This window comes from Pelophylax lessonae (genome assembly GCF_965119305.1).
Source record: "Pelophylax lessonae genome assembly, chromosome: 11".
Classification (NCBI taxonomy): Eukaryota; Metazoa; Chordata; class Amphibia; order Anura; family Ranidae; genus Pelophylax; species Pelophylax lessonae.
In genome coordinates, this window is record NC_138778.1 from 1,535,569 (window position 1) to 1,607,657 (window position 72,089).

General features: G+C 46.9%; 1 protein-coding gene across 1 annotated transcript; it reads left to right on the forward strand.

Moving 5' to 3' along the window:
* Positions 1-38,331: 38,331 nt before the first annotated feature.
* LOC309566352 (urotensin-2 receptor-like) lies at positions 38,332-55,120 on the forward strand. Its single transcript, XM_082271476.1, has 2 exons — positions 38,332-38,483; positions 53,621-55,120. Exon 2 carries the CDS (start codon positions 53,709-53,711, stop codon positions 54,822-54,824), a length of 1,116 nt encoding a protein of 371 aa, XP_082127602.1. The 5' UTR covers positions 38,332-38,483; positions 53,621-53,708; the 3' UTR covers positions 54,825-55,120.
* Positions 55,121-72,089: the final 16,969 nt, after the last annotated feature.

Genomic DNA, 72,089 nt, shown 5'->3' on the forward strand with positions numbered 1-72,089 from the left:
CAAAGATGGAGGTGGAGGAGACCCCCGGTTCTGACCCCCTGACTCCCCAAGGTGAGGTGAGCAGCCCATTGTCTTCTCAGGGCTCAGGAGGCATGCTGACAGTGATCCAGGCAGTGGAGTCTCCATTACGGGCGGATCAGCTGGTGTTTGGTGAGGAGAACTTTCCTGATAATGTGCCTGATAAGGTAAAACCTAGCAAGTCACAAGTGACTGATAAAACTATTTTTGTGCCATTTAACACCTTGGCTAATGCGGATGTTTTGCCCAATGACACCCAGGCTGGTAATTCCATATCCAGCAATATTTCAGCTGCGGATGTTTCCTTGCAGGAAAAACTGCGTTTAAAAAATGACATTGCAGCAAAGGAACTACAAGAGCCAGAGCAACCAATTAACCCCCCTTTTGCTGAGCCCAAGGCTGTTTGTCCAGTCACAGCTGTTTTTCAGGACTCTATACTGCAGCATCAGGCCACTTGTGGTACTACAACAGACACTGTGATAATGAATGGTGATTTTAACGATTCTTCTATTTCAGCTGTTCTGAATAATGCTGCCAATATGTGTGCAATGGACAATCCTACTGGCTCAGTACAAGCAATTAATAATAAGGATAGTAATAGTAATAGTAATGTACCGCCTAAAGTTACATCAGTATGGGGTCTTGGCCCTGATAAGCCTTCTTTTGCTCAGGTGGTACGCTCTGCACCTGGTAATGTTATTAAGCCAGGGCTGCAGCCAATGAGGAACCCTGCTTCCAGGCAGAGATTTACACCACAAACTGCCACTTTGCGCGCCCCTGGTTCAAGTCTTGGGTCTCTGGCTTCTGCTGGGGGTCCAAGACGTAATGTCGTTATACTTAAATGGGAAGGTGGTGCAGTCTCTCCAGCACGGCGTGTGGTGGTGGATATGATTTTGGAGATGGGCTTTGGGTCGAATGACCTTTATGCCCTAATACATGTAGCTGGGAGCCGGGAGTACACAATAAGCTTCACCAGGCCGGAGGGTCTTGACCTGTTCTGGGAACGATATGAGGCTCGGTGCAGGTCAAGACCCGAATGGGAAGATCTGGCACCAGTTGCTGTTTCGCAGAGATCGACGGTTAAAAAAATAACCATCATTCTCACTAACGAGAGTGTTCCTGCTCGGGACTTAGAGGTCTGGTTAAGGAACTATGGTGAGGTTTTGACAACGCCAAATAAAATCCTTGATGAACGTGGCATCTGGACTGGGGGTTAGTCAGTAACGGTCAGGTTGGCCAGGGATGGGAATGTTGTCCGTCACCTGCCCTCCTCGGCTTTCATAGGGAGGGATAGGATGACTATTTTTTATCCTGGTCAGCCAAAGCTGTGTCACCGCTGTGGAGAAAAGGGGCATTTTAGCTCCTCCTGTTCAGCCTTAATATGTTCAGTATGTCGGGGACAGGGTCATGTGGCCAGGGACTGCACCCAGGCGATAAGGTGCAATCTGTGCCTGCGCCTTGGCCACCCCTACAGCCGATGTCCGGAGGCCTGGCACAATATGGAGAAGGAGGTAGTAGATGAACTGTTGAGGCTGGACAGGATGGAGGATGAGGCCCCTGGTGTACCATCCTCCTCTGCGGTGACGGACCCCCCTGGTCCTGTCCAGGATACCTCCCCAGTTTCTGTGGCCAGCCCTCCTGTGTCTGTAGGTATTCCTTCTGTGGCTGTCTCTGTGTCCCCCCAGCCTACTGTACCCACTCCTCTTGTGTCAGAACCTTCTAAGTCTGTGCCCCCTGAGTCAGTCTTGCCCCATGAGTCTTCCCCTCCTAGGTCTGACTTAAGGGAAGGTCCCCCCCACCAGGAGTGGTAGAGGGTACCAAAAAGGGTGCTGCGGCTTCCTCTGTAAAGAAGTCTTCTGTGAAGACTTCAAAGAAGAAGAAAACAAGAGATAACCTCTCTGAATCTGACCTGCAGTATCTAGAGGAGAGAAGGAAGGTTGTGAGGTGGAAGAAACAGACGGTGAGGACGGAACAGGGACAGGAAGCCCCAGTGTCTGTCCCCAACCGTTCTAGGGCTTCTGCATGGGATATCTCCTCATCTGGAGCTTCTTCTGAGCAAAATTCTGATTCAGAAATGGAATTGGAGGAGGCCTCAAGAAAGAGAGAGGCTTCTGGTGATGAGCAGCAGAGGGGAGCTAAGAAGCAATCCACTCAATAACCCAAATGGCGGTTCCCCCTCCGTTAAAAGTGGTGACAATAAATGTCGCCAGTATTAAGTGGGTAAGAGCTCGTTCTATGGCCTTCTTTTTGTTCAGCCAATTAGATGCTGAAATGTTATTTTTGCAGGAGACTAGGCTCACCTCCTTGGCAGATATTCATATGGCCAAGAGAGAGTGGAGGTATGGTCCATCTTACTGGTCTCTTGCGGCCGAGCCTTACGGCGGGGTGGCGGTGTTGTTTAAAACCGGCATGGTAACTGTCCGGCGGGTTATTGAGGTGGAGATTGGGAGATGTATGGTCTTAGACGTTCTTGTGGGAGGGCAGGACCTGCGCCTAATTAATATATATGGGCCGCACACAAAGTGGGACAGGAAATGCCTTTTTACAAGGATCAAGCCATTTCTTTTTACATCCTGGAAAGTGGTTTTTGGAGGTGACTTTAATACTGTGACTAGGCCCAAGGACAGGAAGGACTTCAATGACCGGCTGGGATATGATAGCGTTTTTTTAAATAGTATGGTTAGGGATGCTGGTCTTGTGGATGTGCACATTAAGCACCTTCCGGATGACACAGGGTTCACCTTTCATCGAGGTAATAGTCAGAGTAGAATAGATAGGTTTTTTTTGAAGGAGGCCTCTGCTTTCTCACCCCCAGTGGTGCAGGCAGTGGAGTTCTCTGATCACTGTATGCTATCTGTGGTCTTGAATGCTTCAGACTTCCCTCAGAGGTGCAAAGGCATCTGGAGATTAAATTCGACTCTCCTTGAGGAAGAACATGTTAGACAATCCTTTGAGGAATTCTTTCAGGCACAGGTGACCATCCTGGACTTTTGTAGCAGCAAGGCTGAGTGGTGGGAGCTGACCAAAAAGAGGATTGCTGGATTCTTCAGGGGCCTAGCCAATAAAAAACAGTTTAATAGATACATGACCTACCAACGTTTGCGGAGGAAGCTGGATATTCTTGTCTCGAGAGGAGGAGATCCTGGGGCAATCTCTGAAGTGAAAATCCTCCTCAGGAAGTGTCAATATGACCGGCATACCTCTTTGGTTCTGGAGCGGGACTATGGGAAATACCACTCGCCTGACCCTTACCAGAACTGCAAACAGGGTGTAGCTGTTAAGATGGTCGTTGGCCTTAAGGATAGTACAGGTTCCTTGACAAAGTCCAGGTCAGGGATCCTGAAGGTCGTGAGGTCTTTTTATGCTGAACTTCTTGGGAGGAAAGAGCTTGACCGAGACAAGATGGAAAGCTTTTTGGGCTCTACTCCAGGTCTAAATGGTGGAGATGTCCCTTTGATGAATTTGACAGAAGAGATCACAGTTGAAGAGGTGACGAGTGCAATTGAACAGCTTGCCATCAAAAAGTCACCTGGACCGGATGGTCTGACGGCTGAGTTTTACAAAGCCTTTAAGTCTATTCTGGCCCCACATTTGGTAGAGGTTTTTAACAGTTGTCTTGCTGAGGGGGTGCTTCCCCCTTCCATGAGACACTCAGCTGTGATTCTTCTTTCAAAAGGTAAAGATCCTTCGATGATTGAGAATTGGCACCCCATCAGCCTTCTCAATGTCAATAGAAAGGTGCTGGCGAAGATACTTTTCTGGCGCCTATCGGCAGTAGCAGAGTCTTTGCTTTCTCGCCATCAGCACTGTTCGATCCAGGGTAGGAGCACCTTCACAGCGGTTTTAGATGTCCGGGAGGCCTTGGAGCAGTGCAGGGCTGCAGGCTGGGGAAAGTATCTACTGGCATTGGATCAGGCAAAGGCTTTCGATCGTGTCAACCATGAGTACCTGTGGTTGCTCTTTAGTAAGTACGGTCTGCCGGGTGGTTTTGTCGATTGGTTAAAAGTTTTGTATAAGGGGGCAGAAAGCTTCCCTCTTGTTAATGGTTGGGTTGGACAGTCCTTTGAGGTTGGTTCTGGGGTGCGCCAGGGTTGTCCGCTGAGTCCCCTGCTCTATGTGTTTGCAATCGACCCCTTCATCAGGAGGCTAGAGAGCAGCATGTTGTGTGGGGTACCAGTGGGAATCCCGGGTGAGCCGCCTTTGAGGGTTGTTGCCTATGCGGATGATGTGTCAGTGATTGTCACTGGGACAGATGAAGCGGAGGAGGTGGTCTCTCTGACATCACGGTACTCTGAAGCATCAGGCTCCAAGATCAATCAGGAAAAGAGTGAAGTTTTTTGGATGGGAAAGGAAGGTGAGGGGTTTGATCTCCCGGACACTTTTCCAGTGCCCCAGGAAAAAATTAAGATATTAGGCATTGAATTTGGACCTGGCGATTATGGCCTCAAAAACTGGGAAGGCAGGCTGGAAGTTGCCAATACTAAGGTGGTCAGCTGGAAGAGATGGAAGTTATCTCTGAGGGAAAGGGTTGATCTGATTAAGACTTACCTGATACCGATCTTCTTGTATGTCAGCCCTGTCTGCATCTTGCCAGTGTCTCTCTATGCTAGGATCTATAGTGTGTTCTTCCAGATGCTGTGGGGGAACAGACTGAACCCCATCAAGAGGAATGTCACCTATCTATCCAGGAGGGAGGGTGGCTTAGGTATGGTCAACCCCGTTCTTTTCTTTTCACTGCTATTTCTCAAGTTTAACATTGGTAGTATGCTTGCAGTGGAACCTCCTGGATGGGCAGGCATGTTTAGATCTTGGTTTAGGCCTTTTCTGCGACTTTGGGAAGAAGGTGGCCAAGTGAAGAATCTCAGGGGTCATCGTGGTCAGCTCCCAGCCTATGTCGCTCCGTGTCTGAAGTTGCTGCGGCAGTGGCGACTGTCGGCTGAAGATCTCAGATCCGCTCCGAGGAAAGTCCTTATGAGCCGAGTCTTGAGTGAAGTCTTTCATGACCCACTGGCCTTAAGGGATTGCCCAGGCCCAATTTTGAGGGAAGGGTTAAGATTGATTAATTTGGCTAGAGTCCCCCTTAAATTCAGGGATCTGGCCTGGTTGTGCTTCCACGGGAGGCTCTATGTTCGGGGCAATTTGAAATTCCGCAGTGGGATGGATCGTGGTTGTCCTCGGGAGGAATGTGCAGGTGAGGAGGAGACTATGGACCATTTTCTGCTTCGTTGCCCTTTTAACATAGAGGTATACAAACAGGTTGGGCGGGCCCTCGGTGTTCCTTTCCTCTCCAGGCTGGGTTATGCTGAGTGGGTGTACGGAGCATTCAATACTGGTGGGGGCTTTTGTTTGGATACACTTTTTTTAGTTAGTTTAGTAGTCCGTTATTACACATGGAACGCACGGTGTCAGGTCACCCTTTGGCGTAAAATCCTTCCTGTTCAGGTGGTGGTGTGTGACATTCTGCATGAGGTGGGGAAGATTCGGGCGCTTGAGAGAGACAAGTGGGGTCAGAGGGCTTGGCTGAAGGCGTGGAGGGGTTTCAAGCCTCCCTGACTGCCAGGAGTCTCTTTCCCGGGTGTGGCTTTCTGTCTCTTATCACCCTAGATTTTTTCTTAATGCTCAGTTTTTGATAAATGGCTGCATACATAGGTGATGGGTTGTGCCTCTTAGGCCCTCTCTGCTGCTTTATGTAAATAGTTTTCTAAGAATGTTGGAAGTGGATTATGTATATATTGTATATATTCTGCACATGGATGTGAATTCCTTTGTTTTTTTTTGTTGGAATATTGTACTATAGTTCTGTTTTTTACTTTTGTATAAAATATGTTGCTTGATTCTTTTCAATAAAAGATCAATAGTGTCCCATCATTGGTGTCAGTGGGGGAATAGTGCCCCATCATTGGTGTCAGTGGGAGGAATAGTGCCCCATCATTGGTATCAGTGGGAGGAATAGTGCCCCATCATTGGTGTCAGTGGGAGGAATAGTGCCCCATCATTGGTGTCAGTGGGAGGAATAGTGCCCCATCATTGGTGTCAGTGGGAGGAATGGTGCCCCATCTTTGGTATCTGTGGGAGGAATGGTACCCCATCATTGGTGTCTATGGGGGAATGGTGCCCCATTTTTTGTATCTGTAGGAGGAATGGTGCCCCATCTTTGGTGTCTGCAGAAGGCATGGCACCCAATCATTGGTGTCAGTGGATGGCATAGTGTCTCAAGGGCCAGATAAAAATAAACAAAGGGCCGCAGTTAGGAGACACTGGCATTGAGCGCCTGCTTGTGAACTGGCATATGCTCTGAGCACAGTGCATGTTTGGACCATACATCAGTGCACATGCGGGTGCTTTACGTAACTTCCAGCACACAACCTTGTACAACCACCTCTTCTAATGCATCTCAATGGATGTCTGTATGCAGCAGCAATAAGTCCCGGGAATGTCATTACACAGGGTATATACTGTATGCTGTACGGTGTCTGTATGGCCATGTGCATGAAGCCTGCAAACAAGCTTTGTTCATTGATACATTGTTACAATATTACAGTGTATTATGGTTGCTGCTAATCATAGACTGGAAAACCCACAGAATTAAGTTATGACAGAGCCCTGTTCAAAAGCCAAGTCTGATCCGCTCCAAGAATAGAGTGGAAGATCCTTTTGCCAGGAATACCCACATAGGCCCAGCAGTGCAATGAAAACCCGTCTTGTTCCACCAGAATTGGAGCAATCATTTTTGGGTAGAATTGCTCATTAGGAGTTAGAATTGTGATTGTTTTCCGATTAGCTGCCTACATCTTTAAGCATCTCCCCGTCACCATAAAGGTCACCAATTCCCTCCGTAGTTATAGGCTGTACAGTATATCATGCATTTACTGTAACCTACTGAGAAAACACGGAGGAAACACACTGAATTAATAATAAATTACATGTTTTTGCTTTTAGAGAAAGCCGATCGGCCCTGGGGGGAGCTGGCATTTCCTCTGATAGGTCTGGTGTTGGTTCCCCAGAGGAGAAAACCATAAGTCATCGAATAAATAACGGTGGTAAATAGTTAACAGGTTGTAATAGCTAGCAGGCTGACTTATAAAAGCTGTAAGGTAACGGGAATGCCAGGGGTGCGTAATATTGAAATATTTAAGGGTGATATTAACCAAACGTCAAGGTAAGGTACTTTATTTGAAGGGAATTTTTGAAATGCAACTGGAAAATGTACCCTCTTCAAACTAAAATGTGTGAAAACACCGAGCTGAGATGTCTGTGAATGTTCTCATTCATCCATGTCATGGAATAGTTCAGCCATTCCCAACCATTCATTGACCTCTCATTTGCTGGTTTCTTATAAACCGCCTATAAGGGTAGTATTCTGCCCACCACTGTAAGGGCTGCATTCTTCCTACTGACCATACTGACCATACTGACCTACTGACTGAGAGATCCACAGCTCAGGTGGGAGAATCTGTCCCCAGGACAACTATTAGTCGTGCGCTCCACAAATCTGCCCTTTATGGAAGAGTGAGAAGAAGAAAGCCATGGGTGGAAGAAAGCCATAAGAAGTCCTGTTTGCAGTTTGGGAGAAGCCATGTGGGGGAGGAGCAAACATGTGGGGGGAGGAGCTCTGCTCAGAGGAGACCAAAATTCAACTAAAACGCTATGTGTGGGGGAAAACTAACACAGCACATCACCCTGAACACACCATCCCCACTGTGAAACATGGTGGTGGCAGCATCATGGTGTGGGGATGGTTTTCTTCAGCAGGGACAGGGAAGCTGGTCAGAGTTGATGGGAAGATGGATGGAGCCAAATACAGGACAATCTTAGAAGAAAAGACTTGAGATTGGGGCGGAGGTTCACCTTCCAGCAGGACAACGACCCGAAACATCCAGCCAGAGCTACAATGGAATGGTTTCATGTGTTAGAATGGCCCAGTCACAGTCCAGACCTAAATCACATTGAGAATCTGTGGCAAGACTTGAAAATTGCTGTTCACAGACGCTCTCCATCCAATCTGACAGAGATGAGATATTCTGCAAAGAAGAATGGGCAGAAATGTCCTCTCTAGATGTGCAAAGCTGGTAGAGACATCCCCAAAAAGACTCCCAGCTGTAATTGCAGGGAAAGGCGGAGCTACAAAGTATTGACTCCGGGGGGTGAATACAAATGCAGCCACACTTTTCACAGATTTATTTGTATCATTTATCATTTTCCTTCCACTTCACAATTATGGCCACTTTGTGTCGGTCTATCACAGAAAATCCCAATAAAATACATTTACATTTTTGGGTGTAACATGAGAAAATGTGTGAAATTTCAAGGGGTGTGAATACTTTTTCAAGGCACTGTAGATAACGTATATGAAAAAACATGTAAAAGATTGTGTGAAATGACTCATATAAATGTATCTAAAAAATATATATATATATATATATACTGTATACTTAGATGGTATGAATACGGAATTCATATAAAACAATGAGAAAATGAAGAAAAATACAAAAATACTAAAATTAAAATTGAAATGAATAAATATTGTAAAGCGGCATCAGAAATGAATATCATGTAAATGTCACGATGTGATAAAGTGAGAGAAGGAATGCGGTTTATATCTGATTGTTCTTCCAGATGTACGGATTATTCTATGACAGCGGTAAGACGCGGTATTTGTCGCTCACATGAGGATATTTATGAGTGACCGGTCCTCTTACATTGGCCTCAGAGGAATCATTTACATGAATTACAGAAGACCTATCTGTGATATGACAGCATGTGATATGACAGCGGCCTTCCTGAGGAAAGCCCCGGAGATGCCAGGAATGGACGAGCTGGAAGTGACAAGTTGAAGAATATTATCTTTCCCCAGAAGGATAAATCCGTGAATCTGCAGAAGACGTTCCATGCGCAGGATGAGGCTGCAATGCAGGTCACTGTATGTAGCAAGGTAATGGTAAAGGTCAAATATTAGGTAAAAATATATTTTTTATATACTTTATAACTGTCCCTGATTTTTAGGTTTCGGAGGTCCCAGAAGGGGATCTGGGCAAATCCAGCCTATAGGACCAGTCCAGGATTTCCAAACTACAGCCTATGGGATACATTCTGCCCGCTGCAAGATTTTACCCGGCCTGCAGCAACCCGCCTCGTGTTTGCAGGGGGGGTTCTGCGGTGAAAACAAGGGCATTGATGTGATTGGGGGACTCTGATGTGATGGGGGGGGGGGGACTTTCATATCCAAGAGGGAACTCTATGGGTTTGATTTACTAGAGACGCACTTACCTTTTAGAAGAAATACTTACCTTGAAAATTTCTTCTCCAGCGCTGCCATCTTGGATGTGGGCAGCTGAAGCCAGCGCGTCCTCTTCTGTCTCCTCTTCCGTGTCCTCTCCTCCCACAATGCACTGCACCGGCCCAGCTCATCACTTCCAGGGCAGGCGCATCATCCCTGCACAACTTCTGGGCATGCCCAGAAGCTGTTTAGCAGGTTAATGAGGCGCCGCATCGGAAGTGACGAGCGGGGCCGGTGCAGGCGCATTGATTCCTGGGAGCGATGACGTTCAGCTCCCAGGAATCAATGCAAAGAGGAAGTGACGGCGCAGAGGGAGGAAGTGACGGCGCAGGCCGCGGCCGCAGAGGGAGGAAGTGGAAGGAAGGTGAGTATATTTTTCTTCAATAACAAGGTAAGTAAACAAAAAAAAAATCATAACTATCCATTTATTTTTCAGGTGACCAATAGCAAGCGGATGGCCCAAAATCGATTATGTCGATTTTGTGGCCGGAACTCCGCTTTAATAAATGAGCAGAAACTCTTCTGACTTCTATCATCCAATCATGTGCAAGCAAAGATTCATTTGTTTTCATTGCGTGTGATTGGGTATTCTTTGAAAAGTGAAGCTTCACCTCATTTACTAAGCTCTGAAGCAACTGCAGTCTAGCTGCCCTTAGTAAATCCACCCCAATGTATACTCTATGTATGTGCTGATGTATAGGGGGGCTTCTGATATGAAGGGAAGGCTCTGATGTAAAGCAGGGGGCTTCTGTTGTAAAGGGGGGGGGGGTCTCTGACGTGAGAGGGGGTTCTGATGCGATTGGGGCGGGTCTTACCGTTTGTTCTTCCCATCATTCAGTCAGCCCATTTAATTGGAAAGTTTTGCTATTTAAATGGAATCTCAGACATAATAAATATAATTCATCTTTATGGTAAAATATGAATGCCGGTTTAAGCACAGTGCACTAAGCAATCAGCTCTCAGTAAAGCCCCTATCAGTGCAGGAAGGGGCATTCTTCCTCCTCACAGGCCTCCAGCTGGCTGCAGATCCCCTAACCTCCCCCCAAATTGCCTCCCAGTTCCCATGGTGCCCCCAACCTCTCATAATGGCCCACAGTGTCCCTCTATTCCACCAGTCTGCCCTGGCCTCCTAAGAGCCACCAACTCCCATATTGCACCCCAACCTCCCACAGTGTCACCCAGCCTGCCAAAGGGCTGCCAAGCCACCTACAGCACCCCCTAGCCTGCCGCAGAGCATCCAGCCAATCCAACAGGGTCCCACAATGCCTCCCAACCTCCCACAGCACCCCCTAGCCTGCTGCAGAGACTCCAGACAACTCAACAGTGTCCCACAATGCTTATCAACCTCCCACAGCGCCCCCTAGCTTGCTGCAGAGACTCCAGCTCCAGCCAATTTAACAGGGTCCCTCGATGCCTCCCAACCTCTCACAGAGCCTCCTAGCTTGCTACAGAGCATCCAGCCAATCCAACAGTGTCGCACACTGACCCTCCCCCCCAACCCCTACAGTGCACCCTGGCCACTGCAATGCCCTTCAGTCTCCTGCAGAGCCCCTGCAAAACCCTCAGCATCCTGGAGAACCACCGGTTCCCTCCAGATATCTATTACCCTACAGTTGCCTCCAGCCTCCCCCAGGTTTGGCCTCCCCAAGAAACCTCATCCTCTGTAGGGCCAGAGTCCTCTATCCCCCTCTATAGAGTGTCTTGGGAAAGTATAAGAACTGTCCCAGGTTGAACAATCTCTGCCACTGATTCACAAGGGATAGAAGCAGCGAACAGTCACTAGGATCTCTACACACAATGTTCCTGGATACTTGGATGCCTCCTCTAAAATCAGCCAAATATTTCTCCTCTGAACTCTCCATACCAGATCCTCAGTTCCAGCAATTTTCTGCAAACAGACCCCCCCCCCCCCCCCGGATCTATCATAGCGGGGATCTCATTGAGCTCCTGTAAAAAATTTCAGGGGAAATGCTCCTCCTGGACCAAAATAGGGTGGCCTCAGGACCCAGACTATTTATGCACCTATCAGCCACCTACAGGGCATCCTTCCCCAGGGATTGGACCGCATAAATATTCAGGCTGTGGCTCTGCCTCTTCCAGCCCTCTACAGTGCATCCGGAAAGTATTGTTAGGGTACAGTCTTATTCCAAAATGGATTAAATTCATCCCTCCCCTCTCCTGACGGCTGCTGCAGGGGGTGTGTCACAATACAGAACCAGGAAGGGGTCGGTAAATATGTAATTTACCAGCTCCTCCCTTTTCTGAATGGACAGAGTCATAGTCAGTCAAATTGTAAAAAAAATAAAATAAAATCATAATAAATAATACAATTAAATTTCCAAAAAATAAAAACTACCGACACCAGTGAGTGAAATTCCAGGATCGCAAAGGTCACACTTGCAACCGGGCCCTGGCATTCCACCACCGTGGGGAGGCCCCAAGATGGCAGGAAGGGGGCCCACTGCAGAACTTGTGAAAGGGTCCCGCTGTGGGACTGTAATAAAGGGCCCCGCAACAAGAGTAAAGGGCCCCAGGATCAGAGGGAAGAGCCCCAGGCTTGAAGGGAAGGGCCCCGGCCAGGGGTCCGGGGGGCCCTTCATGGTTTCTTGGACCGGGGCCCTGAGGGTTCTAGTTACCCCTCTGGTAGAGGGGGGGATAGAAAGGTAAAAGCTGGAAGCGGTTTGCTAACTTGCTATATTTTCCTGACTGTATCAATGGAACGGTGATGTAAAGTACCATAGATGGGGAAATATTTGGCATTATTGGGTTGTATTTAGCGTTTCTTTATACTGCAGCTGTCGGCTTTTTATATATCGCTGCGGTTATAAATATCTCGCGGCGTCTTTCAGACACGGATTGGCTATCGGTAAAGCAGAGGAGATGCCATTGCATGCGCCGGTGTTCCTCCCTGATAACAGACTCCTCCATTCTATTGTAATGACTCTGAATACATTATTAGCATGGAGCCGTACCCAGGCCAATCCATTCTCTGCTCGCCTCTCAGCGCCGCGGCGGGAGGAGATTGTCAGCAGGAGGAAGATTAGAGAGATAGTCATCTTCCTGCAGACCGTCCATTCCTGCTATAGAATAATATTCATTCCTTCCATTAAGTATCCAAATATTATAAAAATCTCAATATTAATGTAATAACCTGAAATCTGATCTTCAGTGTCAGCTGAAAGATGAAATCAGGCTTACAGTGGGAGATGGGCGGTAAGGGGAGGTGTTTGGGTTGGTTTACAACATTGGGGTCTCCAAACTATGGCCCATGAGCCAATCCCGCTGCAAGATTGTATTTAGCCCCCTGATGTAATAGAGCATTCCTATGGGGATTCGGATGTAAAGGGGGACTCTGATGGGGTCTTTAATGTAAGAGGGATTTTGATGAGGACTCTGGCATAAGGGGGGATCTGATGGGGTCTCTGATGTTAGGGGGAATTCTTATAAGGGCTCTGATGCAAGATTCAAACTACTGGCAGGGCAATCAAAAGGCCATTTATTGGGATTTGACTGAGGAGGGTGGGTTCCTGCACTTATTCTCTGAGAAAAAAAATACCTGTAGAAGATGAACCTTCCCCCCAGTCTGAGGTCCAGGGCGCTCTGGAGAAGGTTTTCATCAAGGATGTCTCTGTACATTGCTGCATTCATCTTTCCCTCCATCCTGACTAGTCTCCCAGTTCCTCCCCACACCATGATGCTGCCACCACCATGCTTCACAGTAGGGATGGTATTGGCCAGGTGATGGGCGGGGCCTGGTTTCCTCCAGACATGACGCTTGCCATTCAGGCCAAAGAGTTCAATCTTTGTTTCATCAGAGCAGAGAATTTTGTTTCTCATGGTCTGAGAGTCCTTCAGGTGTCTTTTGGTAAACTCCAGGCGGGCTGTCATGTGACTGTTACTGAGGAGTGGCTTCTGTCTGGCCACACCCACACAGGCCTGATTGATGGAGTGCTGCAGAGATGGTTGTTCTTCTGGAAGGTTCTCCTCTCTCCACATAGAAATGCTGGAGCTCTGTCAGAGTGACTATCGGGTTCTTGGTCACCTCCCTGACTAAGGCCCTCCTCCCCCGATCGCTCAGTTTGGCCGGGCGGCCGCTCTAGGAAGAGTCCTGGTGGTTCCAAACTTCTTCCATTTACAGATGATGGAGGCCACTGTGCTCATTGGGACCTTCAATGCTGCAGAAATGTTTCTGTACCCTTCCCCCGATCTGTGCCTCCATACAATCCTGTCTCCGAGGTCTACAGACAATTCCTTGGACTTCATGGCTTGGTTTGTGCTCTGACATGCACTGTTACCTGTGGAACCTTATATAGACAGGTGTGTGCCTTTCCAAATCATGTCCAATCAACTGAATTTACCACAGGTGGACTCCATTCAAGTTGTAAAAACATCTCAAGGATGATCAGTGGAAACAGGGTGCACCTGAGCTCAATTCTGAGTGTCATGGCAAAGGGTGTGAATACTTATGTACATGGCAAAGGGGATGAATACTTATGTACATGGCAAAGGGGATGAATACTTATGTACATGGCAAAGGGGGTGAATACTTATGTACATGGGATTTTTTTTTTGTTTTTTATTTTTAATAAATTTACAAAGATTTCAAACAAACTTCTCTCACGTTGTCATTATGGGGGAGGGGTTTGTAGAATTTGAGGAAAATAATGAATGGAATCCATGTTGGAATGCGGCTGTAACATAGAATGTGGAAGAAGTGAAGCTCTGTGAGAACTTTCCGGATGCGCTGTAAATGGCGCACATTTAGGAGATTTTCATTTGACCTACAAGAAAGATTTATTATAAAATTATCTTTAGGTAAAAATACAAATGAAGAGTTTTCTATCACTTTAACCACTTCTGGGCCGGAAGATTTTCCCCCTTAATGTCCAGGCCATATTTCGCGATTCGGCACTGCGTTATTTTAACGGACAATTGCGCGGTCGTGCGACGCTGTACCCAAAAAAAATTGATGTCCTTTTTTTCCCACAGAGATTTCTTTTGGTGATATTTGATCACCTCTGCGATTTTTATTTTTTGCGCTATAAACAAAAAAGAGCGACAATTCTGGAAAAAAAAAACAAAACAATATTTGTCACATTCTGTTATATAAAATTCCCAATAAAAAAAATTAAAAAATCTAATTTTTCATCACTGTAGGCCAATTTGTTTTCTGCTACATATTTTTGGTAAAAAAAAATCAGAATAAGCGTATTTTTGATTGGCTTGCACAAAAGTTATCGCGTCTACAAACTACGGGAAAGATTTATGTCATTTTTATTTTTATTTATTTATTTTTTACTAGTAATGGCGGTGATCTGTGATTTTTAGTGGGACTGCGACATTGCGGCGGACAGATCGGACCCTTGACTGACATTTTTGACACTTTTGGGGTTACCAGTGACATTACTACAGTAATCAGTGCTATAAATATGCACTGTCACTGTACTAATGACACTGGCAGGGAAGGGGTTAACAGTGTGGGTGATCAAGGGGTAAAATGTGAGCCTAGGGGAGTGATTCTAACTGTGGGGGGGCGTGGCTTGTGAAATGACCATAGAGACCTGTGATCCTATATAGAAGGCGCTCTGTGATCATTGCAGGGAGAAGAACGGTCAGCTGTGATTACAACATCCGACCGTCCTTCTCTCTCAGCGGGGAACGATCGCGGGTGTCAGGGGGCAATCAGAGCCACCTGCCCCCTGCATCGGCTTCCCCGCTGACGAGTGGGGGCGGGAGCCTGCCACCAGCAGCGCACGTACACGCCCCCTAGCTCCGTGCTCGTGACCAACTTAGACCTACGTCGGTTTGCCTGGGGAGCCACACTGCTGCAGTAAATAGGCATCGTGTGGTCGGCAAGCAGTTAAGGGAAGCAGTACTGAAGGAGCGGGAGCCAGCAGCAGTGCCATCTTAAGAGCATTAAAGGGCCCCAGGCAATGCAATGCACTGGGGCCCCGCCTACAAAATCACCCACGAGAAGAAAAATGTAATTTATGGATAAGGCGATATTTATTGGTACAGCAGTGCCGGGCTAATGACAGCTTCCAAGTTCGGGGGCTGGGTCCGGTGACCACACACACAGACGGGAGTCAGACTGTCCTGTGTGCGCCTGTTCCCATGGAGACGGACAGCCATTCCTGCAGTTGGGGGCTCCCCCTCCACGGCCCAAATGGCCTGACAGCTGCGCAGGGCCGACAGGTGCTTGCCACCTGCTAAGTTCGGTGGCGGGATGCACACGGGAATCAATTCGGGACTAATGCTTGGCTGAGTCGCTGGGCAGGTGGAGCCCCCCCCGGGGCAAGTGGGGCCCCTGAGCAACTGCCCAGCGAGCCCATTCGGTAAGATGGCCCTGGCCAGCAGCATTAAAAGTTGTAAACTGCAAATGATAGGATAAGAAATGTAACAGTTTACTGGGGAATGTTTCTTTTATTGTGATTAATGCATAAAACCTAAAATTGATGATTGATTTGCTTGCTGGGAGATAAATGGAGGAAGAATTCCCCCCGCAGGTCAGGGTGCCGCCCATAAAACCATAGAATGAGAGGGAGGTCTTCTAATTCTCCTCCATGGGAAGACTGGAGACAGCAGGGTAATACCCCCCTACTGAGAGAGCAACAAATCTACAGCCGGGGCCAAACGTTCTGAGAATGACACAAATAATAATAATTGTCACAAAGTCGGCTGCCTCCCTTTTATGATGGCAATTTGAATATTTTCCAGAATGTTATGAAGAGCGATCCGATGAATGAAGTCCCTCTTTGCCATGAAAATGAAATTAATCCCATAAAAAACATTTCCACTGCAGTGTGAAGAAGGCTTCAGGGCGCACAAGAAAGTCCAGCAAGCGGGACCAGGGCACCACCAGTGCAGGGGGGGGGGGGGGATGGGAGCACCACCAGTGCAGGGGGGGGGGATGGGGGCACCACCAGTGCAGAGCATGCTCAGGAATGGCAGCGGGCAGGTGTTGCTTCTCAACCTTTTGGCTAAGATCAAGTGTAGTATCTGTTCTTATCAGTGATCCAGTGGGGGCGCTGTGCTGTCAACTGACCTGACCAAGGTTGGGTGGTGGCTATGCCGGAGTGATGGGGGCTTGGAAGGTTAGGCTTGAACAGTAACTGGGGTGCCCACCGGCAGTTGAGGCTGGAACAGTAACCGGGGCACTCACAGGCAGTTGGGCCTGGAACAGTAACCGGGGCACCCACAGGCAGTTGGGGCTGGAACAGTAACCAGGGCACCCACAGTCAGTTGGGCCTGGAACAGTAACCGAGGCACCCACAGGCAGTTGGGGCTGGAACAGTAACCGGGGCACCCACAGGCAGTTGGGGCTGGAACAGTAACCGGGGCACCCACAGGCAGTTGGGGCTGGAACAGTAACTGGGGCACCCACAGGCAGTTGGGGCTGGAACAGTAACCGGGGCACCCACAGGCAGTTGAGGCTGGAACAGTAACTGGGGCACCCACAGGCAGTTGGGGCTGGAACAGTAACCGGGGCACCCACAGGCAGTTGAGGCTGGAACAGTAACCGGGGCACCCACAGGCAGTTGAGGCCGGAACAGTAACCGGGGCGCCCACAGGCAGTTGAGGCTGGAACAGTAACCGGGGCGCCCACAGGCAGTTGAGGCTGGAACAGTAACCGGGGCACCCACAGGCAGTTGGGGCTGGAACAGTAGCTGTGATTTTATAGCGTAGTGGGAATTGAGCGATGATCTTTAATTGGTTCATTACTGAGAATGAGAAATGCGTTGAATGTAGAGAACGTTCCTCATAAACTCAGTGGAATAAAATGACAATTTTTCTAATTTAGAGCTACAATTGCTGCAAAAACAGCACACAGAGAGGGGAGGGAGGGGGGGAGGGGGTGTCAGTTTGATGATATTCATTATTAAAGGAGATATAAAGCCAATCAGGAAACTCTCATAGAATCTTTATCATGGTTTTTTTTTATATTTCAGAAGTTGTTTTCAACTTTTTCTTTTTTTTTTTTTTCCCATTAACCACTTCCATACCGGGCCATTTCTGGCACTCCGCTCCTACATGTAAAAATCATCATTTTGTTTGCTAGCAAACTACTCAGAACCCCAAAACATTATATATTGTTTTTTAGCAGAGACCCTAGGGAATAAAATTGTGGTGATTGCAACTTTTTATGTCACACGGTCTTTGCGCAGAAATTTTTCAAACCCAAATTTAAAAAAAAAAACAGTTTTATGATCGTACGGGCGAGGCGGTAGAAGCACCGGAGGGTGGCGGAAGGGGTGGGGGGTGGGGATGTCCCCTCCCCCCGCCTGTAAGAACGATCAAGTAGCTTAACAGCTGCTATGATTGTTCTTATGGTGCAGGGAGTCGCCCGCCAGAAAAATTATATCGGAATGATTCTGGCAGCTGCACCCATCATCCAGATATCCCCACTCACAGCCTTGGATGTCATATGATGTACAGCGGTAAGGAAGTGGTTAAAATAATCGACGGTGATCCTGCTATGAAGCTCCTTATTCAGGAACTTCCTGTTATAGGGTGACAACGCTTTGTCTTTGTCTCCTGTGCTGTCACTATGGATGAGGTTTTGCAGGTTGGGATCCTAGTCTGAACCCGTCTGAGCTTTCCCTGCAGGAAGATGTCACTGCGCCCCACCAATCAGAAGCGGCCGAGGCATTCCTCGCCCTGCAGCCGCACATATACAGGCCATGAATACGTGTGGATGTGGGAGGGGCATGTCTCCCCCGCTTATAATCGGCGGGGTTCCATGACAACTTCTTGGTGGGATAGTTCAGGTGGGTTCAGACTAGGATCCCAACATGCTGCCCTGACCTCATCTTGTCTCATGCGCCCCCTAGTGGAGACTACAGGCGGCTACACCGACACATATTGCACTGGCGCGGTCCTTCGTTGTCACCGCCAGGAAACCTTCCAAGAGCAATGATGTGCAGCAGGTGCTGGAGGGAGAGCAGATAGAGAGGAAGTGTGTGAAAGAGGCTGCAGGAGATCCGCAGCACCGAGATAGGAAAAGGATGCAGAAACGTTGTAACATTATTTTATGAAAGTAAAAATGAGAAATGTTTAAAGCACAGACGTCACCCTCTAAGGGCTCACATCTATTTATATCACTGTTTTGTTATTTTGTGACTTATATTTTCTTGCTAAAAACTGAACTTTGTGGGTGCAGAAAATAAAGCTGGCGCACCATGCTGAGACTTGTAGAGGTTATTTACTAAAGGCAAATAGGCTGTGCACTTTGTAAGGTGCAGTTGCGCCAGAACATAGTAAGTTAGGTAAATTTTAACTTTGTAAAGAATACCCAATCACATGCAAAGAAGATATTACAAAAAAAAAAAAAAACATTTTGCTTGCACATGATTGGATGATGGAAGTCTGCAGAGTTTCTGCTCATTTACTAAGCTCTGGAGCAGCTGCACTTTGCAATGTGCACAGTCTATTTGCCTTTAGTAAATCCACCCCTTTGAGTATAAGAGCAATGATGCACTGAGATTTGAGGGTCTCATAGTAATGGTATCTGGACACTTTAGGGGTGTATTTACTAAAGGCAAATAGACTGTGCACTTTGCTGCTCCAGAGCTTAGTAAATGAGCAGAAACTCTGCAGACTTCCATCATCCAATCATGTGCAAGCAAAAATGCTTTTTTTTTTGTTTTGTTTTTTAACCTCCCTGGCAGGGTAAATTATTTCGGATTTTAGGTGCTGAAAGCGGTACCATCAGCCCAAACCAACTGTATACATATGATTTCTATTTACTGTGCGTTCTTCTTTATAACATCTCAGGTATGATAAAGTTTGAAACATAAAATCATAAATTATAATATAATAAATAACTATAAATAAGTTAAAGTATATATGTGTGTGTATATATAAATACAGTAAAACTGCAGGAAAGGGCATTGGGGGGCAAACTAATGTGAATTTATTTTATTTTGCATTGTATCAGTGTGTTTGGTGTGTTTTACTTTGGAATTTGCCGCCGGTTCCACCCCCCCTGCGAACGTCATGTCGCAGGAGACGTTAGCCGGGGCTCACAGAGCATCGGGAGGAAGATCAGCCGCCGCACACCGCCCGCATACAACGCTGGATCCCGGTGACAAGGTAAGTAACCCCTCTACCAGGATCCAGCAATCTTCCCAGCGGTACCCCAAGTGTGGCTCGGGGTTACCGTTTTTGGCACTGAAATTTAACCCCGAGCCACACTCGGGTATACTGCTAGGAAGGTTAAATTATCCTTGCACGTGATTGGGTATTCTTTGCATAGTGAACCTTATTTAAGCTCTGGAACAACTGCACTTTGCAAAGTGCACAGTCTATTTGCCTTTAGTAAATCAACCCTAGAGTGACCTCTATCACCTGGATTTGTAGGTTGGTTTGACGTAGGAGAAAATAAAACATGAAGACTTGAGATTGAAGCCTGGCAACTCAACTGTCATTGACTATGGCAGCCTCATCATGGTGAGTCCACTTAAGACAAAAGTCATTGAGACGTTTATCGCCTGGATTTGTAGGTTGGTCTGACATAAGAAAAAATCAAACAAGAAGAGATAGGAGCCTGGTAACCCAACTATCATTGACTATGGCAGATTATAAAATTCTCATGACAGGTCCACTTTAAGGCAAGACTCCTATTGATGTCCATTACCTGGATTAGGTTGGTCTGACATAAGAAAAAATCAAACAAAAAGACTTAAGATAGGAGCCTGGTAACCCACCTATGGTAGACTATGGCAGCCTATGTGTTTCTCATGACAGGTCCACTTTAAGGCAGGAGTCATAGTGACGTCGATCATCTGCACTGTATGTTGCTCTGAGATAAGTGAAGATAAAACATGAAGACTTGAGATAGGAGCCTGGCAACCCTACTATTGTTTATTATGGCAGCCTATGTGTTTCTCATGACAGGTCCACTTTAAGGCTAAGCTGGATGTGTTGGTTGCTCTGATATAAGTAAGGATAAAACATGAAGCTCTGAGATAGGAGCCTGGCAACCGAGCTACGCGTTTCTCATGAGTTAGTGGCTACAATGCTGGTAGCAGTCCAGCTGCTGAGGATTGCTACATTGTTGCATAATATAACCTTTATCAATCAATATGTATCCATTGGTTCCTATAGATATCAAATATTAAGGCATTACATGTGAAAAGGGGGCACAATAAGGCAGGGGAAGAGGGAAGGGAAATGGAGGGTGTAAGACAATACTTAAAGGGAACAGGGAAGGGAAAGAACTGAGGGAGGCACTGTCTCCTCGGGAAGAAATTTCCAAGTGGAATAACATGTGCTACTTGGGGAAGGAGGGCGAGTCGATGGAAGCTAAGTCCTAGTATTAGACCCAGTGGTGGCTGGTGCTCCATGGGCCGGGGGTTGGCGGCAGACGGACCGCACCATACACCCACCCGGACCACAACAGGCCGCGCACCATACCCCTTCAGGACCACAGCATGACCCCCCCGGCTCACTCACCCTGCCTGGACATCTGGACATGTGCAGCAGCAAGTGGCGGCAGCTTTGGCTTCTTCCCCCTCTTCTGCATCTCCTGCCTCCTCCTCCATGCCCAATGGCATGGCTTCTCCTTTCGGCCAATCAGGAAATGTGTCTCAGGGGACCAGTTCCTTATTGGCCAGGAGGAGGATCCGTGTGACAATAGCAAATTTTCATTCGCTATTGTCACACAACTGGGTGGGCTCGGGGCACAGTGCTCTGCGCCCCGAGCCCACCCTTTTTTTAGCCTATTAGAACCTCTGGCTCTATTCACATGGCAAAAAAAAAAAAAAGCCCCATTGAACTCCATGCATCCGGCGCCCTGAATGAAGATTAGGGGGCCGGAAACATAAATAGGGGGGGGTGGAGCCCCTGCACCCCCAATGCACCAGCCGCCACTGATTAGACCTATGGTGACATGCAAACTTTGGTTACATTACTCCCTCAAAGTGTGTCTATTAAGGCCGTTGGTGGTAGATAAATGGCTTCGAGTACAATGTGATATCACACTTCAGCTTCTCATGTTGTTTCTAGCAAGTGGCAAATCTGGTGTCACCGTGAAGAAAGAGGGTGGCAGCTAAAAAGCGGCCACGCCCAGGTCAAGGCGGGCCACCAATCCCGGACACATAGTGTATCCATGTGGCCCAGATCGCGTAGAACTTACTGTAGCGATCTCTGCACCTCGCCATCCACTCCTCTGCATCCATGATCCTATTAACCCTTTGACAAAATCCTTTTTTATCACCATTTCCTTTTAGGTTTCTTTGTTTCTTTTATGATCACTCGTACCTGATTATCTATTTTATCATGATTTATAAATGTAATCACATGGATAATTATTATTGACTATAAAATACTCTGAGCAAAATTATAAACGCAATACTTTTATTTTTGCCCCCATTTTCCATGAGCTGAAATCAAAGATCTCAGACTTTTTCTATGGACACAAAAGGCCGATTTCTCTCCAATATTCTTCACAAATCTGTGTAAATCTGTGTTAGTGATCACTTCTCCTTTGCTGAGATAATCAGTCCCCCTCACAGGTGCGGCATATCAAGATGCTGATTGGGCAGCATGATTATTGCACAGGTGTGCCTTAGGCTGCCCACAATAAAAGACCCCTTACTGTATTGGGGGTCCGAAAAGCAGTCAGTATCTGGTGGGACCAGCATTTGGCTCACGCAGTGCAACACATCTCCTTGGCATAGAGTTGATCAGGTTGGTGATTGGTTCCTGTGGAAGTTGCTGGATATTGGCTGGACCTGGACCACGCTGTCCTATACGCCAATCCTCCTCTGACCTCCATCCCCAATGAGCCATTCTTCTTCTGATGGCTCCTTCCAGCAGGATAATGCACCAGCAGGGGGTCACTTGCTTGGCACTGCCGCCATTCACAGAACTCCTTGTACTTTTTAATAATAAATGGCATTCTCTGACAGGACGAGATGGGGATTGTGACATCACCACCCATACTCTCCACCCCATCCAATCAGGAAATGCCTTGTATTCACTGAAATAATAGAAGGTGTTCTGTAAATGATGGCGGTACCAAGTGAGTGACTCCCTGTGGTCAGAATCTATGCCATGTATTCCTATGGAATATGCATTTTGTGTGACAGGTCCACTTTAACCACTTTACCACCGGAGGATTTTGCTGTCTTACGTCCAGGCCACTTTTTGCGATTCTGCACTGTGCGAATTTAACTAACAATTGCGCGGTCATGCAACGCCATACCCAAACAAAATTTACGTCCTTTTTTTCCCACAAACAGAGATTTCTTTTGGTGGTATTTGATCACCTGTGCGATTTTTACTTTTTGCGCTATAAACAAAAAAATAGCATTTATTTTGAAAAAATATCAATATTTTTAACATTTTTTTATATGAAATTCCCCCCCAAAAAATGTAAAAATCAATATTTTTTAACATTTTAGGCCAATTTGTTTTCTGCTACCTATTTTTGGTAAAAAAAATCACAATAAGCGTGTTTTGATTGGTTTGCGCAAAAGTTATTGCGTTTACTAACTAAGGGAAAGATTTTTGTCATTTTTGGAGTTTTTTTTATTAACGAGTAATGGCGGTGATCTGCGATTTTTTCTGCGGGATTGCAACATTGCGGCGGACAGATCGGACCCTTGACTGACATTTTTGACACTTTTGGGGGTACCAGTGACATTACTGCAGTAATCAGTGCTATACATATGTACTGTTACTGTACTAATGACACTGGCAGGGAAGGGGTTAATTTTATTGGCGAGGGATGGGTTAATGTATGCCTGGTGCTTACTGACGTGTGTGGGGGGAGGGGACTGAGTGACACAGGGACAGATCGCATGTTGAGCTATGCTGAACCCTGCAATCTGACCCTGCCTGTCACTCTGTTTACACAAGCGGGCGGATCTCCAAACTGGATTCCCTGACGATCGGGGAAGAGCAGCGGCGATCGCCGCCGCTCCTCCCCTGGCCCGACTCCCGCTGTGACTGAAAACAGCGGGAGCAAGCCTCCGGTGGCGTGGGCGCCGCCCACAAGGGGAGGAGTCCAGCGACGTAGGTCTACGTCGTTGGACGGAATCAAACTACTTTGCCACAGTACAGTCAACGTGACTGGTCGGCAAGTGGTTAAGGCAAGAGTCATTATTATTATTATTATTATTATACAGGATTTATATATTATTATTATTATTATACAGGATTTATATATTATTATTATACAGGATTTATATATTATTATTATTATTATTATTATACAGGATTTATATATTATTATTATACAGGATTTATATATTATTATTATTATTATTATTATACAGGATTTATATATTATTATTATTATTATTATTATACAGGATTTATATAGCGCCAACAGTTTGCACAGCGCTTTACAATGTGAGGGAAGACAATACAGTTACACTACAATTCAATACAGGAGGAATCAGAGGGCCCGGCTCCTTAGAGCTTACAATCTATATTTTTTTATTATGTTGCTCTGAAGTCATTGAATATAAAATATGAAGATTTGAGCCCCGGCAACCCAACAATCCCAACCAATTAGCATCCAGAATTCCTCCCTTTACATAATGACTGCCAGGGAAACGCGGTCCTCATTTATCGTCCCCGGACCGCGGGGGGGTCCTATAGAGAGGGATTTCTATGGAATAATCCCCCACCCGGGAGATCTCAGACTCCGGAGTTCTGTGCGCAGGGTGACAAACGTCCCGGATTTCTGTTATTTGAAGACAAATACATTGAGTGGTTAGAAGTCGCTGACCGCATTATTTAATGAAGGGTCTGGTCAGCATCGCATTATAGACATCATTTTGTAATTAATTTTTTGGTAACATAACAACTCACAATATTCAGCAACACTATCGGCTTTCTCACCTTGTATCATTAACATGCCATCTTTGAATTCCATTCAGTGACTTTGCCTAGGCTCAGATGATGTCATCAGTCTGCTGCAGGCAGTAGAAAGCATTTCCCCAGTCTCCTCCCTCAGTGATCAGACTGTACATTGTAACTTTACAGCAAGCCACAAGGTGAAAGGCTGCAAGCAGGGGCTGATCTGTGTCAGACTTTTGTGAACACAGCCAAGAACTACACAGGCACCAGGATTTCCATGACTGTGTCATCTCTGATTTGGCATCTAAGTTCAGGAGAGTAGATGGTGACCCTGGACGATTCCTGAGAAATATGATGCCGATCTTCTGGATCCCCCACAATGTTCACCGGTTCCTCCTTACAAACTCCGCCTCCCTGCTAGGGATTTCCCTCATTTTGAAGAGATTTCCTCTCACTTGCTGTTGAGTTTTATTGACAGGAAATTAAATTTGATGGAAATTCAACATAAACTGAACGGCCCAAATGGTTCCGATCTCCTCCGGCCTCCAATCATTGTATGGGCTATTTATCAATGGAGGGAAAGAAAGAAAGAAAGAAATAATGAGAAAGAACAAAAAAGAGAGAGGAAAAAAGAAACAGAGAAAAAGAGAGAGAGAAAGAAAAAGACAGCGAGCGAAAAAGAAGACTCCTCCCCCTCTGATATTCATACATGGGGGGGCTCCTCTCCCTCTGATATTCATACATGGGGGGGCTCCTCCCCCTCTGATATTCATACATGGGGGGCTCCTCCCCCTCTGATATTCATACATGGGGGGCTCCTCCCCTTCTGATATTCATACATGGGGGGGCTCCTCCCCCTCTGATATTCCATCATGGGGGCTCCTCCCCTTCTGATATTTATTCATGGGGGGCTCCTCCCCCCTCTGATATTCATACATGGGGGGCTCCTCCCCCTCTGGTATTCATAAAAATGGGGGGCTCCTCCCCCTTTGATATTCATAAAAATGAGAGAGCTCCCCTTGCGGCTAAGTGCGGCACACCCCTGAAGGTGGTACAGGAGGTGTAGCACCCAAAGTAGCACAGGTTGCCAACAGGGTGCAGAAGAGCTGAGCTGGTGGACACCTGGAGAGTGCTGGGAAAAGCTGGATACACGGCAAGGTGGATGTCTCTTGGGAGCTCCAAAGGAACTGGGCAGCCTTGTGCTCAATCAAAGCAGTGGTGAAGTCCAGGCTGAGGGTAAAACACGGGAAGTCAGTCCGAGGATAAGGTAGGTAGCAAAACAGGAATTAGCCGAGGTCTTTAAGCTGGGAAGCAGGCAGGAGAAGATAGCAAGGTTCGTAACGTGAGCCAGGGTCATTCACAGGAAGACTGACAGGTAATGAAGAGAAGTCCTTGAGGCAAGCCGAGGTCATAGACAGGTGATCAACAGGAGCAAGATTGGACTGCCACCGCTGGTGTAGAGACAGACACGCCAGACCAGCCCTGTCAATAGCAGGAGCAAGACAGCAAGAGGAGGCTGGGTACCTCTGCAGTGGGTGAACGCCAGGGCCTGGTCACAAGTGAAACCTTTGCAACCCTTGTAGTTCTGTCACAGCATGGGACCCTTATATGGAGTTCCCTGGTGTGCTGGTGACATAACTCTTGCTTTCTGGCACCGGGGGGGGGGGGGGGCCTCAAGACAGTAGGAAGGGGGCCAACAGCAGAACAGAGCCACCTGCCTGTGTTACGAGTCCTGAGACTGCTCCAGCCACCTACCTGTGTTACAAGTCCTGAGACTCCTCCAGCCGCCTGCTTGTGTTACCAGTCCTGAGATTCTTCCTACCGCCTGCCTGTGTTACCAGTCCTGAGACTCCTCCATCCCCCTGTTCTGTTACCAGTCCTGAGACTGCTCCAGTCACCTGTCTGTGTTACCAGTCTTAGGACTCCTCCAGTCATTTGCCTGTGTTATCAGTCCTGAGACTCCTCCAGCCGCCTGCCTGTGTTACCAGTCCTGAGACTCCTGCAGCCGCCTGCCTGTGCTACCAATCCTGAGACTCCTCCAGCTGCCTGCCTGTGTTACCAGTCCCGAGACTCCTCCAGCTGCCTGCCTGTGTTACCAGTCCTGAGACTCCTCCAGCCGCCTGCCTGTGTTACCAGTCCTGAGACTCCTGCAGCCGCCTGCCTGTGCTACCAATCCTGAGACTCCTCCAGCTGCCTGCCTGTGTTACCAGTCCCGAGACTCCTCCAGCTGCCTGCCTGTGTTACCAGTCCCGAGACTCCTCCTGCTGCCTGCCTGTGTTACCAGTCCTGAGACTCCTCCAGCCGCCTGCCTGTGTTACCAGTCCTGAGACTCCTGCAGCCGCCTGCCTGTGCTACCAATCCTGAGACTCCTCCAGCTGCCTGCCTGTGTTACCAGTCCCGAGACTCCTCCAGCTGCCTGCCTGTGTTACCAGTCCTGAGACTCCTCCAGCCGCCTGCCTGTGTTACCAGTCCTGAGACTCCTGCAGCCGTCTGCCTGTGCTACCAATCCTGAGACTCCTCCAGCTGCCTGCCTGTGTTACCAGTCCTGAGACTCCTGCAGCCGCCTGCCTGTGTTACCAGTCCTGAGACTCCTCCTGCTGCCTGCCTGTGCTACCAGTCCCGAGACTCCTCCAGCTGCCTGCCTGTGTTACCAGTCCTGAGACTCCTCCTGCTGCCTGCCTGTGTTACCAGTCCTGAGACTCCTGCAGCCGCCTGCCTGTGTTACCAGTCCCGAGACTCCTCCAGCTGCCTGTCTGTGTTACCAGTCCCGAGACTCCTCAAGATGTTTTTCTGTGTACCCAGACCTTGGATTTCACTGTGAGAGCCACTGTTGCTATGTGCAAGTTGCTGTTTATGTTCTGTACTGTTTACTGACTTAGTGGTAGTTCTCTAGTATTTGTGGCAAAAGAGCCTCATAGAAACTGCTGTACTGGCCATAGTGCAGCTTCACTATTGGTTTAACATGGTTCTGTACTCTATGCACCCCCCATCTTGTTTATGGCTTGATAGACATAAACAATAAAAGGCAGAGAAATTACCAGAATTCCCAAGAGCTATAAAAAAAAGGTGATTTGTAGCTCCAGCTTTTACAGAAAACTGCAATGTTGTTTTAGGGAGGAGCTTTGCCATTCAGCGTAGTTTGTTCCATAGTGCTGCTTTACCTGAAGCCGAGAGACACTCTAAAGCAGATGTTATAGACCTCTCTAACGTAAAGCTTACTGTGATTACATTTTCCCTTCTCTGGTTCCTTCTTTCCCCCTCATCAACATGATCATGACATTTTGGGAAAAAAAATAAGTTTTTCATGACATACTTTATTTTAGACCCCCTGATGTGATTACTGGGACTCTGTGCTTCTCTATGCAATGAAAGCAGATCATGTCTGGTGGAAGGGGCCAGTAGAGGGCTGTACAGAGCTTCCTGAAAACATTACAGCACCCTGCCTCATTACCCCTCTCCCAATCCCTTTTACCCTGATGCCATTAGTGGGCTGGCTCTGGGGAGGAGCTATGCAAATAGTAAAATGCCTTGATGAGTGGATGTCAGTCTGGAGGAGTAGGCATGCTCAGGCTGGCTGTATTTGCATGTAGAACACCCTAGGTAACACATACAGTATAGGTGTTGCTTAGCCTGAAAGTATATCTAAAGACAACACTTTTTTCAGTGTTGGATAGAGTGGAGAGGGATTAGAGCCCCTGTTAGTTTTTATTGCGGTATCTGCCCCCATTAGGGAGATTCCCTCTCTATTTGGCCTGAAAGTAAAAGAAAATTCCAAATTTTGCTGTCACCAGAACAGGAATAGAGGTGAAATATTCCAATGGGGACACTAGTTCTGGTGACCTGGAGAGTCCCCAAGGAATTCCCTTAATTTTCAGGGATTTCCTCTCACTTCCTGTATGGCTATGGGACAGGGAGTGAAGGGAAATTTCCGTAATGAGACACAGATGGCGATGGGCTTGATGATGCTGGGTGTGCTCCATCCAGGAACTGAGGCGGGGCTCTATCTGACTTGCTGCAGCTTCTAATGCACATTGTGAAAAGCTCGCAGTGTGCAGTGAAATCGGAGGAAGCCGTTTCAGTCCAGGAGAGGAGCCGCTACACCTGTGCAAGACTGAATGGTAGGCTGGAGATCAGATGTATTAAAATAATTTTAATCTTTTTGGTGAGACGGCTGTGAATGGTCTTCCCTTATGCAGGGTAACGTCATGTCAGGCAGTTTCAAGCTGCTAGGCACGTCCCGGCAATATTGCACCAATGAATTATGTAAGGGACAATCTTCCGTGGCAGAATGCTGCTGTGTTTAATGAATAAACAACCAGATTAGCATGAACAATGCAACACTTTCCCTGCGTGTGTGGAGGGGGGTCATGGACTGCTTGTCTAACCCCTACAAGCTCAGGAATAATACATTGTGCTACAGGTCTTGGCGAGTCCAACTTGTTGACCTCCATCCTATCTTCAGCACAAGGTCGGAGAAGCTCTTCAGCTTAGATCCTTTGATGTACTCTGTGCAGTTATCTCTGCCATTGTTACCTAAATCTGGATGGAATCTTCTTGTTTTTCTTTTTAAAGCTTGTTAAGAAATTAACAATGTGGCCTTCATTGGCTTCTCCAACAATTCTAGAAATGTAGAATGTCCCCCTTATTGGCTTCTCCAACAGTTCAAGAAATGTAGAATGTCCCCTTCATTGGCTTCTCTGACAATTCAAGAAATGTAGAATGTCCCCTTATTGGCTTCTCCAACAGTTCAAGAAATGTAGAATGTTCTCTTCATTGGCTTCTCCAAAAGTTCAAGAAATGTAGAATGTCTCCTCTATTGGCTTCTCCAACAATTCTAGAAATGTAGAATGTTCTCTTCATTTGCTTCTCCAACAACTCAAGAAATGTAGAACGTCCCCTTCATTGGCTTCTCCAACAACTCAAGAAATGTAGAATGTCCCCTTCATTGGCTTCTCCAACAACTCAAGAAATGTAGAATGTCCCCTTCATTGGCTTCTCCAACAATTCAAGAAATGTAGAATGTCCCCTTCATTGGCTTCTCCAACAATTCATGAAATGTAGAATGTCCCCTTCATTGGCTTCTCCAACAATTCAAGAAATGTAGAATGTCCCCTTCATTGGCTTCTCTGACAATTCAAGAAATGTAGAATGTCCCCTTCATTGGCTTCTCTGACAATTCAAGAAATGTAGAACGTCCCCTTCATTGGCTTCTCCAACAATTCAAGAAATGTAGAATGTCCCCTTCATTGGCTTTTCCAACAATTCAAGAAATGTAGAATGTCCCCTTCATTGGCTTCTCTGACAATTCAAGAAATGTAGAATGTCCCCTTCATTGGCTTCTCCAACAATTCAAGAAATGTAGAATGTCCCCTTCATTGGCTTCTCTGACAATTCAAGAAATGTAGAACGTCCCCTTCATTGGGTTCTCCAACAATTCATGAAATGTAGAATGTCCCCTTCATTGGGTTCTCCAACAACTCAAGAAATGTAGAATGTCCCCTTCATTGGCTTCTCCAACAACTCATGAAATGTAGAATGTCCCCTTCATTGGCTTTTCCAACAATTCAAGAAATGTAGAATGTCCCCTTCATTGGCTTCTCTGACAATTCAAGAAATGTAGAACGTCCCCTTCATTGGGTTCTCCAACAATTCAAGAAATGTAGAATGTCCCCTTCATTGGGTTCTCCAACAATTCAAGAAATGTAGAATGTCCCCTTCTTGGCTTCTCCAACAATTTATGAAATGTAGAATGTCCCCTTCATTGGCTTCTCCAACAATTTATGAAATGTAGAATGTCCCCTTCATTGGCTTCTCCAACAGCTCAAGAAATGGAGAACAGCACAAACAACAAAAACATAAGACCTCAATAGGCTGAGAAAAGGAGGGCATATGCAGGAGTAAGTTCTTTTTGAAATGCCCATAAAGTTCAAGCATTGGCTGATTGCTGGACAAAAGGGAGTTACTGACTGTGGAAGGCTGCAGGCTCTAATGAGAGCTAGAAGAAACTCTGTGAAAATGTCCAACAAGAGAGAGAGGAGACTACCTACTTATACCTCCTCCCTGATGGCCGTAATCATTGCCTAAGGAAGAAGCTTGCATGCTTTGAATGCTCGCACCTCCCACTCCACCTTCTACCTAGAAGTGAAGTCAGCGGCTTTTCTCTGAGGGACACCACATACCCGGAAGTGCTGGGAGCCACCAGCACAGCCGGAACCAGCGAAGACTCCCCGGATCCCCGCTGCTCGTCCTCCCACTGGAGTGGATGAACCCTTTACATGCTGCTTTATCATGCCCATTTTGTGAGTTTATATTTGTCTTTTGCTATTTAACGCATTTTTTTTATACTGCACCTAGACGGCACTGCACTCCTCTCTCTCAAGAAATGTAGAACGTCCCCTTCATTGGCTTCTCCAACAATTCAAGAAATGTAGAACGTCCCCTTCATTGGCTTCTCCATCAATTCAAGAAATGTAGAATGTGCCCTTCATTGGCTTCTCCAACAATTCAAGAAATGTAGAATGTGCCCTTCATTGGCCTCTCCAACAATTCAAGAAATGTAGAATGTGCCCTTCATTGGCTTCTCCAACAACTCAAGAAATGTAGAACGTCCCCTTCATTGGCTTCTCCAACAATTCAAGAAATGTAGAACGTCCCCTTCATTGGCTTCTCCAACAATTCATGAAATGTAGAACGTCCCGTTCATTGGCTTCTCCAACAATTCATGAAATGTAGAATGTCCCCTTCATTGGCTTCTCCAACAATTCAAGAAATGTAGAACGTCCCCTTCATTGGCTTTTCCAACAATTCAAGAAATGTAGAACGTCACCTTCATTGGCTTCTCCAACAATTCATGAAATGTAGAACGTCCCCTTCATTGGCTTCTCCAACAATTCATGAAATGTAGAATGTCCCCTTCATTGGCTTCTCCAACAATTCAAGAAATGTAGAACGTCCCCTTCATTGGCTTTTCCAACAATTCAAGAAATGTAGAACGTCCCCTTCATTGGCTTCTCCAACAACTCAAGAAATGTAGAACGTCCCCTTCATTGGCTTCTCCAACAATTCATGAAATGTAGAATGTCCCCTTAATTGGCTTCTCCAACAATTCAAGAAATGTAGAATGTCCCCTTCATTGGCTTCTCCAACAACTCAAGAAATGTAAAATGTCCCCTTCATTGACTTCCCCAACAATTCATGAGATGTAGAACGTCCCCTTCATTGGCTTCTCCAACAATTCAAGTAATGTAGAACGTCCCCTTCATTGGCTTCTCCAACAACTCAAGAAATGTAGAATGTGCCCTTCATTGGCCTCTCCAACAATTCAAGAAATGTAGAATGTCCCCTTCATTGGCTTCTCCAACAATTCATGAAATGTAGAATGCCCCCTTCATTGGCTTCTCCAACAATTCATGAAATGTAGAATGTCCCCTTAATTGGCTTCTCCAACAATTCAAGAAATGTAGAACGTCCCCTTCATTGGCTTCTCCAACAATTCATGAGATGTAGAATGTGCCCTTCATTGGCTTCTCCAACAATTCAAGAAATGTAGAATGTCCCCTTCATTGGCTTCTCCAACAACTCAAGAAATGTAAAATGTCCCCTTCATTGACTTCCCCAACAATTCATGAGATATAGAACGTCCCCTTCATTGGCTTCTCCAACAACTCAAGAAATGTAGAACGTTCCCTTCATTGGCTTCTCCAACAATTCAAGAAATGTAGAACGTCCCCTTCATTGGCTTCTCCAACAATTCATGAAATGTAGAATGTCCCCTTCATTGGCTTCTCCAACAATTCAAGAAATGTAGAATGTGCCCTTCATTGGCTTCTCCAACAATTCATGAAATGTAGAATGTCCCCTTCATTGGCTTCTCCAACAATTCAAGAAATGTAGAACGTCCCCTTCATTGGCTTCTCCAACAATTCATGAAATGTAGAATGTCCCCTTCATTGGCTTCTCCAACAATTCAAGAAATGTAGAATGTGCCCTTCATTGGCTTCTCCAACAATTCATGAAATGTAGAATGTCCCCTTCATTGGCTTCTCCAACAATTCAAGAAATGTAGAATGTGCCCTTCATTGGCTTCTCCAACAATTCAAGAAATGTAGAATGTCCCCTTCATTGGCTTCTCCAACAATTCAAGAAATGTAGAACGTCCCCTTCATTGGCTTCTCCAACAATTCATGAAATGTAGAACGTCCCCTTCACTGGCTTCTCCAACAACTCAAGAAATGTAGAATGTCCCCTTCATTGGCTTCTGCAACAATTCAAGAAATGTAGAATGTCCCCTTCATTGGCTTCTCCAACAACTCAGGAAATGTAGAACGTCCCCTTCATTGGCTTCTCCAACAATTCAAGAAATGTAGAACGTCCCCTTCATTGGCTTCTCCAACAATTCATGAAATGTAGAACGTCCCCTTCACTGGCTTCTCCAACAACTCAAGAAATGTAGAATGTCCCCTTCATTGGCTTCTCCAACAATTCAAGAAATGTAGAATGTCCCCTTCATTGGCTTCTGCAACAATTCAAGAAATGTAGAATGTCCTCTTCATTGGCTTCTCCAACAATTCAAGAAATGTAGAATGTCCCCTTCATTGGCTTCTCCAACAATTCAAGAAATGTAGAACGTCCCCTTCATTGGCTTCTGCAACAATTCAAGAAATGTAGAACGTCCCCTTCATTGGCTTCTCCAACAACTTCATAAAATGTAGAACGTCCCTTTCTTCAGCTTCTCCAGCAATTCTATAAACGTAGAATGTTCCCTTCATTGGCTTTTCCAACAATTCAAGGTTTCCTCCACAGGCATTATACATTGTTCCAATACACAAGGAAGAAAATTGTTAAAGTTACATAACATTAGCAAATTACACCAGATCGTTCCAAATTCTTGAGGGCTACCTCTACATACTTCTTGAAAAAAAAAAAAAAGAAGTTCCTCCCAATCAGAGCCATTCCAAAAAAAAAGTTTACAAAATCTGATTCTCAACAATCTCACCGTCTTCCTCTCTATTTCCAACTGTGACAACCAGTTCCCCAAAGCCTCTCTTCTCACCGTTCTCCGACTGGGCTTGTTGTCCCCCCCCCCCCCCTCAAGGCCATCATGTACAATGTAAGACCAGGGACTTCCTTTGTTATTACATTGTATATAATTACCTAGAAGGAGATCTTGGTGCCAGAGATCGGGAAAAAAGAATTCTGCACTACTTCCTCCTTTCAATATCTGACCAGAAACGCACTGTCGCCTTTTATACAGATTACTGATCCATCACTGCTTCCTCCTCCCCTATCTGACACCTTATATACAGATTACTGATCCATCACTGCTTCCTCCTCCAATATCTGACACCTTCTATACAGATTACTGATCCAACACTGCTTCCTCCTCCAATATCTGACACCTTATATACAGATTACTGATCCAACACTTCTTCCTCCTCCACTATCTGACCAGACCCCTCACCTTATATACAGATTACTGATCCATCACCGCTTCCTTCACTATCTGACCAGACACGCACTGTCACCTTATATACAGATTACTGATCCATCACTACTTCCTCCTCCCCTATTTGACCACACCCCTCACCTTATATACAGATTACTGATCCATCACTGCTTCCTCCTCCACTATCTGACACCTTCTATACAGATTACTGATCCATCACTGCTTCTTCCTCCAATATCTGACACCTTATATATAGATTACTCATCCATCACTGCTTCCTCCTCCACTATCTGACACCTTCTATACAGATTACTGATCCAACACTGCTTCCTCCTCCACTATCTGACACCTTCTATACAGATTACTGATCCATCACTGCTTCCTCCTCCACTATCTGACACCTTATATACAGATTACTGATCCATCACTGCTTCCTCCTCCCCTATCTGACACCTTCTATACAGATTACTGATCCATCACTGCTTCCTCCTCCACTATCTGACCAGAAGCACCATCACCTTCTATACAAATTACTGATCCAACACTCCTTCCTCCTCCACTATCTGACACCTTATATAAAGATTACTGATCCACACTACTTCCTCCTCCAATATCTGACCAGAAACGCACTGTCACCTTATATACAGATTACTGATCCATCACTGCTTCCTCCTCCAATATCTGACCAGAAACGCACTGTCACTTTATATACAGATTACTGATCCATCACTGCTTCCTCCTCCAATATCTGACCAGACACACACTGTCACCTTAAATATAGATTATTGATCCAGCATTGCTTCCTCCTCTAGTAAGAAATCCATACTTATTACAGAATAATATGCAGATTTCCCGTATACAACACAACTCTTCCATTACACTGACCTCCTGAAGCGGAACGATTTGCACATTCTATCCTTTCACACTGCAGAATGTTCCTCTTTCCAGGAATGCCTCCAGCTCCATGTTTAATCTCCCTTATCACCCCCTTTATCCTCTCCCGCGTCCCTCGCTGCCAATCCCTGTCCTTCCAGCAACTCCATTACTCCAGTCTGATGTGTTCTATAGAGAGACAGCTTATTATGTATCATCTTCAATCATCGTAAGATTTAAATCTAGACAGCTTATTAGCGACCTGCCACCGACGTCACACCTGCCAACCGGAGCGCTCATGTTATCAAAATGATGTTCCCCGATATGGCTTCAACTGTCACCTCCCCCCCCCCCCCCCGCCAGCTCCCCACCGCCAGCTCCCCACCGCCAGCTCCCCATCGCCAACTCCCCGCCGCCAGCTCCCCATCGCCAACTCCCCACCGCCATGACCCACCGCCAACTCCCCGCCACCATGACCCACTGCCAACTCCCCACCACCATGACCCACTGCCAACTCCCCACCGCCATGACCCACTGCCAACTCCCCACCGCCATGACCCACTGCCAACTCCCCCCCCCCCCGCCAGCTCCCCCCCGCCAGCTCCCCGCCGCCATGACCCACGCTGACTTCATTACATGGCAATAAAAGGTCACCTTTACATAGAAGGACGGCAATGCAGATCGTGTTCCTCCAAATCACATTCTGATTATTATTATTAACAGGCAGGGGACTTCAAATGACTAATAATAGATAGATAGATAGATAGATAGATAGATAGATAGATAGATAGATAGATAGATAGATAGATAGATAGATAGATAGATAGATAGATAGATAGATAGATAGATAGATAGATAGATAGATAGATATGGAATAGATAGTGTGGGTCGTGGGATAGATAGATAGATAGATAGATAGATAGATAGATAGATAGATAGATAGATAGATAGATAGATAGATAGATAGATAGATAGACAGACAGACAGACAGACAGACAGACAGACAGACAGACAGACAGACAGACAGATAGATAGATAGATAGATAGATAGATAGATAGATAGATAGTGTAACGGAACCGACCCACACTGTGCTTGTGTGCTTCTGTCAGTATACGGCTTCCTTCAGTCTTGAACATAGATATCAGATATTCTAGCCGCCCCCCCCATACAAAACTAGCCGAGAATAGCTTGTATCTATTTTCTGTGTATCTATGTTCTGTATATCTATGTTCTGTATATCTATGTTCTGTGTATCTATGTTCTGTGTATCTATGTTCTGTGTATCTATGTTGGAAACTGAAGGAAGCGGTATTCTGACGGAAGCACATTGTGGGGCTGCGGTTCCGTTACCTCGGTGGCGGGGGAGGGATATGACTTTGGTGGCCCAGGATTGCTGTGGGAGATGTGTTTGGCGATGAAGGGGAATCTACCCTTCAGGACCGGTGAGAATACAGAGAGGCTATGCTCGGTCTCGCAGGGGTCTCAGAGCTTGAACCTGATCTAGAATACTTGCTAAGAAAAGAACAGCATCTGGAAAGGGCATACAGGGAAGGGCTAGAACACGTTCAGCAGCATGCCCCAGAATCGGCTGCGGAAACTCCGGAGATTGCCGTCCCCTACAGCTGAAGTTTTGACAACAGGGCTGAGCTCTGTCAGCCTCTGCCCAGCACCGATAAAATCTTCCGGGTTCCACGTAGAGGAGATGGCGAACCTCAATCCCCAGATACAGTGGCATAGCGTGGGTTGTCAGCACCCAGGGCAAGGCAAGTAATTTGCGCCCCCTAACCCGCGGGATTTTAGCACTCGAGTCTCTTCCACTAGATTAGTTAAAGAAACCCTTACCCCCTAAGCACATGTATTGTTTGTTATGAAAATACTGATGTAATTAAAGTAAAAAGCATCTAAATACAAGTTTTAATGACCAGCGTGCCCCCTTTCAATGCAGAATGACCAGCATGCCCCCATTCAATGCAAAGAGACCAGCGTGCCCCCTTTCAATGCAGAATGACTAGCATGCTCCCTTTCAATGCAGAGAGACCAGCGTGCCCCCGTTCAATGCATAGAGACCAGCATGCCCCCTTTCAATGCAGAGTGACCAGCGTGCCCCCTTTCATTGCAGAATGACCAGCATGCCCCCTTTCAATGCAGAGAGACCAGCGTGCCCCCTTTCAATGCAGAATGACCAGCGTGCCCCCTTTCAATGCAGAGAGACTTACCTGCAGCGGCTGATTCTCCTCAGTTCCCCGCGTCTCCTCGAGTCCTCCCGCCCCCTCCTCGGCCAATGGCATGCGTTCGCCTTTCGGCCAATCAGGAAGCGGGTCTCGGACCCGCTTCCTGATTGGCCAGGAGGAGGATCCGTGTGACAATAGCGAATTTTCTTTTGCTATTGTCACACAATGGGTGGGCTCGGGGCGCACTGCTCTGCGCCCCGGGTCCACCCTTTTTTTTAAGCCTATTAGAGCCTGTGGCTCTAATCAGGTGATTAAAAATAAAACCCCACTCTGTGACAGCGTCAGGCTGCTGACTCACTCGCTGCTAAACTGACTGAGCAGTGAGGAGAGGCAGCATAGGCGGGGCTTGGCTTGCAACGCCACCCCACCCTACACCAATGGACAGGTGAGGCACAGTCCAGCCCCTCCCCGCCCCGCCATTTTCAGCCATAGGGTGGCTGCGCTGGACATCTCCCAGCCTAAAGATGGAGGCAGCCGCAGACAGTGTGTGAACTGTGTATGTCAGAGTCAAACAGACAGAGTGACACTGCGGATGCGCCCCCCCAGATGTTGCACCCGGTGTGGCTGGCCCCCCCTGCACCCCCCACGCTACGCCACTGCCCAGATACCAGTTCCAGATCTCATACAAACTATTCTCGGCTAGTTTTGTACGGGGACGGCTAGAATATCTGATATCTATGTTCAAGACTGAAGGAAGCAGTATTTTGATGGAAGCACACAAACACAGTGTGGGTTGGGGTTCTGTTACATTGGTGGCAAGCGGTGGTGTAATGATTCCTTCCTGTGAACACGTCCAAACCACCACCAGGATCCAAGATAGGGAGAGCAGACTTTGGTCACCCCAGTGGAGATATGGAGCTGGCATCAGAGTTCCAGGTGCTGCAACAGATTGCAGAGAGATAGATAGATAGATAGATAGATAGATAGATAGATAGATAGATAGATAGATAGATAATGAAGAGAGAGATACATTCTATAATGTATTTGGTTCTCCCAGTGAAGTTTATTTGAATTGAAATGTAAAAAAAAAGATTATCTAATTTTAAAGAGTTAGATAATAAATAAAAGAAAGATAGATGGATGAATGGATGAATGGATGGATAGATAGATGGATAGATGGATGGATATTAGGAAGCAGAACCCATTATCAGTGAGGTAGAGGTACGGAGTCTCTGGTCACCGTCTCCAGGTTGCGCACTCAGAAAATCCGTCGCATTGAATCAGCGAGCGGCGGAGTGCGGCGAAGTGTCGTCTTCTAAGCTCAACAGGGCGAGAAACATCCAAACCATCCAATTGTTATTTACTGAGGGGGGGGGGGGGATTTGCAGGGAGCATTAACCCCTTGCTGCTTGCTCTTCATAGGGCTGTCCCTCTGCTTCTTAATTTAGAAAAGCAAGAAGGAGGAGGAGGAGGAGGGATGGGAGGAGGAGGGATGGGAGGAGGATTCCGGAGAGGTTTATTAATAAAAAGTACCCAGTGAGAATATATCAGTTTACAACTGACTGCCATAAGTAGCAGCTCACTTCATGCCGGCAGCTGAGCTTCTTCTCCAGATGCTGCACTGATATTCCCAGGGATCACTCTGACACCTCCAGGGATCACCCTGACACCTCCAGGGATCACTCTGACACCTCCAGGGATCACTCTGACACCTCCAGGGATCACTCTGACTCTGACACCCCCAGGATTCACCCTGACACCTCCAGGGATCAGACAGGAACAGAGATTTGGAAATGCTACCAACTGTCAGCATGCAGCAGCCTAGAAGACAGAGAGCAGACTGGACTGGAAGTTCTTTCTCCCATTTTGGGACCCCTCAGCAGCCAGGTAAGCAGGGATGCTATTGATGGGCATCTCACACAGACTACCTGCAATGACCCCCCCACCCGACAAGGGTTAAACTCCCCCCCCAGCATTGGGTCCCAATACATTGACAAGGATTAAACTCCCCCCCCCCCCGCATTGGGTCCCAATACATTGATAAGGGTTAAACTCCCCCCCCCCCTGCATTGGGTCCCAATACATTGACAAGGGTTAAACTCCCCCCCGGCATTGGGTCCCAATACATGGACAAGGGTTAAACACCCCCCCCCGGCATTGGGTCCCAATACATTGACAAGGGTTAAACCCCCCCCTAGCATTGGGTCCCAATACATTGACAAGGTTTAAACTCCCCCCCCAGCATTGGGTCCCAATACATTGACAAGGGTTAAACTCCCCCCCCCTCCCCTGCATTGGGTCCCAATTCATTGACAAGGGTTAAACTCCCCCCCCCCTCCCCTGCATTGGGTCCCAATACATTGACAAGGGTTAAACTCCCCCCCGGCATTGGGTCCCAATACATTGGAAAGGGTTAACCCCCCCCCCCCCCAGCATTGGGTCCCAATACATTGACAAGGGTTAAACTCCCCCCCCTCCCCTGCATTGGGTCCCAATACATTAACAAGGGTTAAACTCCCCCCCGGCATTGGGTCCCAATACATTGACAAGGGTTAAACTCCCCCCCCTCCCCTGCATTGGGTCCCAATACATTGACAAGGGTTAAACTCCCCCCCGGCATTGGGTCCCAATACATTGGAAAGGGTTAACCCCCCCCCCAGCATTGGGTCCCAATACATTGACAAGGGTTAACCCCCCCCCAGCATTGGGTCCCAATACATTGACAAGGGTTAACCCCCCCCCAGCATTGGGTCCCAATACATTGACGAGGGTTAAACTCCCCCCCAGCTCCAAAGATCTGGCACAGCAATAATGGGTCCCTCTCATTGTTGTGTGGCAGAGCGGGGGGGGGGGGGGGGGGATCTGGCACTGCTGTTGGGGGATTTCACTGCAGAGGTCATTGTTTTGGGTTTTTATTTGAAATAATTTGGAGGAGTTGGGGGGGGGCAGTTTTCTCTATTCTCTGCCAGCTGGGATCTGCATGTTATTGGCTGTATAGACAGCTGTCATCTGAGAACAGGGGGGTGGGGGGGGGGGGGGGGGTCATGTGCAATCAGTGTGACCCCGGGACGTAGCACTGCCACTCATGGAACGCTTTGCTGCGTTCTAGGTTTAGGCACATGGCGTATCTGCAGCGATTCACATTCGCAGCCCCAGATGTAGTCTCTGTCCTAATGTGATGGGGGAAGGGGGGATGGGGGGGGGGGTGGGGGGTGGAGGGGGGGGGGCGGTGCATACACATGTGCGCGGTCTGGAATGTATGACGCACGGCGTCCTGACTTTTTTGCGCTGTCCTGCGTTTGTTTCCTTACGAATTGCGCTCATCCCATTAGACGCGCTGCACAGCAAACTGACATCTGCATCAGTGAAGAGTTTTGGGGTGTCACTGCTGAATCGGGGTCACTGCCAAACCCCAGCAATGCACCTAACCATGGGGGAGGAGCGTCCGGAGAAACGTCTCATTTGATGATTTTTTATAATTGTCTATTGAAGCTGCAAAGCCGCTGATCAAATATATTTCACCCTCTGAGAGTTATTCTCCGAGAAATAAAGCCCTGAAAAATGGGGGGGGGGGGGCGAAACGCATTGGCGCTGCTATTATACTTCCACACCAACATGATTTTTATAATTGTTTACTGAAGGTAAAGTATACAAGTAGCACCGACGCGTTTCGGCCCCCCTTTTTCACGGCTTTATTTCTGTGAGAGGGTTGAATATATTTGATCAGCGTCTTCAATTAATGAATATAAAATTTATAAAGTGCGACTTTTTTTTGGACACTCCTCTCCAATCACCCAAATGTTCCCCACGGTAACCGTCCCCTTGTCATTATCACAAAGATAGCAGCCCATCCCCCCAACCACCTACAACTGGGATACAAGGCATTGGTGGCGATTCCCCTGAAACCCCCCCACATTGGATCCCGCCATTAATCAGCCTCCAGCGGCGCCGGTCCAGCGCTGTCACCCAACCAAGCTTTGACCGCAAAGGAATGGCGGATAAACCCGGTGCCGGGACAAAGTCATCTACAGCTCAGGGCAAACATGAAATATTGTGCCCCCCCCCAAGATGTATGAGCATTATGTGTCAGTAAAAATCCCCTGCCCCCCCCCAAAAAAGAAAATTAAGAACCTATCTGCATGCCTACCCCCTAAGCATACCCCCCCCCCCATACAAATCCACCCCCCTGTTGAAATCCCCTTCCCAGCACAAATCTTTGCCCCTTCCCCCAACCTCCCCTCCAGCACAAATCCCCCCCCCCCCAAGAAAAGAAAAGTTCCCCTCCTAGTACAATACTCCTCCCACTCACTATATTAACTTTTCTAGCACAAACCCCCCAAAATCCCTCCTCCTAGCACAATTGTTCTTCCCCCATCCCCCTCCCCCTCCCAGCACAAATCCCCTCAAACCACCACTTCTAGAAAACCTTCTCAAATTTCCCCGCCTAGAACAATTCTCATCCCTTTATAAATTCCCTCCCCCAACCACATTGTGGTGCCCCCCCCCATCTCACATCATACCGTAGAGCCCAGTCTGATCACCTTGTCTGATCTCTGGGGGACTGAGAAAATGCTTCCTGCTGCCTGCAACCAACTGAGGACATCATTTCATCCCGGACTGGAGCTCGAAAATGCCTTTTTTAATCAGAAAAAATAGAATTTTTCTGAAAAATAATAATGCTGCTGTATATTTTTCCTTGGCTGAGATGATGTCACCAGTCTGCTGCAGGGAAGAAGAAGCATTTCCTCAGTCTCCTCTCCTCCAGGCTGAGATTATGTCATCAGTCTGCTGCAGGGAAGAAGAAGCATTTCCTCAGTCTCCTGTCCCCCAGGCTGAGATGATGTCATCAGTCTGCTGCAGGGAAGAAGAAGCATTTCCTCAGTCTCCTCTCCTTCAGGCTGTGATGATGTTATCAGTCTGCTGCAGGTGAGAGGAAGCATTTCCTCAGGCTCCTCTCCACCAAGTGACCAGACTGCCATATTGTAATTTTGTAGGCAGTCAGTTGAGCGGAAGAAGCAGGAAATTATTCTTGCAGAATTGTAAAATCACTGAAGATCCGTTTACGTTGTTTTTAGACTTCTTTCTCACTCCTGCCTAAAATCTCAGAATTTTTAGGCATTTCTTTCTTTGTTAGTGCTGTGAATGCAGACTATTGTTTACAATGTGGCCGTACACACAGGAGGGGAAACATTCGCTGCATTCAGAGAAGACAGAAATCTGCATTGTCAGTCAGTATATTACCCGCTTGCTGACCGTATACTGTACATATATATATAGCGGCAAGGTGGCTCTCCTGCGCTAGATTACATACCTGTACGTGATTCAGTGCTTCCTGTTTGGGGGGGCCCAGGCGTGCCAACGGCGTCCCGCTCCCCCAGTAAATATTCATAGTGGGAGGTGATCTGCGGTTACCGGGGACTTGATGTCCGCCTCCTCCGATCGATCATTCACAGGCAGAACGGCAGTCTATGAAGAGGCAGATCCCCGTTCTGTCAGCAGGGAAGGCAAGGATCCTGTGTTCCTGCAAATCAGGAATATGGATCTATGCCTTCCCCTAGTACAAGCTCCTCCCACAGTTTAGTAAAACACCAGCTAGGCACACATTTGATCGCCCCTGATGTTAACTTCTTCCCAGCCAGTGTCATTAGTACAGTGACAGTGCATATTATTTAGCACTGATTACTGAATTGGTGTCACTGGTCCCCAAAAAGTGTCAAAAGTGTAAGTTAGTGTCCAATTTGTCCGGCGCAATGTTGCAATCTGGCTGTAAGTCGCTGATCACCGCCATTACTAGAAAAAAAATTCCAGTATATATCTCATAGTTTGTAGACGCAAACCAATCAATATACACTTATTGGGATTTTTCATAGTGGGTGTATGGGGCATTCCCGACTCGCTGGGATTTTGATTTGGATACCCTTTTTCTAGTTAGTATAGTTGTCTGTTACTTCACGGGGAATGCACGGTGCCAGATTACCCTGCGGAAGAAAGTCCTCCCTGCCGAGGTGGTTGTGTACGATATTCTGGGTGAGGTTGGGAAGATGGCGGGCCAGTGAAAAGTCCGAGAGTCCAACATGGCAAGCTTCCCGCTTATGTTGCCCCGTGTCTGAAAATACTTCGGCAGTGGCAGGTGACGGTGGAGGATATCAAGTCCCTCCCCAGGAAGCTTCTGGAGAAGAGGATTTTGAGCTCTGCTTTCAGTGTGTCACTGGCCTTAAGGGATTGCCCAGGCCCGTAATGAGGGAGGGGTTGCGTTTAATTAACTTTGGAAGAATCCCTTTGAAGTTTAGGGATCAAGCCTGGCTCGCTTTCCATGGAAGGCTCTATGTGAGAGGGAACCTGAGGCATCGCCCTGTGGATGATCGGGATTGTCCTAGAGCGGAGTGTGTTGGTAAAGTGGAGTCTATGGACCACTTTTTGCTCCAGTGTCCCTTTAACATAGAGGTGTATAAAAGGGTGGGGAGGGCTCTAGGCATCCCCTTTCTCTATCGCATGAGTTATGCGGAGTGGGTGTATGGGGCATTCCCGACTCGCCTGGATTTTGATTTGGATACACTTTTTCTAGTTAGTATAGTTGTTCGTTACTTCACGTGGAATGCACGGTGCCAGATTACCCTGCGGAAGAAAGTCCTCCCTGTCGAGGTGGTGGTGTACGATATTCTGGGTGAGGTTGGGAAGATTCGGGGTCTTGAGAAGGGCAGGGAGCCTCGAGCGGTCTGGATAAGGGCGTGGAGGAATATCAGACCTGCTTTTGGTGAACTGTCCATCTCTGGGTGAAAAGCTTTTTTCCTATGCTATTTCTTTCACGCCCTTAGCTTTTGTTGGTTAATCTCTTCTTTTTGAAGAAGGGCTGCATGCATAATGGGAGTGGTTTTGTTTCTTGACCTCGCAGGTTGGATGTCTGGTGTGGTGGTGTGAGTCTTATTAAGATTATTTTTCCCGGTAATGATGTGTTTCATGATGTGAGTTTTGTTTTTGCTGTAAAGGCAGTCTTTGTTTGAGAGCAGAATTTGCTATGTATTTTTTTTTCCCCTTTTCATATAAATATGTATATATTTATTTATGTATATTGATTTTATGCTTATTGATTGCAAGACTTTTAATAAACAAAATTGGGAAGAATGTTCCTTACATTGGTGGTCAGTGGGAAGAATGTCCCTTACATTGGAGGTCAGTGGGAAGAATGTCCTTTACATTGGTGGTCAGTGGGAAGAATGTCCCTTACATTGGTGGTCAGTGGGAAGAATGTCCCTTACATTAGTGGTCAGGGAGAAGAATGTTCCTTACATTAGTGGTCAGTGGGAAGAATGCTCCTTACATTGGTGGTCAGTGGGAAGAATGTCCCTTACATTGGTGGTCAGTGGGAAGAATGTCCCTTACATTGGTGGTCAGTGGGAAGAATGTCCCTTACATTGGTGGTCAGTGGGAAGAATGTCCCTTACATTGGAGGTCAGTGGGAAGAATGTCCCTTACATTGGAGGTCAGTGGGAAGAATGTCCCTTACATTGGTGGTCAGTGGGAAGAATGTCCCTTACATTGGTGGTCAGTGGGAAGAATTTCTCTTACATTGGTGGTCAGTGGGAAGAATGTCCCTTACATTGGTGGTCAGTGGGAAGAATGTCCCTTACATTGGTAGTCAGTGGAAAGAATGCTCCTTACATTGGTGGTCAGTGGGAAGAAGGAGGAGGACACACCCAAGGAGCTCTCTGTGAGATCCAGCCTTTTTTCAAGCCTGGGCCTTGCTTGCTAGCTTGGCCCAGGAACAATGCCTGATCCTGGGGGAGGCCCTGGGAGGGATCCCCCTGATGACACAGGGCCTAGTGAGGAGGAGGTGGAGGACCTGTCTGTGGGTCCAGGCCCTGGTGAGAATGCGGATGTCTTCAGCCAGAAGGTTATCAATCGTTTTAGGGCGATTGGGAGAGCGGAAGAAAAACTTAAAGTTTTGAAGGCTGAACACAAATCCTTCAAAACCAAGTATTTCCAGGCCTGGAGTAAAAATCGCACAGCCATGAAGCCTGAGTTACAGGAATTGGAAGAAAAGGTAAAGGAACAATCTTTATTATTGGAAAGGCTGAAAGATAGAAGTGGAGCATTTAAAGAAAAGTTTGACAATGAGAGGCGTTTTACCAGCCAAGCATCAGCAAGTTCTGTGGATCAGCAGGCTCAGTTAATGGATGACCAGGCTCCATCTGCCTCTGCACCTCTCCCCCCATGCCAGAACTGGGAATCACCAGCGGCAACCAGCCAGGGGGTTGAGAGTGGACATGGATCCCTGACATTCATCCAGCAGATGGAGTCACCCCTGAAAGCAGACAAGTTTGTCTTTTCTGATGATCCATCAGAAATCCCTGAGGATGGGCAGAGGAGATACAGGCCAGCAAAGCCAGTAATGGTGGAGAAATCCCAGTACACCATGCTGCCATCCAACATGTCTGCCCCATCTGCTGTAGTGGATGGTGTCCCAGGTGAGAAGGAGCTCTGCATACAGCTACCTATGGGAGTTACCGCTGTGGAGAAACCGACAGACATGCAAGGAAAATCCCTGACCGTGGAATCCCCGGACCATCAGATGAATGTGGATGGACCAGCATTAAACACCCCAGGCATGGATTTTGCTGGTCTGGCTGAGACCAGTAGTCCCACGGCAAGCAAAATGGCTGCCAGCTCCAAAGAGCCTGCTTCATGTTCACCTGAGCCTCCCAGTCTTCCAGTGCTGATTGACCAGCTGAGTGCTGATGGGGGAGGGGATCAACATGGTTCTGGAAGTGGAATTGAAGTAGCAATGGAAATATCCTGCAATGCTTTACCTGCTGCTGTGTTAAAACAGAATGCTATTTCCACAGCTGAAAACCCTGTCCTAGTGGAAGAGGAGATGACAGCTGGAGTTTTTACCAGTGCAGCAGCTATGGATTCTGCTGTGAAGACAACAGCAATAATAAATATCCCAGCAAGTATAAAAAATGACATTAATGTTAAAGCAATGAATGTGGTGGGTGGTGGTGAAGGGGTTAGTAATGCTGGGAAAAATAAAAATGACATTTCTCCTCCTGCTCAGCAGAGGAAAGATTCGATTGCACAGATCAATCCCGAATCTGTGCAATCGTTATCTGCTAAGTGTGTGTCAGATAATTTAAAAAAAACTGATGGATTTTCTGCTGGGAGGAATGTTGGAAGCTATGCTTCAGCTTTGGGGAGTCACACCAGGGTGGGTGGTGGGAATTCTGTTATTGGTCAAAATTCAGGGAGGTTTGGTGGGTATAGGAGGAGGAATGTGGTACAGTTGAGGTGGGTGGGGGATGGAACTCCACCAGTAAGGGGGAGGGTGGCTGAGTTGATTTTGGAAATGGGGTTTAAAGCCTGTGATATTTTTGCTTTAATTTGCCCGGTGGGGAGTTATGAATTTGATTTGTCGTTTGTAAAACCTGAAAGTTTGGATCTCTTCTGGGAGAGATTTAGGAGGTGCAAGGGCCTTCAGCAGTGGAGTGGTTTGGTGCCAAAAGTGATTTCAAGACAGCCTCTGATAAAATCAGTGACCATTTTGGTGCGTAACGAATCCATACCAGAGGCTGATTTATTAGTATGGCTACGCCGATATGGCGAGGTCCTCACTCCACTGCGGAAGGTCCTTGATGAGCATGGGATATGGACAGGGGCCTGGACAGTGTCACTAAAATTGGGGGTGCTGGGCGATGTAGTTCAGCACCTTCCCTGCTCAGCCTTTCTGGGTAGGGATAGGCTGACCATTTTCTACCAAGGTCAGCCTAAGGTGTGCAATAAATGTGGTGATAAAGGCCACTTTGCATCGTCCTGCACCCACAAGAAGTGCTCACTGTGCCAGGATTTAGGCCATTTGGCCAGAGAATGCACCCAGATTCGGTGCAATTTGTGCCAGCAGCTGGGTCATCCATATAGCCAGTGCCCAGAGGCACTGCATAACTTGCCAGGATTGGAGACTGAGCTGCAGAGGCTTGATAAAGAAGATGAAGCAGCTGAAGTTAGAGAGGAAATTGTTGCTGCCCCTCCTGTGTCTGTTGTGTCAATTTCTGTTTCCCCTGGTGATGTGGTCCCTGAGTCTGTCCTTCCTGTGTCTGTTGTGTCAGATTTTGTTTCCCCTGGTGATGTGGTCCCTGAGTCTGTCCCTCCTGTGGTTGTTCCTACATCTACTGTGCGTAGATCCTCCAGACTAGCGGAAGCTGCTGGGGGGGCGGGTATAGTGGATCTTCCCCCTCGGCCTACTCCACCTCCAGTCCCTGTCTCTCGACACCGCAAACGTGGCCAAGAGGGTGCAGGGGTGCTGGATGGTGGTGGGGTCGATGGGGTTGAGGGAGGGGTGTCCATGTCCCATGTCTCACCCTCTGTTGTGGAGGATTCGGATGAGGAGGGGTGGGAGAGGACAAAGAGGAAGAAAAAGAAGAAGAGGAAGACCAGTAAAGTGGTCGTTTCTTCCTTACAGTTAGAGCCAGGAGGGGTTCCTCTTGGCAACACATTTTCGGTTTTATCAGGGGAGGAGTTGGTGTCGGATTTATCTATTTGTTTATCATCTATGGATGAGGGGGAGTCACATAGTGTAAAGAGAGCTGTCTCGGGTGATGAGAGTGTGGTGGAGGTTAAGAAACGACTACCCCAATCATCCTGATGGCAGTGCCCGCTCTGATAAAGGTGGCGACCATTAATGTCGCCAGCGTGAAATCTGCAAGAGCTCGTGATATTGCCTTATTTTTGCTCAGTGAGTTTGATGCTGAGATTTTATTTTTGCAAGAGACCTGGCTCAATACTTTGGCCGATGTCCATCTAGCAAAAAGGGAGTGGAGATGCGGTCCCTCCTTTTGGTCTCTTGCGGCTGAGCCTTGCAGCGGAGTAGCGGTTCTTTTTAAAACCGATATGGTAACGTGCCGGCGGATAATTGAGGTAGAAATGGGGAGATGCATGGTCTTAGACGTCTCTGTTAGGGGGCAGGACCTGCGCCTGATCAATATCTATGGACCGCAGTCAAAATGGGACAGGAAATGCCTCCTCACAAAGATCAAGCCCTTCCTTTTTACATCCCAGCAGGTTGTCTTTGGAGGTGACTTTAACACCATAATTAGGCCTGAAGACAGGAGGGTCTCCATAGACAGGCTGGGTTATGATAGCGTTTTTCTTAGAGATATGGTTAGACAAGCAGGCCTGGTAGATGTGCACATTAAGCACTGCCCTGGCAGCACGGGATTCACATTTCAGAGAGGGAATAGTCAGAGTAGGATAGATAGGTTTTTTTTAAAGGAGAACTCTGCTTTCTCGGCTCCTGAGTTGAGGGCGGTGGAGTTCTCTGACCACTGTATGCTGTCTGTGACTCTGAATGCCTCGGACACTCCACCCAGGGGAAGGGGTACCTGGAAACTGAATTCGGCTCTCCTGGAAGATGTAGAGGTAAGACAATCCTTTGAGGATTTTTTTCAGGCACAGGTTTCTATTCTGGACTTTTGCAGCAGTAAGTCAGAGTGGTGGGAGCTTGTGAAACAAAGGGCGATTGGACTTTTCAAGGCCATAAGTAAGAAGAAGCAGCTTGGTATGTATATTGCCTACCAGCATTTGCGGAGGAAGCTTGATCGTCTTGTCTCGTATGGAGGAGATCCAGGGGAGATCTCGGAGGCAAAGCTTCTTCTTAGGAAATGTCAATACGACCGGCATGCCTCTTTGGTTCTGGAGAGAGATTATGGGAAATATCACTCGCCTGATCCTTACCAGAACTGTAAGCAAGGCATAGCAGTTAAGACGGTCATAGGTCTGAGGGATAGTACGGGTTCCCTGGTGAAGTCCAGATCAGGGATCCTGGAGATCTTCAGGTCATATTACGCAGACCTTCTGGGAAGAAAGGACCTTAGTCGGGACAGGATGGAAAGCTTTCTGGATTCTACTCCAGGATTGGGAAATGATACATTGCCTTTGATGGATTTGACGGAACCAATTTCAGCGGATGAGGTAGTTCGTGCTATAGAGAAGCTGGCTACCAAAAAGTCGCCTGGGCCAGATGGGTTGACAGCTGAATTTTACAAGTGTTTTAAGTCCATTCTGGCTCCCTTTTTAGCGGAGGTTTATAACAGCTGTTTAGAAGAGGGTTCTCTCCCTCCCTCCATGAGGCAATCCGCTGTGATTCTTCTGTCAAAAGGTAAAGACCCCTCAATAATTGAGAACTGGCGCCCCATCAGTCTTCTCAATGTTGATAGAAAGATCTTGGCGAAGATTCTTTTTTGGCGCTTGTCGTCAGTAGCAGGCGATTTGTTGTCCAATCATCAGCACTGCTCGGTCCAGGGCAGAAGTACCTTTTCAGCAATTTTAGCTGTCCGGGAGGCTTTGGAGCGATGCAGGGCTGCTGGATGGAGAAAGTACTTGCTGGCATTGGATCAGGCGAAGGCTTTTGATCGAGTCAATCATGAGTACCTGTATTTGCTACTTGGTAGATACGGCCTGCAGGGGAGGTTTATTGATTGGCTGAAAACATTGTATAAAGGGGCTGAGAGCTTCCCACTTGTTAATGGTTGGGTTGGACGGCCTTTTGAGGTTGGCTCTGGTGTGCGCCAGGGGTGTCCTTTGAGCCCCCTGCTATATGTATTCGCAATCGACCCCTTCATAAGAAGGTTAGAGAGTGGATCGTTGTGTGGGGTGCCTTTGGGCATTGCTGGTGTGCCACCTTTGAAGGTCGTGGCCTATGCCGATGATGTGTCTGTTATTATCTCTGGGATGGAGGAGGCGCAGGAGGTGGTCTCTGTGATAGAGCAGTACACTGAGGCTTCTGGCTCTAAAATCAATCATGAAAAGAGTGAAGTTTTCTGGATGGGTGAGGAGGGTGAAAGCTTCGAACTTCCGGATGCCTTCCCAGAGCCCCAGCAGGAAATTAAAGTGTTGGGCATCAAATTTGGTCCTGGTGACTATGGTCATCGAAATTGGGAAAGCAGGTTGTTGAATGCCAATGCCAAGGTGGCAAGCTGGAAGAAATGGAAACTTTCCTTGAGGGAAAGGGTTGACTTGATTAAAACTTACCTGATCCCAATCTTTTTATATGTCAGCTTTGTCTGTATCTTGCCAGAATCTCTCTATGCAAGGGTGTACAGCTGCTTTTTCCAACTGTTATGGGGAAATAGGCTGAACCTGATCAAACGCAATGTAACTTACCTGTCCAGGCGGGAGGGTGGTCTAGGAATGGTCAACCCTATAGTTTTCTTTTCTCTGCTCTTTTTAAAGTATAATCTTGGTAATATGTTAGCAGAGACCCCGCCGGGATGGGTGGGTATTTTTCAATCTTGGTTTAGGCCTTTTCTGCGATGCTGGGAAGATGGCGGGCCAGTGAAAAGTCTGAGAGTCCGACATGGCAAGCTTCCGGCTTATGTTGCCCCGTGTCTGAAAATACTTAGGCAGTGGCAGGTGACAGTGGGGGATATCAAGTCCCTCCCCAGAAAGCTTCTGGAGAAGAGGATTTTGGGCTCTGCTTTCAGTGTGTCGCTGACCTTAAGGGATTGCCCAGGCCCCGTAATGAGGGAGGGGTTGCGTTTAATTAACTTAGGAAGAATCCCTTTGAAGTTTAGGGATCAAGCCTGGCTCGCTTTCCATGGAAGGCTCTATGTGAGAGGGAACCTGAAGCATCGCCCTGTGGATGATCGGGATTGTCCTAGAGCGGAGTGTGTTGGTAAAGTGGAGTCTATGGACCACTTTTTGCTCCAGTGTCCCTTTAACATAGAGGTGTATAAAAGGGTGGGGAGGGCTCTAGGCATCCCCTTTCTCTATCGCATGAGTTATGCGGAGTGGGTGTACGGGGCATTCCCGACTCGCTGGGATTTTGATTTGGATACACTTTTTCTAGTTAGTATAGTTGTCCGTTACTTCACGTGGAATGCACGGTGCCAGATTACCCTGCGGAAGAAAGTCCTCCCTGTCGAGGTGGTGGTGTACGATATTCTGGGTGAGGTTGGGAAGATTCGGGGTCTTGAGAAGGGCAGGGAGCCTCGAGCGGTCTGGATAAGGGCGTGGAGGAATATCAGACCTGCTTTTGGTGAACTGTCCATCTCTGGGTGAAAAGCTTTTTTCCTATGCTATTTCTTTCACGCCCTTAGCTTTTGTTAGTTAATATCTTCATTTTTGAAGAAGGGCTGCATGCATAATGGGAGTGGTTTTGTTTCTTGACCTCGCAGGTTTGATGTCTGGTGTGGTGGTGTGAGTCTTATTAAGATAATTTTTTCCGGTAATGATGTGTTTCATGATGTGAGTTTTGTTTTTGCTGTAAAGGCAGTCTTTATTTGAGAGCAGAATTTGCTATGTATTTTTTTTTTCCCCCCTTTTCATGTAAATATGTATATATTTATTTATGTATATTGATTTTATGCTTATTGATTGCAAGACTTTTAATAAACAAAATTGGGAAGAATGTCCCTTACATTGGTGGTCAGTGGGAAGAATGTCCCTTACATTGGAGGTCAGTGGGAAGAATGTCCCTTACATTGGAGGTCAGTGGGAAGAATGTCCCTTACATTGGAGGTCAGTGGGAAGAATGTCCCTTACATTGGTGGTCAGTGGGAAGAATGTCCCTTACATTGGTGGTCAGTGGGAAGAATTTCTCTTACATTGGTGGTCAGTGGGAAGAATGTCCCTTACATTGGTGGTCAGTGGGAAGAATGTCCCTTACATTGGTGGTCAGTGGGAAGAATGTCCCTTACATTGGTGGTCAGTGGGAAGAATGTCCCTTACATTGGTGGTCAGTGGGAAGAACGTCCCTTACATTGGTGGTCAGTGGGAAGAATGTCCCTTACATTGGTGGTCAGTGGGAAGAATGTCCCTTACATTGGTGGTCATTGCGAAGAATGCTCCTTACATTGGTGGTCAGTGGGAAGAATGTCCCTTACATTGGAGGTCAGTGGGAAGAATGTCCCTTACATTGGAGGTCAGTGGGAAGAATGTCCCTTACATTGGAGGTCAGTGGGAAGAATGTCCCTTACATTGGTGGTCAGTAGAAAGAATGAAATCTTTACAGTGTTGGTCAGAACACTTAATGTTCCTTGGTGTCATACCGCTGGTTCTACCACTTGGCAGTGGTCCTGGAACCATGGAGGCACCAGAAGGTGGGAGGTCACCCAGCCCAGCTCAAGGAACCCCTAACCACCTCTGGAGGAACCCTGGTTGAGAATCCCTGATCCATACCTTCGTTACAAAATGTTAAATTCAGAGAATAAATTCAGGTCACGAACTTTCCATACTGTAAAGTCGGCCATAGATGGTGAAAATGTTACCATCCGATATTCGAACCATGTATGGGCAGGCTGATTGAACCCAAGTTGATCGATCTTCTTTGGTACAACCAACCTGTCGGACTTTACACCTGATTGTTGCTATTGACTAAAATAGGCGCTAGCAGTAATTATTGTGTTGTCCCAGCATGGACGGCTTCCCCCGCTCCCCCCGCCGGGAGAACATAATGGCTCCATGGGAGGGACGCCCCCATCAGTGTTGATGGGGGGATTGAGCGACTTTCTTTCCTGCAACTTGTGGTCAGCTACATGCTGTATGAAAAATAGGATCTGTGTGTGGTTACTCTTCTTCCTCAGCATGTTGTAGATGAGGGGGGAAAACACCACATGACTCCCATTGGCTCCCAATGATCTACAAAGCGGTCAGGCATAGATAACAAAGTATTGAGAACAGCAGGTTTAGCTGATTTGTATATCAGAAGCTCTGCCGAGTTTATATAATGGGAAAAAATCAGAAGGACATAAAGTTGAGAGATCTAAACATCTCTGGCATTAATAATGATAGAACTGGTTATATTGCAGATAGGCATAGTGCAGGGGTGGGGAACCTATGGCCCGTATGCGGCCCTTGAGGTCATTTGGTCCGGCCCCCCCAGTCTGTGTCTCTCAGCTGATCTGTCAGAACGGAGCCGATGCTTCCTGTATAGATAGTTATAGAGTCACAGGCGGAGTGATATCAAATTCGCTCTTCCTCCAGCGCGGCACCGCTGCTAGCCAGCATTTCCCGCCAGCAGCACAAACAGCAGTACCAGCCAGAGCCAACAGTACCAGCCAGAGCCAGCAGTACTCACAGCAGTACCAGCCAGAACCAGCTGTACCAGCCAGAGCCAGCACTACCAGCCAGAGCCGGCACTACCAGCCAGAGCCAGCAGTACTCACAGCAGTATCAGCATGAGCCAGCCAGAACCAGCAGTACCCACAGCGGTACCAGCCAGAGCCAGCAGTATTCACAACAGTACCAGCCAGAACCAACAGTACCAGCCAGAACCAACAGTACTCTCAGCAGTACCAGCCAGAGCCAGCAGTACCCACAGCAGAACCAGCAGTACCCACAGCAGTACCAGCCAGCAGTACCCACAGCACAGTACAAGCCAGCAGTACCGACCTGAGCCAGCAGTACCCACAGCAGTACCAGCCTGAGCCAGCAGTACCCACAGCAGTACCAGACAGCAGTACTGGCCAGTAGTACCAGCTTGAGCCAGCAGTACCCACAGCACAGTACCAGCCAGCAGTACCAGCTTGAGCCAGCGGTACCCACAGCACAGTACCAGCCAGCAGTACCCACAGCACAGTACCAGCCAGCAGTACTAGCCTGAGCCAGCAGTACCCACAGCAGCAATCACATTAGGGGTGTAGGGGTGAGTTAATTAAATGTTTGACCAAATATAACAGGCAAATTTTTAAGTTGATAATTTTGTACGGCCCCTGAATGATTTTATAAATACCCAAATGGCCCTTGGCAGCAAAAAGATTCCCCACCCCTGGCATAGTGTGTCTCCCCTTTTACTTTAGCTGAAGGAATTTTTGTCCTTCTGTAGGTGTTGGAGAAAGTGGCCAACCAAAGGCACCAAAGCACTCTTTAGAAGTTTAACAAATGAGCCATGTCTGTCCATATAGTGTCCACCTCTGGTCTAGAAACGTTTATAAGGTTACAGTATCAACTAAAGACATTTAGACTGCTATAGCAAGATATTTGTATCTGAACATGCAATAGTTGACTAATATATTTTTTTTGATGATTACTTCCAGAACGTTCTCTGAGGAACTTTAGTTGAAGTGCCTTAACGGTTTCCAGCTAACTTCCAGCAGAAGCAACCATCTACCTTCATACAACAGAATGTCTTTCCATGAAGAACCTCAAGGAAGATTATCAATGACCACAGAAATGCCCTTGAAGACCAATGCAACAACCCCCGTAAATACTACTTTGGATTTCCCACCATCCCCAGGTGCAATGGAGGACATGATAGCGACATTCACTATCGGGGTGATCTTATCCCTGATGTGCATAGTAGGAGTTGCAGGGAATGTCTACACTTTGGTGGTGATGTGTCAATCCATGCGCACGGCAGCTTCCATGTACATCTACATCATCAACTTGGCCTTGGCCGATCTCCTTTACCTGCTCACTATCCCGTTTATTGTGGGCACTTATTTCATCCAAGAATGGTATTTCGGGGATGTCGGCTGCCGTATCCTTTTCAGTTTGGACTTTCTGACCATGCACGCCAGTATATTTACCCTCACCATTATGAGCACTGAACGCTATTTTGCAGTTCTGAAGCCCTTGGACACGGTCAAGAGGTCAAAGAGCTACCGAAAGTGCATTGCTATAGTTGTCTGGGTAGTATCACTACTCCTAACTTTGCCCATGTTGATCATGATTAAGCTGGTGCACAAAGACAACAAGAGCATTTGTCTGCCCATGTGGAGTAGGATGTCCTACAGGGTCTATTTAACAGTACTTTTCTGTACAAGTATAGTAGGCCCGGGGCTAATCATAGGCTACTTGTACATTAGACTGGCTAGGACGTACTGGGTGTCACAAACTGCCTCCTTCAAGCAGACCAAGAGGTTGCCTAACCAGAAGGTTCTCTATCTAATTTTCACCATTGTCTTGGTCTTCTGGGCCTGCTTCCTCCCTTTCTGGATCTGGCAGCTCCTTGTCCAGTACTACGAATCTCTTCCTATATCCCCCAAAGCCAACAGGAACATCAATTATATAACCACATGTCTAACCTACAGTAACAGCTGCATCAACCCATTCTTGTACACCCTCCTCACCAAGAACTACAAGGAATACCTGAGGAACAGGCAAAGGTCATGGAGCAACAGTGGTTACTTCAGGAACCGTTTTCAGAGAATGTCGGGAAGATCCATGTCCACCAGTAGCCAGCAGTGCACCGAGAGCTTTGTTCTGGCTCAGTGTCCCGGGGGCAACAACAGCTCATAAGAACTTTAAAATCGGATTTCACAGGGACCAGTAAGAACCTCCATGTGCCAAACGGCCCCAAACAACCCTAATACTTGTATATTGTAAATGTTTTATCAGTAAAGATTGAATTAAGTAAATGAATGATGCTTGCAGAAATGATTTTCAAGTCTTCTTGTTGCGTATCGTTGCCAAGGAAAGACCATAGCTATGAGATAATAGAGATGCAGTTTCTTATTTGAGTTGTATAAAAACATGGAAGAGAAAGAGATTATCACTTGTGATATCGCACTGTGTTCTATGACTTTTCTTAAAATTGGAGAAAACCTTCTTCCTATTCCCCGCTGTTATCAGCTTTTCCTTATCTTCTTCCATGTGTTCCGGCTCCATGATCTCCTAAAATAGAAACGGTTTTGTTTAACCTTGGTGCTGCTGAAAAATAGTTACCAGCTTTGGTTAATGTTTACCAATTTTCTACCAAGAAAAGGACTCGGTTTGGGGTTCCAGACTTCGAAGGACTCTTCTAGACCTCAATGGCTTGCTCCTAACTCTTTTCACAATGGGATGTTATTATGATTGTTAAGACTTGGTTGAGTATTATTTAATTGAATATTTGATGGAGTTCCTAGAAGTCGCAGCACAAGCCAGACGCGATGTGGCAAACAGCCATTAACTGACAGACGTGGAGGTCAAAACTTTATCTCGTGCCTTCAAGGGAGCTTTAGGTCACCGTCACAAACTCATGGAGACAAAATGGATCTGCTAGGTAACCTTGTATGTCGAACTGTAAACAAACTGTACACAACGCAGGTCTGATATACATATGTACAGATATGTATATGAGAGTTGAATAGTGTATGGTGCCAAGCATTAGATACAAACCCGTCCAATTATTCCTCGCTCCACAAAACAGATTTGTCCAATCGTTCCCTGCTCTACTGGAAATCCATTGACTGGACATTTGTGGAGCAGAACGCTGAACATGGTTGTAGACTTGCAATGGCTTTCAGGATGGGAAGAACTTCTAAGTTACCTACAAGATCTAGATATCTATGGACCTTTCTGTTTTCTTCATTTAAACAGGAATAAAACTTCCACTCCATACAAAAAAATTGCTAAAAGAGGAGGAGAAAAAAAAAAAGCAAAAAATAAAATAAAATGGATTCCAATACTGATAAAGGCAGATCTTTGGAAAAAAGAATGGTTCTGCACCCATGACTATCCTTCAATCAAATCAAGAAGTCCCCCTTTCATTAGCCGGGAAAGACTCTTCTGTGGGCCCCGCTGGTCCTAATTTCACTCTGTTATTAAATGTTCATCTCTCAGGTTTTGGAAAGATTAATAATGGGTGGGTGCATCTCAGATCCAGGGGGGAGGGCTTAGTCTCAGATCCAGGGGGGAGGGGCTTAGTCTCAGATCCAGGGGGGAGGGCTTAGGCCCAAATCCAGGAAGACTGAAGTCTTAGTAGCAGAGTGATATGAAAATTAGAGGGATGCATGGAGGATACTGACCCAAATATTAGCAGACATCTGGAGCTCAAAATTAAAAAATGACTGGCTGGTTCTGTTCCTGTTATATACAAAACAATCACAATGGTTGCAGTGGTTCTCAACTACCAGGCACCCATCACCTGCAGATCCCCTATCATCCCACAGTGCCTCCCATAGTGCCCCCCCCAACCTTTCATAATTGACTGCAAAGCCCCTCAGCCCCCAAAGAGCCCCTCAAACTCCCATAGTGAATTCCAACCTCCCACAGTGCCCCCAAGAACCCTGCAATGCCCCCAGCCTACAGTAGAGGCTCCAGCCCCCCATAGTGCCCCTAACTTTCAACAGTGTCCCACATTGCCCTCAACCTTCCACAGTGGCTCCCGGCCCCTGCAATGCCCCCAGCCTACAGTAGAGGCCCCAGCCCCCCATAGTGCCCCTAACTTTCAACAGTGTCCCACACTGCCCTCAACCTTCCACAGTGCCTCCTAGGCCCTGCAATGCCCCCAGCCTACAGTAGAGGCTCCAGCCCCCCATAGTGCCCCTAACTTTCAACAGTGTCCCACACTGCCCTCAACCTTCCACAGTGCCTCCCGGCCCCTGCAATGCCCCCAGCCTACAGTAGAGGCTCCAGCCCCCCATAGTGCCCCTAACTTTCAAACAGTGTCCCACACTGCCCTCAACCTTCCACAGTGCCTCCTAGGCCCTGCAATGCCCCCAGCCTACAGTAGAGGCTCCAGCCCCTCATAGTGCCCCTAACTTTCAACAGTGTCCCACACTGCCCTCAACCTTCCACAGTGCCTCCTAGCCCCTGCAATACCACCAGCCAACAGTAGAGGCTCCAGCCCCTCATAGTGCCCCTAACTTTCAACAGTGCCTCCCGGCCCCTGCAGCACCCTTCAGTCTCCCACAGTGCTCCTGCAAAGTCTACAGCTCCCTGCAGAGACCCCTCCAGAAACCCCATTTCCCACAGTTTTCCCAAGCCTCATTCAGAAACCTCTACATGGCTAACAAGTCTACTTACTGCAGAGTCACCGGAACCCCCCATAGTGACACCCAGCTCCATCCAGAGCCTTCCAGAGTTTTAATACATATTTTGAGATTAAGAGGAAACAAAGCACGGGGTTAGAGGTTGTAGACCCTTCTCCGGGGTACATTTAAAAATGACAATGCAACAAAAATCTCTAAAATCTGTACTGTATACAATTGCAGGGACTGCTGCAAGTCCAGGAGCTCCTTTCCTGGCGATAAATGGAACCGGAAGTCCCTTTTGAGTGTTTATCATCATTTAATCATTTATATCATTGAATAATGCAATGCCATTAATTGCTCATCACGTCTCTACGGCACCGCATGGCTTTTCCGTGGGGCATCAGATCTATCATTGCTATAAGTTTAAGTGTTAACCCTTCGGGGCCCAGCAGTTCCAAGCATGGCGATGTACCGTGCCACCATTCAGTGTGCCAAGTCGTTATATTTGACGCTTTCCCATTCAGCAGTCGTCTGGTCTTTAGTATACCCCACTGTGGTGCCAACTGCCCCCCCTGACCCCCCCTCAGTTCTCACTGTAAGATAACAAAAAGAAGCACTTTACTCCTCACTAGAAACACTTTACCAGCTCACCGGGCTGCTCACCTCCTAGGATAACCAATCAGCACTGTGGAATAAGTCAGCACTTTATAAACCTGAAAAAATACACAGATTATTATACAAATTATCAATTTAAACAGATTAAAAATCGAATAAACTGTGTCTCTTTTTATCTGGTTGTTGGTTGAGTGTGTTCTGGGTGTTCTGAGTAAGGTTCAGGCAATGGTTGTGTTTTCAACACTTGCTATTATCTGAATGGAAATTCATATCATCGTTCAAATGTATTCATTTATTTTAAAACTTATTTGAATAATTTTTTTCTTTAATTTTCTTTTTATTATTATTTAAAATATTTATTTACTATTTTTCTATTTTATTATTATTATTTTATTTTTATTTTTTTGGGATTTGTTTGTTTATGTCATTTATTTAATGGATTTATTTACCTATTTATTTGATTATTATTATTTGCTATTTTTCTTTTTTATTATAATTTTCTTTTTTAAATTAGATTTATTTATTTATTTATTTTATGGATTTTTTAAATCAATTTTATTGGTTTATTATTTTCTTATTTAAGTATGTAATTCAATTTATTTATTTATTTTTATTTACTTTTTAAATAATGTTTTGCTATTCTTAAAGTGGATATAAACCCTAACCGAATGACATTTGCTAAAAGCAATGTGTCATAAACAACTAAAACTGTTTATTTTAAAAAAAAACGTTTTCACCTTTTTTTTTTTTATCCTCTGTAACATCTCAGCGCTGACGTTCCCTGCTGCCTTTTTTGCAGTGACTTTTTTCCTCAATGCACTCCAGCAATGACGGGAACGGCGTTTCTCAGGTCTGATGGTGGCAGCATTGGACCATATCTGTGTGTTAAATAAAGGCCACTGGAAGTCTATATAGGAAGCCCGTGTGACAGGGTGACAACGCAGGAGCACAATTGAGTTGGAGGGTTGTCACCCTAAAACAAGGAGTGCCTGATCAATAATTCACCAGGGCGTCCTCCAATGAAAGCTGCAGATTTAATATGATTAAAAATGATGTTTTGTATGACAATGACACGGGAAGGATGATATGAGGTTTTAGTGGTTGGGTTTACATCTACTTTAATTCAATATTGAAAATGAAGCTTGGAGTTACAAATGTAACATTAATTCCTCATTACTTTTCAATGATAAGATACGAAGAGATGGGGCCAACGTAACATCAACACCGTTACTCTACAAATCCAGGTCCACTACACCCTGCACCAGTGATGGGGAACCTTGGCACCCCAGATGTTTTAGAACTACATTTCTCATGATGCTCAGGCACTCTGCAGTGTTTTTGACCATCATGGGAAATGTTCCAAAACATCTGGCGTGCCGAGGTTCCCCATCACTGTACTCACAGCATGGCTTCAGTCTACCGACATTCAACCTGGAAGATGGAGAACCTCTAGAGGCAGAATAGCATCACTACAAGGCATAGCACTGGAGAATACACTAATGGCGCTTTCCACTGCATTGAACCGAACGGTACGGCTCGCTTAAACAGTACCACCTCGGTTGTGGTTCCAAGAGGGCCGTACCGGTACCATATCCCACAATCCTTTGCATGCAGCCTTGACTGTTTGTCACTACTAGCCCCTGATTGGTCAGAGAATCGTTGTTATCCCACCCACTTACTATTAGTGGAAAAGCAAACCATACCGAACCGTTCCAACACCGTACCATGCAGTGGAAAACCAAACCGAGCCAAGCAGGGCCGAGAGGAGCCGAGCCGGTACTTGCAGTGGAAAAGTGCCATATATTACCAAAAGTATTGGGACGCCGGCCTTTACACACACATCAACTTTAATGGCATCCCAGCCTTAGTCCGTAGGGTTCAATATTGAGTTGGCTCCACCCTTTGCAGCTATAACAGCTTCAACTCTTCTGGGAAGGCCGTCCACAAGGTTTAGGAGTGTCTATGGGAATGTTTCACCATTCTTCCAGAAGTGCATTTGTGAGGTCAGGCACTGATGTTGGAGAGAAGGCCTGGCTTGTAGTCTCCGCTCTAATTCATCCCAAAGATGTTCTGTTGGGTTGAGGTCAGGACTCTGTGCAGGCCAGTCAAGTTCCTCCACCCCAAACTCACTCATCCATGTCTTTATGGACCTTGCTTTGTGCACTGGTGCGCAGCCATGTTGGAACTGGAAGGTGGCATCCCCAAACTCCTCCCACAAAGTTGGGAGCATGAAATTGTCCAAAATGTCTTGGTATGCTGACACCTTAGGAGTTTCCTTCACTGGAACTAAGGGGGCCAAGTCCATCCCCTGAAAAACAACCCCCACCATAATCCCCCCCTCCCCCCACACCAAAAAAAGCCTGCGCGCCCCCATTGGCGGTCCTGTAAAACGACGTACAGTTATGCCGCTTTGCGGGACAGAGCCGACCTGCCACAATATATGTACTGCTGACGGTTGGCAGGTGGTTAAATTCGGTTGATTTGTTCAATTCCTATTCAGAATTCGTATTGTGTCTTTTTCAAAGTTTCTTTGACTTTTCCGATTTTTTTCGTTTTGAAATTTTCGAATCGATAAATTTTAAAATCGGTCGAATCGAGAACTTTAGATTTTTTTTCATTCGAATGTGGCAAAGTGAACAAACAAAAGAAAAATCTTCATCAAATAATTACTTAAATCATCTTTGGCCTAACAAAAAAATCTGCATTATTTCCCATTAGTCCTCTATAACACGCACCGACTCTGATTCCAGAAATACGTTTACAGTTCCAATTCGACTGGAATTCGATATAAAATTCGATTCGAATTTCAATTTGAACTTCTGAAATTCAGACGTTTTGTTATTTTGAGCGCTCTGTAAATTTTGTTTCTACTGCAGTTCAAGTTCAAGTTAATCTCTGAATAACGAAAAATTTGCCAGAATATTTATTCAGAACGAAACGAAGCGCGCATCTCTAATTCCAGTCATTGCTGCAAATAATGAATGTTAAATAATAATAATTAATAATATATAAAATATTAATTCATTTTCCTATGCAAAATTGGTGAACATTTTCAAATGCTTTGAATAAAGGACATTGGTTAAATCTAGTCAAGCATAACAATGTACAAACATGCAGAATCTCACAAAAGTAAGTACACCCCTCACATTTTATTCTATCTTTTCATGTGACAACACTGAAGAAATTAGACTTTGCCACAATGTAAAGTGACTTGCTATTGGGGGGCACTGGTCAAGGGGGAGGAGCCAGGAGCGCCAATAGGGGGCTTGAGAAGAAGAGGATCAGGGCTGTTCTGTGCAAAACCATTACACAGAGAAGGTAAGTATGACATGTTTATTATTTTTACATATTTAAAAAAAAATTAAAAAAATTAATCGAACCAATAATATCACATAAAATCAGCATGTACGTTCATATATTATATTCTACAGACAATTGTGACCATACAGCATGTATAATATTGCCTTGGGCAATTTGCCTTTTAGTAAATGCATTTCTTATGCCAACACGTTTCACGGATAACGTCTTCTTCCTCAGGACTGAGAAGTAAATTGGTGCAAACATGGCGAAGCAGAGATATAAATATCACTGTAAGAGAAACTTACATATATAATAATGAATAAAAACTTTTATAACAAGTCGTTGAAACAAATGTCTTGAAATGAATACTCACAAAGGGCTATCAGATACTCACCACAGAGATGTCAGTAAATGTCCCCTGATAATGCAGACAAAAAATCAAAGGAAAGACCCCCCTTCTTAACCAGCTTGTGGAAACTCCCAGGGGAGGTAATATCTCTGCAGAGAGGAGCTGGTCAACATTATCACAAAAAGACCTCCAGACCGTCCCCCTACTAGAAGACTTCCAATGGAGATCCGGCACTATGTGAGATTACCAGGAAAGGTTAAAGGACCTTAACATGTATAGCTTGGAAGAAAGAAGAGACAGAGGGGATATGATAGAAACTTTTAAATACATAAAGGGAATCAACTCGGTAAAGGAGGAGAGCATATTTAAAAGAAGAAAAACTACCACAAGAGGACACAGTTTTAAATTAGAGGGGCAAAGGTTTAAAAGTAATGTGAGGAAGTATTACTTTACTGAGAGAGTAGTGGATGCATGGAATAACCTTCCTGCAGAAGTGGTAGCTGCAAATACAGTGAAGGAGTTTAAGCATGCATGGGATAGGCATAAGGCTATCCTTCATATAAGATAGGGCCAGGGACTATTCATAGGATTCAGATATATTGGGCAGACTAGATGGGCCAAATGGTTCTTATCTGCCGACACATTCTATGTTTCTATCCATTCCTCAGCTAAAGGGCAGATTATCTCATCTGCCTCCATGGTCTGAGGGTACAGTCTGCCCGGGGGAATTGGCAGCCAAATTATACTCTCTGCCCGTGAAGGTAACTGGTATGATCAGCTCTGTGTCCAGGAGATGGATTAATGTGATGCGGCCAGGGCCGGTGCTAGACTATTTTATGCCCTAGGCAAGACCAGCTACTTGCGCCCCCCCCGCCCCAAAAAAAATAAAAAGGGAAGGGGTTAAAAACTTCTCTATGTCATACCCAGTGACCCTGATCTGATGGCTCCTCTATGTTATGCTGTCGTACCCAGTGACCCCCATATTCCTCCATGTCACACCTGGGGACCCTAATGTCCCTCTATGTCACACCAAGGGACCCCGATGATCCTCCATGTCATACCAGGGGCACCTGATGTTCCTCCATGTCATACCCAGAGACCCTGATGTTCCTCCATGTCACACATGGGGACCTCAGTCCTCCATGGCACACCCAGGGACCCCAATTCCTCTTTGCACACCTGGTGACCCCGAAAACCCTGTTACATCCGGTGACCCCTATCCCCCATGGCACACGTGGTGACCCTGATTCCCTTTCACACCAGGGAACCTCCATGTCACACCCAGGGACCCTGATCCCATGTTCTGGGGACACTCACTGGGCTGTATGAAGAGAGTGGCCCCCACTCTGCCCTCCTTCACTGTGATCCTGCTGATTCCTTCTCCCAGGACGCTCCTCTCCTGGACCACAGTGCTCACCACAGCTCCAACCGACTCCTGGTGAAGGGAGAAGCAGCAGTCCGAGAACTCCACACGTCCCTAATCCCAAACCTCCTCAGACCATTCCGGTGCCTCGTCGTTTCTGCTCCAGTAAAGGTTCCGCCCTCCAGTGCCAAGCTTGGGGTCAGGTTCAGCTCTCCTCCACTCCCTGCTTAATACCCACCCAGGAAAATGAACGGCTGCCCACCAGCTCAGTGCAGAGAGTCACTTCCCGCCTGGGGTTTACACCATTCAGCTCCAGCCAAAGAGGATCATCATGCAGGCAGCACTCCTGTGGGCTCCTTTCCTGCCTCTTGGGCCCCCTCCCCTCCAACAGTGGTGGAAAGCAAGGGCCTGGTAGTTCAGCCACTGCCCCAGGCACCTGGCATCTTCCTCTGTCCATTCTTCCTCCCCCACTGCCGCCCCCTTAGTTAGACGTACTATTCCAGTTCGTTGTCCTTGTGTTCATATGAACCCACCAATTAGCATGCATACTTGGTACACCGGTCTGTCACCACCAGCAGTTGCTGAATGTCTTCAGCTTGTACCTGTATTCCTGAAACCTGATCCATTGAACCTGTTTACCTGTATATGACCTGGTCTTCCCCTGGATTTCTCCTTTGCTGCTGCCTTCATCTAATGACACTCTGGAAGAAAGAGCTTCTCCCACTTGCTGTAAGAGTGGACCTGCTGGGTAACTATGACGTACCTGGTGATGAATGGAATGTTGTGGAGGCCTCTCTTGCACCTCCTGACCAACACTCCTTGAAGGTGGAGACAGAGAGTGCCGGAGTAGCTGGCTGGTGAAGTCCACTCTGGAGCTTGCAGTCCTCAGGACACTTTAGCAGCTTGGCACCAGAGCAGGAGACCAGCCTGCAACGAGGAACCAGGTCAGCAGGCAGAGCAAGTCTAGGAAGGTGGCCAAGGTCGGTAACAGACGGGCAGCGCAGTATAGAATCAGCAGGCAAAGACAAGTCCAGTAAATAGGCCGAGGTCAGAGAGATCAGATGAACAAGGTGAAGGGACCCTTTGTTGCTGGCAGAAGCCGCCATTGTCTTAGCTTCTAGCTGAGCAGTGGTTCTGGCCTATAGGGGCCATTGATGCTGTAAGGCTGTATGCATGTGATTGTTGAGTAAGATCCTCCATAGGAAACTGCAGTGCCATAAATAGGGCCTTACAATAAAGATGTCCGCAATTGTCCCCCATAACATAGAACACAGAGGGAAAGAAAAACCAGAAACGAGGGACTTTCTTAGACAGATTGTGGAAACTCCAAAGAGTCTTTGCCTGCTGATTCTGTACTGTGCTGCCCGACTGTTACTGACCCTGGCCTGTTTCCTGGATGCTCATTGCAAGGCTGTCGCTGGTCGCTGCCTGCATACCGGTTCTGCTACCATCTCCTGCTCTGGTGTCAAGCTGCTTCCGTATCCTGTCCTGAGGACTGCGACCCAACAGCTTCCGCGACCCGAAGAGCAGACTTCACCAGCCAGCTACTCCAGGTTTCTCTGTCTCCAGAGAGTGTTGGTCAGGAGGTGCAAGAGAGGCCTCCACAACACTCCAGCCATCACCAAGTACGTCATAGTTACCCAGCAAGTCCACTCTTACAGCCAATGGGAGAAGCCATTTCTTCCTGAGTGTGATTAGATCTGCTCAGCAAATCAAATTCATCATAGGCAGAAAGGGATCCCCCCACCATCTGGTGAGGACCTGATGAGGAAACATCGTAAAACCATTCTGGTCCTGCCCCCCAAAATATCCCTGATGGCCAGTGGGAGGAGCCATTTACAGAGAAAAGTTTTACAGTGTTTCAATTCCCCATCAAGATCACTCCCGATGGTCAGAGGGAGAGGCCAATACTGTATGTATGGAATCTGATTGGCTGGTGGGCCTGATAGCACTAGTTAGTTAGCCACTAGCTCTTCTCTCACCATGGCCAATAAATAAGTGACTCGGCCGACATCAAATCAATATCCTTGCTGATTACACATTGTTAATATTTACATATCGGTCAATAGGGCCACTGGGCTATCCCCTGAGGAGCCACTGCGAAGGAGGGTCCTCTTTTTCTTAAAACCAAGGAAAATGGACCGCACTCAGGAGTAGATGAAATCAAAACTGTCCTTTATTCCTCACGAATACATCCATACAGACAGTGCATCAAAGACATGCAATAGGTTGACGCGTTTCACAATACAGAGGATCGCTTACTCATAACCACGTGTTAATGGGTGCTGAGATAGGAGGGGGAATGTACATTGCACAGCGTGTGAATCACTTTATGACTGGCACATAACGTGAGCCCATCGTTGTATGAGTCCGGTGACTCTTCAGGAAACTGGATGAAAGATTATAAAATCTATGGGCAAACCCCACCGCAATCCTTACACTGACAGCATGTTACATGGTAAATTCAGCCCCAATGGGCACCTATAAGAACAGGATCTTACAGCGCTGGTCATGTGTTCCCCACAGAGACAATCAGACATATTTGTATCCTGTACAGTTAGCTAACATGTGACGACACGTATTCAGGTCGGAGCGTTATTCCCCCCTGGAGAAAAATTCCCACTGCCGCAAAATGCTCCATTTCCTTCCGAAGAGCCGACCATAAATCTGCAGACAGATGCAGCCGAAGTCTCCACTAAGATTTTGTATTCTGTCCTGGGAGACGCCATAAAGCCTCAATGATCCCTCCAATCCCGTTATCGTCTCCCGAGGAAAGCGCCATTTATATACAATGTATCTTTTCTTCAAAATGAGTTCACAGCTTAATGGTTTCCAATTAGTTTTGTTGAGAAATAAGCGAACGGCGAGGGATCGGGGATGTGTAATGTTATCTATCACAGGCTCATAAAATGGAAGAGAACAGGAAATCTCCCACACCGCCACAGCCCATGTGTCATGGCGGCTCACTGCGCAAAACCTACACAGAAAAACCACAGAAAAGATGGAAATAAAGGATCGCTCATCCAACTCTGGAGAAACACCATCTGAGTGACATCACATATCAACCATCACCAGAGAGGAGAATAAGGAGAGATAGAGGAAGGAGCAGAGTCCTCCAGCAGTGCAGAGTATTTCAGGAGAGGAGAGTTATAGAGGAAGAAGCAGAGTCCTCCAGCAGTGCAGAGTATTTCAGGAGAGGAGAGTTATAGAGGAGGGAGCAGAGTCCTCCAGCAGTGCAGAGTATTTCAGGAGAGGAGAGTTATAGAGGAAGGAGCAGAGTCCTCCAGCAGTGCAGAGTATTTCAGGAGAGGAGAGTTATAGAGGAAGGAGCAGAGTCCTCCAGCAGAGCAGAGTATTTCAGGAGAGGAGAGTTATAGAGGAAGGAGCAGAGTCCTCCAGCAGAGCAGAGTATTTCAGGAGAGGAGAGTAATAGAGGAGGGAGCAGAGTCCTCCAGCAGTGCAGAGTATTTCAGGAGAGGAGAGTTATAGAGGAAGGAGCAGAGTCCTCTAGCAGAGCAGAGTATTTCAGGAGAAGAGAGTTATAGAGGAAGGAGCAGAGTCCTCCAGCAGTGCAGAGTATTTCAGGAGAGGAGAGTTATAGAGGAAGGAGCAGAGTCCTCCAGCACTGCAAAGTATTTCAGGAGAGGAGAGTTATAGAGGAAGGAGCAGAGTCCTCCAGCAGAGCAGAGTATTTCAGGAGAGGAGAGTTATAGAGGAGGGAGCAGAGTTCTCCAGCAGTGCAGAGTATTTTAGGAGAGGAGAGTTATAGAGGAAGGAGCAGAGTCCTCCAGCAGTGCAGAGTATTTCAGGAGAGGAGAGTTATAGAGGAAGGAGCAGAGTCCTCCAGGAGTGCAGAGTATTTCAGGAGAGGAGAGTTATAGAGGAAGGAGCAGAGTCCTCCAGCAGTGCAGAGTATTTCAGGAGAGGAGAGTTATAGAGGAAGGAGCAGAGTCCTCCAGCAGAGCAGAGTATTTCAGGAGAGGAGAGTTATAGAGGAAGGAGCAGAGTCCTCCAGCAGAGCAGAGTATTTCAGGAGAGGAGAGTTATAGAGGAAGGAGCAGAGTTCTCCAGCAGTGCAGAGTATTTTAGGAGAGGAGAGTTATAGAGGAAGGAGCAGAGTCCTCCAGCAGAGCAGAGTATTTCAGGAGAGGAGAGTAATAGAGGAGGGAGCAGAGTTCTCCAGCAGTGCAGAGTATTTTAGGAGAAGAGAGTTATAGAGGAAGGAGCAGAGTTCTCCAGCAGTGCAGAGTATTTCAGGAGAGGAGAGTTATAGAGGAAGGAGCAGAGTCCTCCAGCAGTGCAGAGTATTTCAGGAGAGGAGGTTTGTAGAGGAAGGAGCAGAGTCGTCCAGCAGTGCAGAGTATTTCAGGAGAGGAGAGTTATAGAGGAAGGAGCAGAGTCCTCCAGCAGTGCAGAGTATTTCAGGAGAGGAGAGTTATAGAGGAAGGAGCAGAGTCCTCCAGCAGAGCAGAGTATTTCAGGAGAGGAGAGTTATAGAGGAGGGAGCAGAGTTCTCCAGCAGTGCAGAGTATTTTAGGAGAGGAGAGTTATAGAGGAAGGAGGAGAGTCCTCCAGCAGTGCAGAGTATTTCAGGAGAGGAGAGGAAGGAGCAGAGTCCTCCAGGAGTGCAGAGTATTTCAGGAGAGGAGAGTTATAGAGGAAGGAGCAGAGTCCTCCAGCAGTGCAGAGTATTTCAGGAGAGGAGAGTTATAGAGGAAGGGGCAGAGTCCTCCAGCAGTGCAGAGTATTTCAGGAGAGGAGAGTTATAGAGGAAGGAGCAGAGTCCTCCAGCAGTGCAGAGTATTTCAGGAGAGGAGGTTTGTAGAGGAAGGAGCAGAGTCGTCCAGCAGTGCAGAGTATTTCAGGAGAGGAGAGTTATAGAGGAAGGAGCAGAGTCCTCCAGCAGTGCAGAGTATTTCAGGAGAGGAGAGTTATAGAGGAAGGATCAGAGTCCTCCAGCAGTGCAGAGTATTTCAGGAGAGGAGAGTTATAGAGGAAGGAGCAGAGTCCTCCAGCAGTGCAGAGTATTTCAGGAGAGGAGAGTTATGAGGAAGGAGCAGAGTCCTCCAGCGGTGCAGAGTATTTCAGGAGAGGAGAGGAAGGAGCAGAGTCGTCCAGCAGTGCAGAGTATTTCAGGAGAGGAGAGTTATAGAGGAAGGAGCAGAGTCCTCCAGCAGTGCAGAGTATTTCAGGAGAGGAGAGTTATAGAGGAAGGAGCAGAGTCCTCCAGCAGTGCAGAGTATTTCAGGAGAGGAGAGGAAGGAGCAGAGTCATCCAGCAGTGCAGAGTATTTCAGGAGAGGAGAGTTATAGAGGAAGGAGGAGAGTCCTCCAGCAGTGCAGAGTATTTCAGGAGAGGAGAGTTATAGAGGAAGGAGCAGAGTCCTCCAGCAGAGCAGAGTATTTCAGGAGAGGAGAGTTATAGAGGAGGGAGCAGAGTTCTCCAGCAGTGCAGAGTATTTTAGGAGAGGAGAGTTATAGAGGAAGGAGGAGAGTCCTCCAGCAGTGCAGAGTATTTCAGGAGAGGAGAGGAAGGAGCAGAGTCCTCCAGGAGTGCAGAGTATTTCAGGAGAGGAGAGTTATAGAGGAAGGAGCAGAGTCCTCCAGCAGTGCAGAGTATTTCAGGAGAGGAGAGTTATAGAGGAAGGGGCAGAGTCCTCCAGCAGTGCAGAGTATTTCAGGAGAGGAGAGTTATAGAGGAAGGAGCAGAGTCCTCCAGCAGTGCAGAGTATTTCAGGAGAGGAGGTTTGTAGAGGAAGGAGCAGAGTCGTCCAGCAGTGCAGAGTATTTCAGGAGAGGAGAGTTATAGAGGAAGGAGCAGAGTCCTCCAGCAGTGCAGAGTATTTCAGGAGAGGAGAGTTATAGAGGAAGGATCAGAGTCCTCCAGCAGTGCAGAGTATTTCAGGAGAGGAGAGTTATAGAGGAAGGAGCAGAGTCCTCCAGCAGTGCAGAGTATTTCAGGAGAGGAGAGTTATGAGGAAGGAGCAGAGTCCTCCAGCGGTGCAGAGTATTTCAGGAGAGGAGAGGAAGGAGCAGAGTCGTCCAGCAGTGCAGAGTATTTCAGGAGAGGAGAGTTATAGAGGAAGGAGCAGAGTCCTCCAGCAGTGCAGAGTATTTCAGGAGAGGAGAGTTATAGAGGAAGGAGCAGAGTCCTCCAGCAGTGCAGAGTATTTCAGGAGAGGAGAGGAAGGAGCAGAGTCATCCAGCAGTGCAGAGTATTTCAGGAGAGGAGAGTTATAGAGGAAGGAGGAGAGTCCTCCAGCAGTGCAGAGTATTTCAGGAGAGGAGAGGAAGGAGCAGAGTCCTCCAGCAGTGCAGAGTATTTCAGGAGAGGAGAGGAATGAGCAGGACCCCTTTGACTTATGTGGCTCAGATCGGCAATATCACTCAGGAAAACTCTCAGCTAAATGTGTAAATGAGAGGAAGAAAATGTTGAATTCCGCAGCGCAGTGCGAGGGTCGGAGGAATCCTCCACAGGGAGGTGAGAAGTCCGGGGTGAATGAAGATTGAATGCCTGGCCAGGACTTTTAGCTATAAATAAGGTTTAGGTTCTTCACGGCTGGAGACCAACATAAATATTACTTAACGATTTTCTGTCTGTCTCCTAAAGGAACCAACGGGGGTCTCTGAAAACAAAGGCGCCGCTCGGATAAATCCTAAATGGACTTTGATGGGATTCTGCAGCCAAACAAAAGAGGAAATTCATCCCATTCTCTGCATGGCGCAGCGCCAACCAGTTGTCAGTTGTATTGGTGTCCCCGTCAGTTACAGCGTTGTACATCCAATTCACTCTGAAGGGAGAGACACCAATTCTTCCACCTGCATTTCTTTCTACACCTGCTACTTGAGATGGCATCTGAAGAACAAGACTGACAAAAGTGTGCAAACATAATCCGGATCCCCTTTCTCCGATCAGCAGGCATGGCCTCTATGCAGAAGGGATTGGGATTCAATGGTACAATATAACCATATAAGCTCTGGTAGGAAGGGATTAAAGTAAACAAAAAGCCACCATTTCTATCAGTGCATAACACAGTAAAGGCTTCCTAAAACAGAAAGTATTCTTTCTCTTTCTTGGTCAACAGCACAAGATGGTGGTCTCTAAGGCCAAGGATGCACCAAAGGCCAAGACAAGAGCCCCACCAAAGGTCAAGACAAGAGCCCCACCAAAGATCAAGACACGAACCCCACCAAAGGCCAAGACAAGAGCCCCACCAAAGGCCAAGACAAGAGCCCCACCAAAGATCAAGACACGAACCCCACCAAAGGCCAAGACAAGAGCCCAACCAAAGGCCAAAAAAAATGCAAGACCAATGGCCAAGACAAGAGCCTGACCAATGGCCAAGACAAGAGCCTGACCAAAAGCCAAGACAAAAGCCTGACCAATGGCCAAGACAATAGACAGAGCAAAGGCCAAGACAAGAGCCCAAGCATAGGCCAAGACAAGAGCCCGAGGCCCAGAGCAAAGGCCAAGACTTGAGCCCGAGCAAAGGCCAAAACTTGAACCCAAACAAAGGCTAGGACTTGAGCCCGACCAAAGGCCAAGACTTGAGCCTGACGAAAGGCCAAGATAAGAGCCCGGCCAAAGGCCAAGACTTGAGCCCGACCAAAGGCCAAGACTTGAGCCCGACCAATGGCCAAGACAATAGCCCGAGCAAAGGCCAAGACAAGAGCCCCACCAATGATCAAGACCTGAGCCTGACCAAAGGCCAAGACAAGAGCCCCACCAAAGGCCAAGACAAGAGCCCGAGCAAAGGCCAAGACTTGAACCCAAGCAAAGGCCAAGACTTGAACCCAAGCAAAGGCCAAGACTTGAACCCAAGCAAAGGCCAAGACTTGAGCCTGACCAAAGGCCAAGATAAGAGCCCGACCAAAGGCCAAGATTGAGCTTGACCAATGGCAAAGACAATAGCCAGAGCAAAGACCAAGACAAGAGCCTGAGGCCCCAAGCAAAGGCCAAGACTTGAGCCTGACCAAAGTGAAAGAGTGTATCAATGTGCTTTAATGAAATATTAAAGTTCATGGTATATTTCAGCTAGTGCCCTGTCTACAATGGAATGTAGGCTCTTGCAATGACATTAACGAGTCATACTAACACACCTCATTCATACATCCTTGACACTTGGCAAGTTAGGCTTCGCATACAGATTACAGACAACACCTGAACACATTGACAATTGCTCACATATTAACACATCAGACAGCTGAACAGAGACAGAGCGGCTTTTCCACAAACGCAATTTCAGACACGAGAAACCCCACATTTACAGAAATGTATAGGGAAAACAAAAGCCTTTTCATGTATTGTTTTAGTAGAGATAAATTCTATTGTTAAACTGACCCATGGATTGTACATTAGTTTAAACTGGTTTTTGCCGCTCAAATGTCCCATAAATATGGGAACCAACATGGAATAAATCAGATGTATCTGCATAAAGCTTGAGTGCTATGTGTCGTTGCATCTCCTGGCCAGCAGAAGGAAAATTCACTACACAGGGGAGTTAGAACTGAAGGGTCTTAGGTCCGGGACCTAAATGCAAAATCATCTTGCAATTGCCTCCTGACGAAAATGAGCTAACACAAAGGACAAGACCTGAGCCTGACCAAAGGCCAAGATTTGAGCCCCACCAAAGGTTAAGGCAAGAGCCCCACCAAAGGTCAAGAAGCTACCTACTAAAATAATAAAAGTTCCGGCCTGCATCAGATCATATAGTACCAGAAGTACCTTGCAATTAGGTGTGGTGCGTTTCCCTGTGCGATTCAGGTGTGAACCGGTTCTAAAGCCCTATAATGAACAATGTATAATACATTAGGGTAGACTAAAAAAATCGACACTATAAAATATGCGGAACTGGCACATTGCCGAAAAAAAATTTAAAAAAGCTATGAGAACTCAAATGGTAAAAAAGTCCAAAATCAACCCCAGGAGCCCGGCTGGCTGAACCCAGGCACAGAAAAAATGAAAATTTCCTTACACTTTTACAAGCCGTCAGTAAAGCCACTCTTGACGGTTAATCCTGATATGTAGAAGCAAAAAAAAAAAGGGAAAAAAAATCAGCGCAGACCTCATCCTTGGCGTTAATTGATCTGCGATGGTTTAGTACGGAGTAAAGGACATGGCAGGTATCGGATGAAAAGTTCACTCCATAGTTTAAAAACTCTTCTTTAATGAATTGACCTTTCCGGAGCTGTCCGCGTCGT

What these genes read in the sequence shown, in the direction of transcription:
- LOC309566352 (XM_082271476.1), top strand. Translation starts at nt 53,709, where the DNA reads ATGTCTTTCCATGAAGAACCTCAAGGAAGATTATCAATGACCACAGAA.